The sequence below is a fragment of the Chrysochloris asiatica genome, unplaced genomic scaffold, assembly GCF_000296735.1.
Source record: "Chrysochloris asiatica unplaced genomic scaffold, ChrAsi1.0 scaffold00052, whole genome shotgun sequence".
Taxonomy (NCBI): Eukaryota; Metazoa; Chordata; class Mammalia; order Afrosoricida; family Chrysochloridae; genus Chrysochloris; species Chrysochloris asiatica.
In genome coordinates, this window is record NW_006408570.1 from 18,526,771 (window position 1) to 18,584,781 (window position 58,011).

Below are 58,011 nucleotides of genomic sequence, written 5' to 3' on the forward strand. Positions count from 1 at the left end.
GAAGACCCCCAACGACATGGATTGGCCAAGTGGCAGCATCGACAGACTCAAGCGTGGCAACAGTGGTGAGGTTGGCCCAGGATCAGGCAGTGTTTCATTCTGCTGTGCATGGGTCGGTACCAACTTGATGGCACCTAACAACATCATGGGTCAGAATCGACTCGACAGTACTTTACAACATATATATACACTTATATATATAAAGCATACATATTTATGAATACGGGAGTCTTGGTGTGGCGGTGCAGGTTAATGTGCCCAACTGCAAAGCTGTTTGGACTACAAGGTCGGTGGTTCAAGCTCACCAGCTGCTCCTCGGAAACCCTGTACAGGGTTACTGTGAGTCGGAACCAACTCAACAGCACTTCAAACATATATGTATATATGTATGTATTTATGTATATACACACATACACACAGGGGACCTCAAAAATGGAAAAATTGAATTAAAAGATAACGAAAATTTTCTATGAATTTTGTGAAGCCTGTCCATGTACACATATCAGGGTAAGTGAAAAAATATTGCTACAGAATCACAGAAACCTTTATTAAACAAATATACTAAAAGGTGAAGCTACTGCTTCTCAGCATATCCTCCATTTGGTCTATACACTGGTGAAGGCAGTGTTTCCATTTCTCTAACCCCAGGGAAGGGCTAGAGGGATGGAAAGACCACCTTCAACAGTGGATAGCCCAGATGGAGGAAATGTTGAGAAGCTATTGCTTCCCTTCCCTGAGGTTGTTGCTGTTGTTATGTGCTGTGGTGTTGGTTCCGACTCATAGCAACCCTGTACACAGGGTTTCCAAGGCTGTAAATCTTTACGGGAGCAGAAAGCCTCATCTTTCTCCCACGGAACAGCCGGTAGTTTCGAACTGCTGACCTTGAGGTTCACAGCCCGATTTGTAACCACTACGCTACCAGAGCTCCTTCCTGAGTTAGTGAGGTAGAAACATGTGTTGAGAAGCAATAGCCTCACCTATTAGTACATTTGTTTAATAAAGGTTTCTATGATTTTATAGTAATATATTTTTTGCTTATCCTGGTATGTATATATGAGAGGGCTTCACAAAATTCATAGAAAATTTTCATTATCTTTTAATTCAGTTTTTCTACTTCTTGAAGTCCCTTTATGTGTGTGTGTGTATATATACATAGAGAGAGTGAGTGAGTGAGTGAGTGTTAATGGGTTAATGTGCTGGACTGCAAGGTCATTTTGAACCACAAAGTCAGCAGTTCAAGCTAAGTGAACTGACTTAGCTTAGCACTTAGCAACAACCACCACCGCTCTCTGAAGAATTCTGTGCTCTTTGAATTATACTAAGTCAAAACAGCAGTTTTGGCCTCCTCAAAGGACTCAAATTGTGTTCTTTGAATTAGGGTAACAAAAAGAAGTCTTATAGGGCAAGACCAGGGCAGTAAACTAGATACAGTAAGCTTTCTCAATGAAATTCTCATAAGCTAGCCCTTGCTACCATCAAAGAATAAGCACGTGTATTGTCATGATGGCAAAACATTTCCTCAGTGAGACTTTCCTGGCTTTTTTCTTACCAATGCAGTTTTTGATTTTCTGAAGACATTTTTCTAATAAGTCCCCAAGATCATTCTGTGTCCTTCAAGAAAATATATCAAGATTAACCCTTGGGATCCAAGAAACCCGATGCCATAATTCTCTGACCTGACCTCTCTGCCTTGAGTTAATCTTTGGGGTCTTCCAGATCTTCCTTAAAATAAATGATTCATCTAGAAACTATTGTTTTATGTGGGGCAGCATTCCTGTAAACTTGTAGCAAAGCACCAAAAATTTAGAAAGATGTCTACTTGAATTTTGTTAAAAACTTGATATTAGCCCTGGCCTCAATATCATTTTTCTCATGATACAAAAATTTTTTTGTTTAAAGGCACCCAAGTATATTACTGAGGAAACTTGTCTATAGTCATCTACTGATCACAGAGACATGTTTAAACACCTTTTCTTTGGAATAAACCCATGCATGTATAAACTTGGAATCTTGGTGTGATGCTGTAGGATAAGCACACTGAATTGCTAACTAGGTTGGTAGCTCAAACCCACCAGCCACTCCTCCGAAACTCTATATAGGGTCACTATGAGTTGGAACCAGTTAAATGTCACAGAACGACAGTTAATGAACTGAAACCCTAGTAGCAATACACTTGGCGGTCCAGCGTAGCACACACACAAATGGGAGTTAAGGGGACTTCAAAAAGTTTTGTGGAAAATGTAATTAAAAGAATGAAAAATTTCCATGAACGTTTTGAAGTCCCCTAATTGTTGCTAGTGCTGTCAAGTCATTTCCAACTCAGTGACCTTATTATGTATAACAGAACATTTTGTTTGGTATAAGTCTATGCGTGTATTAACTAGAAACTTGATAGCAATAGTGTTTTACTTACCCTCATGTATGTAATAGAACTCTCTCAATGTATGGTAGTGTAGTGGGTTACAAGTTGGGCTCCTAACTGCAAGGTCACTAGTTCAAATCTACTAGCTGCTTGATGGGAGAAAGATGTGCTTTCTGCTCCTGTGAAGATTTACAGCATAGGAAACCCTGAGTCTGAACCTATTGATGGCACACAACCACCACCATCATACACGCACAAGTGCACACAAACACACACACACAGGGCTTCAAAAAATTCATGGGATAATGGAATTAAATATATTTATTTACACAAGAAAGCTTCAAAGTCTGAGGGAAATGTTCTTATCTTTTCATTAGTTTTCCCATGTACTTTAAAAAGCCCCTGCGTTTATCATGGTTTAATACTAATGAATATTCCTAGGTCTGAAATTCACCCATGATCATTCTAGTAGAGAAATCTAAGTCTTGGGTTGCTACTGAACTCTTATTTACTGGAGGGAGAAGTTGTTCTTAAATGATGCTTTGAAGTTAGCATTTGTCATTTGCTGAAAACTGTGATTTAATAAACCATTTATCAACCTCTTGGTGGCAGAATGGGTCTACTAAAAGTTTCGGTGGGCTGCTGCTTCTTAAGCAAGTAACCATCGGTAAAGCCAATTTGGAGGGCAATTGGGGACAAACAAGATAAGCAACCACGTGAAAGTCCAAGTGTGTTTGACTTTCATAGGAAATACTATTTGATGATGAAGTATGTGAAGGGCAGCTAAGCAGAAAAGAAAACGAGGGTGGGCAGCCCCAGGGCACCAGGTGGGAGGCAATTAGCATGTATGCTTTTCCAGTAATAAAAATATACGCGTTACAATACTTTACTTTTTAGGATCTAACCAGTTAGCGTTGGTTGTTGGAGCAGCCAAACTCAAGCTTGGGACGACAGAGGTAAAATTTTAAAGGGATTTTTAAAAATTATTTTCTAGGAACTCCAATCATGAGGCACAGGGAATGCACGCTCCACACATCACGCCAACCTCTTCCACGGTTATTTTCACCCCAAACTTTCTGGTCCCAAACCCAAGTTTCAAAGGTGGGCTAAGAGGTCCCGGGCCTACAATGTGGGTCTACAATTCTTCTCCGTTCTTCCCATTACCAACCCTCGTCGATTAAAAAACAACTGTATGTGCCCTCCCTTTTCTGAAAGTAGCCCCCATCGGCAGGGCGGGTCCACTTGCCGGCGGGCTCAGGCCCCTGCAGGTTGGCGGGAGCCGGCGGGGGCGGGTCAGCACGGGTCCCGGGAAAGCAGAGCTAGCGCAGCCGCGCGCTGCACTCAAACTCGCGCCGCCACCAGCTCACGAGCTGCGCCCCACCCTCTCCGTCACCAAAGGCGCCCAGCCAATAAGCGGGCAGGGAAGGCTGGGCCTGCAGGCTAAGCACTGGGAGGGGGAGTAGCGGGAGGGGGAAGGGAAGTCGAGGGCGGGCTGTATTTGATTGACAGCCCGTTCGAACCAATCCTCCACGCGGCTTCTATTCGCTCTCTTTTCTGCTGGGTTTAGCTCTTCGCCCCACCTCCTCCTCCTGCATCCCCCCTCCATGTTCTCTAAAGGCCCGCCCCATTCCCCTTCCCCCACTCTGCGGGCAAATCGCTGCTGGAAAGAGGCGGGGGCTGAAGCGGCGGGCTCGTGTGGAAGCTTGAGGTGGGATTGATGGCTGCTCGGGCCAATAAGGGTTAGGCTGATGGCGCGGCTCTGGCTAGAGTTGGCCAATGGACGAACGGGCTGGGGGCGGAGGCCCAGGTTCCAAACGCTCCGCGGCGCCATGGGCTGAAAACTCAACCGAGATGGAATCTCCCAGTCTGAACCGGTTTCAACCGGTTCCGAGTTTGAGGCTCTAGGAGGAGGGGGAGAAGCGGCTGCAGCGGCCGCGGCAGGAGCAGCGGGAGCTACAGCATCAGCAAGAGCAACAGTAGCTACAACCCGGCGTTGGTGCCTGTTCCAGTCTTTGCTGCTGCAGTCCGTGCAACCACCCAGAGGGGGAGGGGGGAACCACCAGTCGCTGAGGAGCAGAAGGGGGGAAAGTTTAGGCGAGCCGGGTGGGGGGGCCCAGCGCCGGAGCCGCGTGAGAGAGGGAGCCGTATTTTGGTAGTGGGGGGAGTCGGACTGCAACTGGCAGCAGAGCGTCCCCCCGACCGTGTGGACTCTACACCCCTTACTCCTGCCGCTCCTGCTCCTGCTGGAGGGACCCCCAAGGGCTGAATCTTTGGGACTTGACCCCGTTCCCCTCCCCCTACCCTACTCCCCTGCCGGGCAGGAGCATTTATTCTACAGAATAATCCCCCTTCTTTTTTGGGGGAGGACGTGTGTGTGTGTGTTGGGGGGAGGTGGCCCAGAAATAGTAAATATTATTGAGCCCTTTTTTTTTTCCGCTCTTCTCCCCTCGTTTTTAATTTCCTTTTTTAAGGTGGGAAAACTGTGAAACCCACCTTGATTTCCTCCCCTCTCCCCCTTCCCCACCTTCCCTCGCCCTAATTCCCCGACAAGGAAGGAAGAAGCAGTTGGTTCAATCTCGGGGTAAGTCGGCTGTTCCTTCAGGGCCGAGGGCCGGGCGGCGGCGGGCAGGCGGGCGGGAGGAGGCCGGCGTGGGGCGCGGCGGCGGCGGGAGGCGAGCCCGGGAGGCGGCGGCGGGCCCGAGCGGAGCCTGCGATTGAATGGAGCTGCTTCTGCCGCTGGGGGATGGAGGCGGGGAGGCGGCCGCGCGAGGGGCGCGCTGGCTGGGTCATTCGCATGTGCGGGTGGCGGTGGAGGAAGGTGAGGAGCGTGAGAGTGAAGCGGGGCCCCACGCGGGGGTTGAAGGGCTTCCCCAACGGGCTGGGGGAGAAGTTGGAGTGATTTCGGGCAGATCTCTGTAAATTATTAGGAGTGGAAGTTTCCAGAAATATTTTGTGCAGCAGCATTGAAACGTCCGCCTGCATCACGTGGCCCCCTCGCTGGAGAGCTTGGGCCCCGGGGAGGGAGGGGCTGCCGAGTCCCTGCTCCTCCTGCAAGGAAACTCGAAAGCTATCTGGCTTTTTGCAGAGTGGGATGCGAAGCCGTTCCGGGGGGAGATTGGTTCTTTTGAAAGGGATCGGCCCGCGGGTTTCCGTATTGTAGTTTTTTCGCGATGGGGGCCGGAGTGTGTTAAGCTGTCGAATTTGTGCTGCTGGCATTGTCCAATGGATGCTGCCCTGCTTCTCCTCCATTCCAATGTCTCCGAGTTTGGGGAGGGTGGGTGGAAGTGGTGTGGTAGAGGGAGGATTACATTTTTGCCCAGCCCGGACCTCCTCCGATCACGCAGAGGCCATGCTGCATAGAGAATGGGGCGGTGAACTTAAGGCGCCTGGTCTCAATGCCTCCTCCGAGCCGGGGCGGGGTGAGTGCCTGCTCCCGTTTGCTATAGTTAGAAGTGCTTCGAATCGGCTCGGGTGGGAATTGAGAGGAGGGCGGGCCTTGGTGAGGTGTGCTGCTCCTGAATGAAGCACGCAGTGGCCCACACACCTAAGTAGCAGTCCCTTGCCTTGTATCAACTTGTTTTTTGACCTAGTGTGTAGTTGTCTCAACGATTATAATTTCTGGAATGGAACCTGGCAGTGTGCTGCCTGCCTATTGAGTTTGCCGATATTTTGGGGATTGGGGCACTTGTAGAGTCACAACTTTGTTGGATAATTGTACACGACATCTAGTAAGGGAATTTTAAGATTTGAGGAGGCCCAACCAAAAATGTCTGACTTCTCTCCCGCTTTTGCTGTTTGCTATCTGTTTGATTGTACATCTGGAATGTGGGACACTGTTGTTAGTGGAAAGAATGTTTGGGAAGCTGTTTGACTGGGGGGTGGGGACTAAATGTGCTTGGCATTGACCACAAAGCCGCCATTTCTGTACTACGTACAGTTCAAGAATAGGTGGGACATTTGGAAGATAACCGCTAGTACTGAGGGTGGCAAACAGCTGTATGTAAACACTTATATTCTAAACCTGGTTTCTCGCTCAAATGTAATTCACAAAACTAACTCCACTAGAAAGTGAAACTTTTTGGAAGAATCACTTTATTAATCTTTTTTCTTTGCCTATAAAAAGTGACAGGTAGAGCTAAGAGTTAAGTTTTTTAACCACAAAAGTAGAAAACTTATTTTTGATATGTAGATCTTGATACTCTTTGGACATGTATTTTTGGCCTCCATTTTTAAGGTTTTTTACGAGGTATATAGATCTAACACGTGTGTGACAGATATTTTGCGGTTTTAAAAGTGTGTGATAACTGCTATAAAAGATTAGGATGCCCCACCGTTTTTTATTATCAGTAGTGATACAGAAGACTTCAAAAGAATATAAATATCCTTGGCTCTTAATTTTCTCATTTTTTTTATTATGTCTAATATAAATGACTCGTTATATACTAATTTGTTGTAACTGAAATTGTCTTCTAAAAACCACTTGAGTGAGTTTAAATGGAAATTGCTGTCATTGTTATTGAATGTTTTGTAACAACTGTGAAAGAGTCCAGAAATAACACCTTTTCCCCTACCAAACTAATTTGTCTAAATACAATGCAGTCAAGGTATTCACTCATGCTGATAGATTTGTAACCCGGGAAATGTGGAGATGATCACCTGCCCTTGGTTTTAAATACCCTAAACCAGGGATTCTTAACTTGGGCTTTCATGGAAGAATTCCAGAGTGTTCTGAATCCTCTGTAATTGTATACAAAATCGTGAATTGGGGGGTATAGTGTTCTCGGAATCTAAAGCATCTTGACCCAAAAAAGTGAAGGAATACTGATTTAACCAGTCAGACTTGAGCGGCGCTTGCTTTGAAGAAAGATTTTTATAATGTTGGGTAAAAAAAAGTACAGGAGCGCCAGCATATTAGACTGGAATCCTCTTAAAAGGATAATATTGCTTATAAACCAGTAGGTTTTAGCTCGTATGTTTGAGACCAAGTAATGGTCTCTCTGTTAACAGTATAATTTGTTTTCATTTGGAAAATAGTTGGCAAATTTTTATCTTACCAATGAATACCTGGACACTTCTTCTCATCTTGTGTGGCATATATTGGCATAACGTTTTCGTTTTTTTTCCTAGACCATGTAGTTAAGGAATTTGTGTTTGTTGTGTAATATTAATCCCTAAATGCATGGAAAGTTGAGCCTATGGATGGTTTTATTAAGTACAGAAGCTAAGTTTTATTAAATAAGGAATTGGTACCAAGATTTTTTAGACTTGGGGTTCCTGCTAACACTGCTTCTGTATGTAATAGAAAATGTTAAATACCCACGTTTAATTTTTAATAACTTCCTGCCTTTTTAGCATATCTTTAAAGTTACCATAGGGTAAGTGAGAAGTGAACTTTTACTAGGTTTCTAGAAGATCCTATTTGGGCAGAAGAATAGAACATCCATTTGAACATTAAGCATATTTTATCTGTTTAAAAACTTGAGGTTAAGACTTTGAACTATTTGAATTGCTAGAGCCATAAAATCTTGATAATGGATTTGTATTTGTATAAAACGTCAGTTAGGGTGGTTGTGTATGTAAGTATTAGTTGAAACAAAAGAAAATTTTTGGTGTAGTCTTAAACTCCGACTAATAGTTTGGGTAGCTGAGTATGGTGTGGAGCTGTAGAATGAGCATTGGACTGCTAACTGCAAGGCTGATGCTTCAAACCCACCAGCCACTCCTTGATAACGACTCAGTGACACTTAAGAAATGTGTATACTTTCGTGATTTAGCTTTACTCTCTCATTTATTTTGTGATAATTAGATAAAGTCTTTAGGTTGTTAAGTGCCACCAAGTTGGTGGCACTTAACAACAGGAGGAACCTTTCATGGGCTTGAAACATGGACATTATGATTCAAAGTCCAGTGCTTATTCTATAGGGTCACACTAGTCCCTTATGAAGAATTGTGTTTTTGTTGTTACGTGCTGTTGAGTCAGTTTCAACCTGTAGCGACCCTGTCTAGGGTTTTCAAGGAACAGCTGGTGAGCTTGAACCTCAGACCTTGTGGTTCAAACCAACTTTGCAGTCCAGTACAGTAACCCACAATGCTACACCAACACTCCAAAGTCTCTGTTGTTATGTGCTGTGGAGTCAGTACCGACTCATAGCGACCCTGTACAGGATTTCCAAGGCTGAAAGCCTCATCTTTCTCCTATGGAACAGCTGGTAGTCTCAAACTGCTGACCTTGCGGTTCACAGCCCGATTCGTAACCACTGTACTACCAGAGCTCCTTGTAGTATTCATTAAAACATTCTTAAGAACATGTTGAAGTAAAATGCCTTGAGTGGAAAATTTTTTGATCAAATCAATTTATTTTCTTTCTTTTCAGTAATCTATGCCAGCAATTATGACAATGTTAGCAGACCATGCAGCTCGTCAGCTGCTTGATTTCAGCCAAAAATTGGATATCAACCTTTTAGACAATGTGGTGAATTGCTTATACCATGGAGAAGGAGCCCAGGTAAAGTAGCTGGCCAGAACTTTATAACTTAACATTATTGCAGTGTAATACCCAAGTTGTTGAATTTAGAATAAAATTTTTATATTATCTCATTAAAGGGTATTCCATACTTTGTTTTAATCTTGAAATTGTATATTAACTAACGAAACTTGGTCTGGAGAAAGAAAATGGCATTAAGTTTTGACCGTTAGATATTATATGGTGCTTATAGTTTTTCTGTCCTTAGATTTTAAAAAAACCTTAAAAACTTTAAGAGAAGGTAGAACCCAAGGTATGAAATGATTTATAGATAATAAATGTTAAGTATGTTAAGTTAAGTGCCACTGTGTCAATTCTAACCATATATAAAGTTTACAAGGAGTGCAGCTGGTGGGTTTTGAACCACTGACGTTGTGGTTAGCAGTCCAGTGCTTGTCCTAAGTACTTAAAATTGTGTTTGGTGATAGTATTCTGTTTTCAAAACATTTGAATTCCAGAAATGCTACAGATAAACTTCAAAAAACCCCACAAACTTAGCATCCTGTATCACTTGAATTAATTGTATACATATGCCACAAGAAACTGGACAGTCCTTAATCTTTACCCTGAGGAGCTAAACATGTATATTTTTTTCAGCGAGCAAAAGTCTTCTGTTAGGTCGAAATCATTTCAGGTGATATGACACATATTTAGTAGGAAAGTTTTGTTATCAAAGCATTATATTCCTGTGTGATGATTTTGTTAAGTGTCGTTGAATCGATTCCAACCCCATAGCGACCCTGTATAGGGTTTCTGAGGAGCAGCTGATGGTGAACTTGAACCTCAGATCTTTCAGTTCAAACAACTTTGCAGTCTGGCACATTAACCTACAGCGCCACACCAGGACAGGTTCCTTTGTGGTGGTTGTTGTTGTTGTGAAGTGCCTTCGAGTCGGTTCCGACCCATGGTTAAAGCGCTGGACTAAAAGTCGGTTTTTGGACTGCCAGGTTGGTGGATTTGAACTGCCGACCTTGTGGTTAGCAGTCAAACGCTTATTCCACAGCACCATACCAAGTTGTTGTTTGCCGTTGAGTTGGTTCCGACCCATAGCAAACCTGTATAGGGTTTCTAAGGAGCAGCTGGTGAGCTTCAACAGCTGACCTTGCAGTTGAAACAGCCTTGCAGTTCGCCGTCTTAACCCACAGTACCACACCAGTTAAGTGCCCTCAAGTTGGTCCTGACTCGTGGCCACCCTCTATAGGGTATCCGAGGAGCGGCTGGTAAGCCTGAACCATCGACCTGCAGTTAAAATGGCTTTGCAGTCTGGCACATAAACCCACAGCACCACACAAGGACTCCGCCTGTTCACTTTGTTGTTGTCGTTGTCAAGTGCTGTCAAGTCGGTTCCAACCCATGGTTATTCTGTATAGGGTTTCCAAGGAGTGACTGGTGAGCTTGAACTGCTAACCTTCTGGTTCAAACGACTTTGCAGTCCAGTGCATTAACCTATAGCACCACACCAGGACTCCTAAGTCTCCTTAATTCTTGCCTAAATTCCTGCTCTCTTCATCTTTCTTCTGCCAGTCCCCCTCTTATACATTGCCTACCGTGTTACCCATGTTAACATGCATCCACCCTCTAACCCATAGAAAGTTTTCCCCCTACACTTTCTATAACTATTGTTAAGTACCGTGGAGTTGGTGCCGGCCAATTCAGAATATTTAATTTATCTCTTCTTAATTTATTACAACATTGGTCTCAGGCAATATTTATCCTTCTTGATGTGGTTGTAATACTCTCAGCATAATAAATTCAACAATACTGATTTCACTACGCTAAATTCTATCAAGTCAATTCCTGCTCATAGCAACCTTGTATAGATAGGGTTTGCTAGGAGCGCTTGGTGAATGTGAATCACCAAGTTGCCAGTTCAAATCAACCTTATGATCCAGTGCTTATCCTGCAGCACCACAAAAAAATTTTAAATGGAAACAGGGTGGTAAAAGCTCTGAGTAGGAAATATTGATTGGCAGTGATTTTGTAAAAGTTTGGTGGTGGTGGTATGCCATGAAGTCAGTTCCAACTGACAGTGACACCACATAAGGCTGTAAATCTTGACGAGAGCAAAAGCCTCATCTTTCTCCCACAGAACAGCTGGTAGTTTCAAACTGCTGACCTTAAGGTTCGCAGCCCAACTCACAACCACTACATTATCAGAACTCCTTTTGTTAGTTCAGGTTTATTAACCTAGAGACTTTTTTTATGTCCTAACAGACACAGGTACTTTTGGCATAACGCATCTTAATAAGTTGAAATGCATGGAGTAAGGTTATGCTTAAATTTGAATAAATTATCAGAAACACCGATCTGCAGCCATCAGAAAAGATGGATATTTGTGTTTCAAAATCTTCAGTTACTTTGAAAGAAACCAGACCCATTGCCATTGAGTTAATTCCTACTCGTAGCAAACCTGTCTAGAATTTTCGAGTCTGTAAATACTTAGGAGAACAGAAAACCTCATCTTTCTCCCAAGGAGAGGTTGTTAAGTGCCATTAAGTCGGTTCCGACCCACAGCAACCCTGTATAGGGTTTCCAAGGAGCAAATGGTGAGCTTGAACTGCTGACCTTGCAGTGAATGTAGTCTGGCTCATTAACCCACAGCATTGTTGTTGTTGTGAAGTGCTGTCGAGTCGGTTCCAACCCATAGCGACCCTGTATAGGGTTTCCGAGAAGCAGCTTGTGAGGTTGAACTGCCGACCTTGCAGTTTTAACCGCTTTGCATTCTGGCGCATTAACCCACTGCACCACACCAGTGGGTTAGAATTCTCTACCTTAAAATTAGCAGTACAGTGCTTATCCTTTGGCACCACCAGGACTCCTCCTCACTGCTACTGGGAGTGGGCGGATACTGTAGATAACCATTGGACTGTTAACCACACAAGGTCAACAGTTAAAACTAGTCCTTGGAAACCCTATACAGAATCAACTCCCTGGCACTTAACAACAACAGTATTAAATGTTAATAATTTATGCTAATTAAACTTAAAATAAATTTTAGTAGCTTTTATAAAAGGAGTACTTCGGAGGGAAGTAGGGTTGGCTTCTAGTCTGTAAATGAACTTTTGCCTAGATTGGTAGTAATTGAATAATTAGCATTATTAAGGAGCTCTGAGTTTGGTAGGACGCTGTGGGTTAGTGCTCTGGACTTCTGTGGGTTAATGCTCTGGACTGCAAAGTCTGTTTGAACTGAAAAGTAGGTGTTTCAAGCTTACCAGCTGCTCCTGGGAAACCCTGTACATGGTCGAAATGGGTTGGAACCAACTTTTAACAGCATTTAACAACAAACAGCTAGAGCTCTGGTAGCATAGTGGTGACAAATTGGTCACTAGTTCAAAATTGTCAATGGTTCCATGGGAGAAAGATGCGGTTTTCTGTTCCCGTAAAGAAAATATCTACAGCCTCAGAAATTCTATACAGGCTTACTATGAGTCAGAACCGACTACAAGATACATAACTACCACCGCCTTTGCTATAGGATGAGCACTAGGCTGCTAACCACATGGTGGTTGGTTCAAACCCATCAGCCTCTCCTTAGAAGCCCTATACAGTATTGTTATGAGTCAGAACTGACTCAGCGGCACTTAAAACCTGTTTTTAAGAGCCTTGGTAGTTCTGTGGGTTAAACATTCTGCTAAATGCAAGGCCAGGAGTTCAAACCTACCTGCTGCTCTGCAGGAGAAAGTTGAGGCTATCTGCTCCTGTAAAGCAGTCTTGGAAACCCTAAGGAGCTGTTGTACTTTGTTCTAGAGGGTCATTAGGAATCACAACTGACCCAGTGGTAGGGGATTTCTGCTATAATCAGCATTTTTCTGTTTTTGGCCAGGTAGACAACCTGGAGGGGGGATATAAAAGTTGGGAAAGAATTGGGTGGTGTTGTTGTTTTTTTCAATCTTGTGTTCTTTTAAGTATCTTGAACTCTTTAATCTATTACTTAGCAACTAAAATGCTTTCACCATTCTCTTAGTAGTACAGGGAGATGCCAGATTTTCTCCCTCTCTTCTTTTTTTTAACCTCTCCTGGGGTTTTAAATTGATAAATATTGTGTAAAGGCTGGAGGTATTAGGACAAAATAGAGAAAACATTAGGATGCAAATAATTTGAAGTAACTTGAGAAAGTAAAATTAAGACTAACAGGAATGAGCATGATTTATTGCAGATTGAAATTAATAGTGATAATGTAGGCTATATTTAGTGAAAAGTCCTCTCTTGTAATGTGGAATGCTCATCACTTCAAAAAGACTTGCTAAATGGTATCTCGCCCAAATAACTTCGCTAGACATGGATCTTCCATATACCTTGAACCAGTTACTGTCAAGTTGATTCTTACTTAGCCACCCTATGTGCGTGTGTCGGGTTAGAACTGTGTTCCATAGATTATCAACAGCTGGTATTTTCAAAATAGATGATCTGACTTTTCATCTCTCCGTTAGCAGCTAGGCACATTAGTTGTTTGTATCATCCAAAGAGTCTAATATGCTTTATCCTAATATAGTTTAATGTGCAAGTCCATATCTGGTTTGCTATGGATAGATAGATATTCTCAGAGAATTTCAAAACAATGCTGAAATATACATTGGCCTTAGATACCTCACTGTTCTGCGATTTGTCATTTCTTATTACGACCATTTGTGTTTACTTAGAGCTATTATCCCCTATTAAAATTAATTGCAAAAAGTTTCTATATTTAAAGAGCTTAACAAGTTAACCTCCTAATTCAAATCATCAGGGTAGATAGAACTCAACCCTCAGATGTGTCTGATATTATTTTCAGAGTAAATTAGAGTCTTTTTTAAAACAAAGGGTAATTGACAGGTGTTTTTTTTAAGTTTTTATTCTGAATTCTGTGGCTTTACACTTCACAACAACATGGGAGAACATCAGTTTTACATTCATCCTATCGTATTTCATTTCATTGCAATGATTACAGTCCCCTCCTTGCATCATCAACCAACCAAAGTGTACACCCCACAGGCCTGCCCCCTGGCCATCAGCGCACAGCCCCTCTCCCTCCCTGAGTCCAGTATCCCCAGCCGCTGTATCTCTCCACATCATCTCTGCCTCTATTTCTGGCTTCGCTGCTTCCCTGGGTAGGGTCCTGCATTCTGCTTTTCTCACTTGATGGTCCCAGGGACCTCCAATCCTGGACTGCAAAATCAGTCACTCCCTCCTTTTGTTACAGAACATCTACCTTTACATTTCTGACCCTCACAGTCAGTCCTGATGGCAGTTATTCACTATTGCAACACACAAGTGATATCCCCATCTCCTTTCATTAGCCCCATTCCAACAGGTTGGAAATCATTCAATGGAGAGTCTTACCTTCCCCTGCCCCATCTGAAACTGGGCTCCCTCTTGAAAGGTTGTAAGCCAATCACTTCTTGTCTTTGTACCCCTCACCCCCATTTTGGGTAGCCAGTAGACATCTAAATTGCCCATCCCTGTCAACCCTGTGTACCTGTGGGGTGGGTTGACTGATTTTTTTAACCATCAAACTTTTTGTTTATAATTGGCAATGTTCTAGTCACTGTTGAGTGCTCTCGAGTCGTTTCCAAACCGTAGTGATTTGTATAGGGTTTCTGAAGAGCAGCTGGTGAGTTTGAACCACCGACCTTGGGATCAAGTGCTTATTATACAGTGCCACACCAGGACTGATAAAAATAGGTGAAAAAGAATAGGAAGAATATAGTTAGACTATATCATCAATAGAATTAAAAGCCTTTGCGAAAATGTGATGAACATGATAAACTAGTTCAATGAACCTAGGTATATATGTCAACATGGCTAGGTCTCAAAAATATGAAATGGGGGGGGGGGAATGACACAGATTGGAGATAATTTCCATAGTGTAAAATTTAATTATAACAACTATATATTTTGTATGGAATTAGACATGCTGTGAAGAAAATATAGACAGGAAAAAACACACCAAATTCATGAACCTGATTGTCCCTAAAGAAAGAACAAAGGAAGGAAGTGGCACTGGAAAGAAACAAAAGCAAATTCCATAAGTTTTACTGCTTACCTGTAGAAACAGTCTGAAATAAGTATAGTTAGATGTTAATGTGTTAACTCTGGATAATGTGTATATACATAGGTTTTATAATTTTGTATCTGCATAAAAATTTTAAAAGCAAAAGAAATAATTTTCAAATAAGCTAAGATCTTGCATATGAAATTCGTGGAATTGCAATGGCAGGAAAATTTGTGTTTATTAATATAAGATATTTTTAAAGATTTTTAGGATTTTAAATGTTTCTGCAAGTATTTGATTTTAAATGTCTTATATACGTATATTTTCATTAATATCTTCCTGGTGACTTTTGTAAAGCAAAGCATAGCACTATATGAAATAGATTGAATTTTTATGTTGCTTTTTTGTTTGTAAGTGCTGAAAGTTTATTTACTTAGCAGTGGTACTATAAAATAAGTTGAACCTCAAGGACAGCAGTTCAAATTCATTAGCTGCTCCTTAGAAACCCTATACAGGATCACTGTGGGTCAGAACTGACTCAACAGTTAGCAACTGTGAAGGTTTTTTTATTAACGTTGGTTAAATTTAAGTCCAGCTTTGAGCATATCAAACTAAATAGCAAAAAATCCTATTCTGTTTCTAAGGAATAAAATATCCCCATTTTAAATTGAAATTTGAGTGCTGTGTTTTTATTAATTCCTATAAGAGCTAATGGAGTCCTGGTGTGGCACTGTGGGTTAATGCGCCAGACTGCGTAGCTATTTGAACTGCAAGGTTGGTGGTTCAAGCTTAACAGTTGCTCCTTGGAAACGGTGTATATACAGGGTTGCTATGGATTGGAATCGACTTGACGGCACTTAACAACAATAAACAACAATAAAAGCTAATAATGTATTCATAGTTTAAAAAGTTTATAGAATCCTTGTTCTAGGATTTTTGTCGTTTTAATGAGTGATTCAAAAGAAAAAGTGAACTTAAAATTATTTTTGTGTACTATTGTAGCAAAGAATGGCTCAGGAAGTACTGACACATTTAAAGGAGCATCCTGATGCATGGACAAGAGTTGACACAATTTTGGAATTTTCACAGAATATGAACACGAAAGTAAGCAAGTGGTGGTTTTATAATTCATTATTTCTTCTCTTCTTCCAGTCATAAACTTTGAGGAAGGTGTCTCATTTTTAGTTTTAGTATCTGTTATTTCAAATCATTTTAATATTGTTAACTTATTTCTAAATTTGGTCTTTAAGAGGCATAGAATTTATTCTTGCAAATAGTCCTGAAGAGTTGTGAATGAAGCTTTGTAATTGGGACTAATATGCAAGTGTGCAAGGTGGCTCTTTGTTGTTTGTTCTTTTTCTTTAAGAATATGTATGCAGGTATAAGTAGCATAAATTCTGAATGTTATTCAGACATGAAATATAGGAATTATTTTGGGCAAGTAATCAAGATAATACAGGCTAGGCACCTCCAACACCAAGTTATGGACAGCTTAAAACCCTACTCCATGTTACCAATGCTTTTAATGGGACAGCACTCAGTTTTTATTTGCAATTGAAAATGTTATGATTCGGGTCCTTTTTTAAGTTTGAACAGAAGGGTTGATCAAAATGTGTTTTGACTGTTTTAGGCTTGATGATTCACGCTTCTCTTTAAACTGCCTTAAAGTTATAAAATATCATGAGTGGCATTCTGTTCAATACACACAAGGTTTCTTGATATACATGTGTTAAAACAGAAAATAGCCATGCTCACGTCTGTTTCTGAACTCAGACTGTATTAGTTAACAGTTTTTAAATATTAATTAGTTTTGACATCTTGTAAATTTTAGGGCAAAAATACAGTCCGGAACTTCCTCAAAGTGCTAACCTTAAGTAACATAACAGTGTTTGCCTGTTTGCTTGCCTGGTAAATTTTGCTTTTTATACTGACAGACATTACTAATGTTTAAGTTGATTTATCAGCAGTATTTTTAAAAACTCAAATTTGTCTTGTGAAAAATGAGATGATTAAAGGAACAGAAAGAAAGCAACAGGTAAAGAATTCTTCAATTTACATAAATTACAAATGATTTGGTGCTAAATTTATGCACTATGACATTTGGCTTTTATGCAATCATTTTTTTTTTCTTTAAAGATGTTAACACTACCTGATATTAATCATAATGTTCCATTATGTTGATTGCTTGTAATAGGAAGAAAAGGGGTGTCTTCCTGTGCAACTGACACAGCTAGGCTTTGACGGCAGGCCTCCACAAGGTCTACCCTTTTGATTCCCTTTAACTGAATTCTGTTCATCAATTGTTTTTGTTTCATGGGCGGTGGGAGGGGAAAGGGGCATTCAATGCATAAAATAAGTATTTCTAAGGGCTCAGTAGAAATTTCTACCATAGGGATCATTTCATGCATTTTTTTTTTTTTTTTCCCTCATTTAGTCTTTGCTGTTATCTGTCCCTCATCTTCATAACTCAGCAGTGGATTTCTCAAGTTTGAGACTATAAAGTAGAAATAACAGCTATTTAGAATGATGTTGGCCTATTTATGGATATATCCAAAATTGTCATTTGTTGTTGGCTTTCAGATTGGCTGTCACTTCAGATTTTTTTAACCAAATTATGTATCTTTTGAGAGAATGTGAATTTTTCTTTATCTTTGTTCATATGCACATTCTTAATATTTATGAGAGTAGGTGGAGTTTAGCATTTATGGTGTTAACACATATTCCTTTGACCTAACTTATGTAAAGCTTTTATTGGGTTCTTGCCTCAGCCCATTTGGCAGAAAGATTTGATTTATGAATTATGTTGTCAGCAACTTTATGCTCCCTTTTTACATATGTTGGAGAAAGGACAAGAGGTTAGTAAATAGATAATTTAGTATCTAACAGTAAGGAAGAAATAAGTGTAACAGTAATAGGAAGGGGGCATACCCTTCAAGTTGAAAAATGAACTTTTTTTTTTTTTTTTTTTTGGTTTGTTTAAAAGGTGAAGTTACCTTTAAAGTTATTTTTATTTTATTATCTCCTACTGGTATCTTTTCTATGATGTTTTTAGTTCTTACTGATTGACTGAAAGCAAGAATATATTCCATGTAGTAAGAAGTACATTGCTTTGACTTAAGCTTTTTACCATAAGATTATATGCTTATAAGAAAACTTTTAGGGTAGTGGGTTTTTGCTTTGATTCTGATTCTTTTTTTTTTTCCTATCTGAAACTTGTCTTTTTTGCTTGTTTATATTTTTCAGAGACCCAGAGCTATAGAGAGGTGTGTTCTTAAAAATAGAGGATAGAAAGCTCCATTATTTACTGCTGATTATGAAAAAAAAAAAATTGAAAGACACCAAATTTAAATTTATAAATACCATAATTTTGCTTTGATTTTTTTTTTTTTTTTTTAAGTCTTTTTTAAGGAATGTTCTGCAAATGTAGGATTTGAGTTGAAATGGCAACATTTTCCTGAAAAGTATTATGAAATGTTAAAATGAAAGAGAACAGCAAAAACATTCACTGTTTGAGCACAATGTAGCTTGGGACAGTCTATATTGTGCTTTGAATAAAATGAGCATTCACATGATCCCTTTGGTTGAAATACTAATGCTCCTATTTTATTGTGTATTGACTAACCGTTTTAAAGATGAACTCTTATTCTCAGCCAAAACTTGCAATCTTAGGTTATATATCTATACATGAATGCATTTACCTTTCAGGTATTATAGTGTATTCTTCCCTAATTCTCAGACTTGAAAAGTGCCACCACATTGTGTCCCTTTTCTTCCTCCTGTCTATTCACACTAATTGGTCATGGTAATATCTTTTGACTAATTGACCCTGGAACATTATAAATTTTTACACACATTATTGACTATTTAGAGTGAGTAATCAACAGGAGGGACAAAATGGCTTATAAAGTGGTATTTCTATTTATTTAACTTTTTTAACATTTGTTAGTTATAACTTATTTAGGAAGGAATACCTGAAAGGTAGACACAGATTGCAACATGCATTTGTATATTATTTTGACTGTGCACAAAAGTTTATCTTTAAATTAGTAGAAATAGCGACTATAAGGAAGGGTGGGGTTAAAATTTAAAATAAACCCATGGGGTTGTCTTGCTGCTCCTTAAATAACACACCAGTGATGCTTGTAAACACTTATCTATAGAAAGTACCTGTGACCATACTTAATAATTAGCCAAAAGCTTACACCTTTTAGAGGATGGTAGGGAGCTTGATATAGCATCCAAGCTGCTAAATTCTTAGGAGCCTGGTCGTGTTAAAGTAATGTGAGCCTATAAGCAGTCATTTATGCTGTGAATTCATATCTGGCTGCTACTTTTTCTTCTACAAATAAGCTCATTTGGCTGTTAGAGGGCTTTTTATTTGTTTTTTCCTCCTGGTGTGAGCATGTATAAACAGCAGGACATTATTTAGATTAGTAAGCTGTAAAATGAGGAATATGCATGAAAACTCAGTATATGGGTGAATAGATCCTTGTTTTTTTAATATATGTAATTAAACTTGGTAGTGTAATGTTTTTGAAACTTTAGATATATATGTGTGAATGTCTGTCCATTTGTGAATCCTGAAAATTGCCAGTCCTATAGCAATATAGTCACTTGTCTCTGTTCTCCAATTTTCAGTATTATGGACTACAAATTTTGGAAAATGTGATAAAAACAAGGTGGAAGATACTTCCCAGGAACCAATGTGAAGGTAGGAAAATGTTAAAGAATTATAAATCCTAATTTTTATTATTCCTGGAATTTACCATAGTTGAAATGGAGTAGGGGATTATATTGAGTTTCTAGTTGTTTTATTATTTTCTAATGGAGAGTACTGTTTTCATTATGTAGCAAGGCAAGTTCTATTTTTTATATTTTGAAGAAATAGGATGGGGTATATTAACTAATTATAGTTAATGACTTATTTCTGTTTATGATTTTTACAGCAGGAATTCAGTTTAAAGCATTTAGAGCATGTTCTGAAATGAATGAAATTTGATAGATGTGCTTATATACATTAAATTCACATAAAAGTAACGGACAACTTTGATCGTCGGTATTATAACATATGGAATTATTTATACATTTAATATGGCAAGGGAAAAAAACAAGTACTAAAAATCACAAGGGCATTACCTTTTGTAGTTCGGAGAATGGTAAAATATGGAAATCGATCAGAAATTTTAAGTGTGGTGGTGATGCCCAGTATTAATATCTAACTTTTCTTTGCTATCCTGTGAAAGGTAGTCAATATTTAAGAACCTGGGGCAAGGTTGAAGAACCTGCTTGAAATTCTATGATTCCGTTACTTCCAGTTAGCACATACTGCCTTTATTTGTTGTTGTTATGGGCTATTACCTACTTTATATTACTTTTGGAAAAGAAAGAGAAATCTGGACTTCATAATTTGAATATGTTGCTTTCATAAGAATGACCCAAGACTGAATATTTTTTTGTTGTACTTAAAGTTGCCATGAACCAGAGACTTGGCAGCAGCTATCTATCTACTACTATATTTTGTTGGCATGTAACATGCGTGATGTGTATAGGATATTAATGTGCAAGGGAGTTTACATAGATTACAAAACATGATTTGCACATTACTTGACTAAAAATACGGTATGTTGTTCCTGGCGACATTTTCATCTTATAATATTAGTCCCCATTCTTTGGTAATTCGTTTGTGTTGTCAGGAGGGACCAGTTCCTAGAAAAGGATATCATGTTTGATAAGGTGGCAGGTCAGAGAGAAAGAAGACCCTCCACCCCCACCCCACAAGATGAATTGGCCAAGTGGTAGCTTCACTGGGCTCAAGCGTGGCAACAATTATGAGGTTGGCCCAGGATTAGGCATTGTTTCATTCTGTTGTGCATAGGGTCGCTATGAGTTGGTACCGACTCGATGGCACCTAACGAAGTATTATTCTGCTTTTTTGTGTCATCGGTAGAGTGGCAAGGTTGTTGTATGCCATTGAGTCGATTCCAACTCAGGGGTCCCAAAAGTGACTGCTGGGTTGTGGTAGTGACCAGATAATTAGCTCTAGTTTGACTTTGAATCTTGACATCTTCTGGCATAAAAGATGAATCAAAAAAATTTTAATTGAAGTATCTTTCATAAGCTGTAGATTTTAAAACGATAGACTAAAAAGAGGTTCTCATTTATTTAAATGTTTTAATTCATGCCTGTGACCTTCAGGTGAATTATAGTTTAAGTATGTGACCCAGTTGGACCCTTTACCCTTCATCTCTTCAGTGATGGTTGATGCAGTTCTTTTACTACTGATAGGTGTAGTTTCACTTATGTGGTTTGAGCCTCAGATTTAATTTTACTGTAATACTGTTTAAATAAGACCTTGAATATATAACCCACCAGAATTTAGAGACCACCTCAAAATAGATTTGGCATATTGAATGCTAAGACTGAAGACAAGACAAGTTGTGGGATGACATCATATATTAAAATAAAGAGGCAGGAAAGAAAGAAGAGACCTAAGTGAGTATCAGAATAGACTCTGAAACTTGCTCTTAACATAGTGAGGCCAAAGCAACTGGAAGAAATGAAAAGAGCTGAGCAGAAAATTCCAAAGGGCAGCTTGAGAAGACCAGTCAAGTGTTATTAGAAAACCGAAAGAGAAGAGCAGGTTTCAAAGCATCAGAAGATGGGAGGAATACACAGTCACTGTACCAAAAAGACGTGGTCAGTGTTCATCCATTTTAGGAAGTAGCACATGATCAAGAACTGACGGTATTGAAGGAAGAAGTTCAGGGTGCATTGGCAAAAATAAAGGCTCCAAGAATTGAAGGAATAAAAATTGAAATGTGTCAGCAAACTGATGCAGCACTGAAGGTACTCACGACTATGCCAAGAAATTTGGAAGACAGCTACCTGGCCAGAGGGTTGGAAGAGATCCATATTTTACCCATTCTACAGAGAAGTGACCCAGTGGAATGCAGAAATCATTGGACAATGTCATTAATACTACACGCAAGTAAAATTTTGCTGAAGGTAATTCAAACAAAGGGAGTAGTGGGGTTGGACTCTGTATGGTAAGTTCTGGACTGCGAACCACAAGGTCCATACTTCAACCCTGCCAGTTGCTCTGTGGAAAAGGATAAGGCTTCCTGGCCCTGAAATGATTTATAAAGATTCATAAACTCTGCAGAATCACTCTGAACCAACTCGAAGACATTTAATAACAATTCAAAAAACAACTGCAGCAGCACATTAACAGGGAGCTACCAGATATTCAAGCTGGATTCAGGAGAGGACATTGAACTAAGAATATTGCTGGCATCAGATGAATCTTGGCTGTAAAGAGAATACCAGAAAAATGTTTGACTATGCAGTGATACTCAGCTGTGCATCTTAACAAACTATGGACAACATTGTGCAGAATGGTAATTCCAGAACATTTCATTGTGTTCATGCTGAACCTTCAAACAGAACAAAGGAATACTTCATTCTTTAAAATCAGGAAAAGCATGGGTTAGGGTTGTATCTTTTTACCATTACTTATTATGCTAAGCAAATAATCTGAGAAACTGGACTATGTGAAGAAGAATTTGGCATCAGGACTAAAGGATTTCATTAACAACCTTCAATATGCAAGTAATACAACCTTTCTTGCTGAAAGCAAAGATGTAAGCATTAACTGGTGATGATTAAAGACAGCAGCCTTGAGTGTCGATTACACCTCAACATAAAGTCCTCATAACTATACCAATAAGCAACATCATGATGAATGGGGAAAAGATTGAATTTGTCAGTTTTACTTGGATTCAGGATCCAAGATCTATGTCCATAGAACCCACCTTGGGCAAATCTGCTAAAGACCCCTTTAAAGCGTTTAAGATGCACCTGATTTCAATCATAGTATTTTTTTTTTTTATGCTTTATTGTGAATTATATGATAGTTTACATGGGAGCACATTAGTTTTCCATTCATTCTATCGTATATCGTTTCATTGCCATGGTTCCAATCCCCTCCATGCATCATCAGCCAATCAAAGGGTGTATACCCTGCATGCCTGCCCCCTACACTTCAGCACCTCCCACCCCAGTCTTCAGCACACAGTCACTCTCCCTCTCTGAATCTAAAGTCCCCAGCTGCTCCATCGCTCCACATCATCTTTTCTGCCTTCATCTCAGGCATTGCTGCTTCTCTGGGTAGGGTCCAACTCTTGGCTGTTCTCTGTTGATGGTCCTAGGGACCTCCGCTCCTTGACTGGAAAGTTAATCACTCCCTTCCTTGCTATAAAACGTCTACCTTTACATTTCCAACCCTCACAATCAGTCCTGATTCAATCATATTATTTTTAATTGCTTTATATGCATTTGAAAGCTGGACAATGAATGAAAGAGGACCCTCAATGAGATAGATTAACAACAGTGGCTGCAACAAGAGGTTTAAACATAGTGCCCTGATTATGAGAAAGGCACAGGATTGGGCAGTCTTGTTCTTTTATACATAATCTCTGTGAGTTAGGAACCAGCATGGCAGCACATAACAAAAGTCTCTTGGTTTTAAACACCTCTGGATTTCTGCTGCTTCCCAGATAGGAATCATATAAGATGATCTTCCTAGGTCTTTTCCAGTTTTATAATTATATGTGTACTAGCGTCTCAAAGTCTATTGTATTTTGTTTCCCAAAAAATTATTTGAGGCTAAAGACTTAGCTAGAATTTGACATTTTTTTCCTTCTCCATGAATGGGAATGATAGTTTGCCATTTATTATAGTCACAGCGCCATATATTTATACATAACTATCAAATATATACATACTTGAAGACACACAACTGTTAACATTTAAGAATTTATCATGTTTTAAAGGACTGGAAGGAAAGAGAAGCGATTAATTTAGCCTAGCCTAAAGGAACTCTCTTGTATTCTATTTTGCGTTATTTAGAGGCTTCGTGTAGCGTAGTGGTTACGAATCGGGCTGTGAACCTTAAGGTCAGCGGTTCGAAACTACCAGCCGTTCCGCGGGAGAAATATGAGGGTTTCTACTCCTGTAAAGATTTACACCCTCGGAAACCCTGTACAGGGTCGCTATGGGTCTGAACCTACTCGAAGGCACTTAACAACAACAAGAGGCTTCGTGATGTATGTCTCAAAATGTACTTGGGAAGGAGGGGTGTAAACATTTTCTTACAAAAAAATTTTTGTGGTTTACAAATAAGATTCATTTTTCATTTAAAAATTTCTGCATAATTTCATTAGTGTGACATTGCATACAGTCTCTTTACGGTAAACTGTGATCTTACCACTTCTTCCCTTGGTTCATTCTTTCCTTTGAGCTTTCTTTCCTATTCTTTCCAGCCTTTGGGCATTGTTTTTGTGCAGATTAGTTATTCTCAGGATTACCTAGTTCCATTTTGTAGGCTTGTCTCTTGTTGGCCATAAAACAATGCTGGGGTTGGGGTGGGGGTACTTTCAGGTTGAAGGTTGTCTAAGGCCAGATTCTAGGAGGTTCCACCTGTCTGTCAGACCAGTAAGTCTAGTCTTCTTTATGATTTTGACTTCTGTTCTATTTATTTTCTCTCTCATTGTGTCCAGCACCTTCTGTGGCCCCTACCAAAACATAGTTGGTAGGAGTGCCTGGGCACCATCTAGCTGTTTTGGTGTCAGAGTAGTAGAAGCTATGGTTCTTCGATGTCCTTTAGAATAATTATTTCCTTGAGTGCGGTTTTCTTTACTCTTCTTGGCTCTGGACTGGGAGAGGCCAGTAATTGCATCTTAGATGTCTGCTTGCTAACTTTAAGATCCCACTCCCTTACTCACCAAAGTAGGATGGTAACACTGTCCTTGTGGACACTGTTGTGCCACTTGACCTTAGTGGTCCTTTAAGTAACTTTGGTATTGGAAATAAACCATATAACCCCAATAAGACTACATTCTCTTTGTAATTTCTATACCTTTGTAAAAGTAGTGTCTCTACATGCCAGTTTACTATTCGTGTATCTTCTTTAGGGTAGATAAAACATATACCATGTTTTTTATACAAGAACCATGAATGTTAAACTTTCATTTTTTCCTCCTGAGCCCTCCCCCCAGTGTTTTTTTAAGCTTGCTATTGCTAAATTTTTTACATGTTACTGTAAAAAATTGACATTGTTCCTTTTGAAAATTCTTTGGGAGAATGGTACCACTGGTGTGTTATTTGTGTAAAAATGTGTTTTGTGGTGGGGAGAAATATATGTGAATGTTAAATAAGGGAGTATATACAGTGAGTGGAGTCCTGGTGTGGCACTGTGGGTTAATGCACCAGACTGCGAAACTGTTTGACCTGCAGCAGGTCGGTGGTTCAAGCTCTGGATGGCACTTAACAACAACAAGAAGTAATTATGGGTTCCGACCCATAGCAACCCTGTATAGGGTTTCCAAGGAGAAACTGGTGAGCTTGAACTGCCGACCTGGTAGTTCAAATGACTTTGCAGTCTGACGCATTAGCCCACAGCGCCACACCAGGACTCCTACAATAATTACTACAGATGCTAAAATAAGTAAACAATATAGATTGGGCCCTTTGGGCAAGTTTCATTCATACAGAAATCAGTACTTATTTTAAAAGAATCTGGCTGAACAAAGAGCATGCAAAAGTAAGTTTATTGCAGTGTTTCCCCCAATCAAACCTTTTTCATCTGCTTTGATGTCTTGTGCCATCAAGTTGGTTCTGAATCATAGCAAACTTGTATAGGGCTTCTGAGTAGTGCCTGGTGGGTTTGAACCACTGACCTTGTGGTTAGCAGTCCTGTAAACACGTTTATCCTACATTGTCACACCAGGACTTCTTGTCCATTTGTTGCTGCTGTTAGGTAACATCGAGTCAGTACCGACTCATAGCGGCTTTATGCACAGCAGAATGCAACACTGTCAATCCTGGGCCAACCTCACTATTGTTGCCACGCTTGCGTCCATTGATGCTGCCACTTGGCCAGTCCATCTCGCTGGGGGTCTTCCCTCCACCTTACCAAACATGATATCCTTTTCCAGCGACTGGTCCCTCCCGACAATATGTCCGAAGTATGAGAGCCGAAGTTTGGTCATCCAGAAGCATATGTCAATTTTTACATATTCCTTTACGATTCTGTTGTTATCCTTCAGTCTGGTAGCCTTGATAGCATAGTGGATTATGATCTGGGCTGCTAACCGCAAGGTCAACAGTTCAAATCACCTAGCTGCTCTGCAGGAGAAAGATGAGACTTTCCACTCCTGTAAAGATTTATTGCCTCAGAAACCCTATACAGGGTCTCTTGAGTCAGAACCACCTTGGTGGCACAATAAACCACCACCACTACCCTTCTGTCTAACAGAACTCTCTAGACTGAGTTAGATGTTATTGTGGATAAGTCCTGGGCTGCTAACCATTGCAGGTTGGTGCTTCAAACTCAACAGCTACTCCTTGGAAACTATATAGGTAACTGAATCAGAACCAATTCAAAGGCACTTAAGCAACAGTGTAAGTCTATACCAGTGAATTACAGAACTGTGAAAACTCAAAATAGTAGAAGGCATAGATTAAATTTGCAGAGGTAAATCAATTTTCACAAAAATTCAAAAATACATTTTGCTAACAAAAGCTCACGGGAGACAACTTAATAAAACATTTAATTTAGTTTTGTGTTAATGTGAAATTTAATTTGTTCTGTGGCGCTGTAGGATAATGCAGTGGATTGCAAGTTCGGTGCTTCAGATTCACCAGCCACTGCTTGGAAACTCTATACAGGCTCACTATGAGTCAGAACCGACTGGACTGCACTTAACAACTCTAACATGACATGCAGCTAAAATTGTTTTTCTCATGCTCTTTATCCACATTCCCCAAACTATATGCTCCTTGAAGTCAAAGATCAGAGAATCCCTTTTGTTTTCTTGGTATATTATATCATTAGTAATTATGTACAACATACCGTGTTGCAGCATATGAATTTGCCTGATGTATTTTCACATGTTCACTCAGTGATGTCCAAAGATGGGATTTTTTTTAGATACTGGTAATAAAAAGCATTAATAATGAAATCTAAAATGGGAGGGTGTTTGATTTATGTCAGAACCAACTTATGAGTTGTCAGAACAGTGTACCATTGTAATTTAGGGGTGGGGTGCTTGTATATGTGATTTTGATATTTGATGTGATATTTAATGTCTTTGAGGTCAAGTTTTGAGATGAATATTTCTTAGATTAAAACTCGAGGGATTTGAGTTATATTATAAACCAAAAGCTGCTAAGTTGGTTTGTTTTTTAACTTTTAGAAAGGTGACTGGGTGGAGTAGGTGGGTGAATTTAATAAGTGAATGGAAATGTTTCTAAATAGTGAGTGGGTGTTACTCACTGGTGTCACCTTAAGGTAGGACTAGACTACCAGTGGCATTGATTCTATTTTAGCTACACATTAGTTTCACCATCAAGTGGCCCCCCTCCATTTTTGTTTGAAAAAATCAATAATGTTTCCTGTCACTTTACTCCTCTCCCCCTCAAATTGATGACTATTTGTATGAAGGTACCCTTATATTTTTATTTAAATCAAAGGATCATGTACAATCCCTGTTAACACATATGGCTTACAGATCATTTCATGAGGTAGATATAACCTTGTTGACATGGAATAGCAGAGTAGACGCTTATGAAAGGAATAATTTGAGGTAGTTAGGCATTTTGGAGGTAAATAAATAAACTGAATTGGACCATTAGTTACTAAATATAAATAAACAGCATGCTTAGTGCCAGCCATTTCCTTGTGTTAATAACTACATTTCTCTCCCATTTTATCTGATACTCATTTGCTTCAGAAATTTATGCAATAACTTCCTAACCAGACTCTATAAACACTTGTGTGTCCCTTATAATATGAAGCAGTTCAAAAACCTCTTGGGAAAATGGAATCAAAAGATAATGGAAGTTATCCATCAACTTTTTAAAGCCCCCTCATACTCACCATATATTATTTAGAATGATGTTTTAAAAAGACAAGCTTAAGATCTCTGTTATATTGAAGTTGTTGTTAAGTGTCGTTGAGTCGATTCTGACTCATAGCCACTCTGTATAGGGTTTCCAAGGAGCGGCTAGTGAGCTTGAACCGCAGACCTTGTAATTCAAACCGACCTTGCAGTCCAACACAGAAACCCACAGCACCACACCAGAATTCCATTGTATTGAAGACCAAAACTGTAATAATGTTGCTTTTAAGTGATACTGGTTTGGTTTTGTTTGTTCTGTTTTTGGGGGAGTTTTTTTTCCCCACATGTGCCGTGTTTCAACTTTATTAAGGTATAATTGACATCTACAATAAACTTCATATATTAAAGTGTGCAATTTGATACATTTTTGACTGTATGTACCTCTGAAATTCAGTGTATCCAAGTTATGTTCTCTGTGATTATCTTCACCTTCTGCTTTCCTACCCTCCCATCCCTCAATCTTCATTCATTTACTAGATTAGCTTTCAGAGTAGGTTCAGGTTTGTTTGTTTTTACATATAGTATCTGTTAATGCTCCATTTGTTGAAAATACCTTTTTGTTCTTTTACATCTTTAAGCCAAGTACTACACTGTACTTGACTTGGAGTCCTGGTGTGGCTCTGCTGGGTAAGCACTGGACCGCTAACCACAAGATTGACAGTTCAGATCCACCTATTCAGAAATCCTATTTAGAGTCATGCTGAATTAGAACCAACTAGATGGCCCATAACTATACAGTCTTGATTACTGTAGCTAAAGTCATTTAGAGTCTTAAATTTTGCTTTTAAAAGTTTGGACTATTCTTGGTCCTTTACCTTTCTAGAAAAAAAAACTGTAGAATTAGTTGGCCAGTTACTACAAATGTCTTGCTGGAATTTTGATTGAGAATTTATAGAGCAGTTTAGAGAAATTGATGTCCTAGAAATATTGTGTCCCCAACCCATGAACCCCACAGTGCATATTATGTTGTTATGTGCCCCGTGGAGTTGATTCCAACTCATAGCGACCCTGTAAATCTTTATGAGCACAGAAAGCCTCCTCTGTGTCCCACAGAACAGCTGGTAGTTTCGAACTGCTGACCGTGAGCGTAGTATAACTGTTCATTTATTTGTTTTTGCGTTTTCAGCAGTGTTTTGTAGTTTTTCTGTTATGTAGATCTTTCATATCTTTTTGCCAGCTACCTCCCTAAGCATTTTATGTCTTTATTCCATTCTAATTGATATTTTTAATTGATTTCTGGTTATTCATTAGTACTGTGTGGAAATGCCCTTGTGTCTTAAAGAGGGTTGCTATGAGTTGGAACCAATTAGACGGAATTTAACAATAACAACAGCGGCAAACACTGTGTTGAGTTTCCAAGGAGCAGCTGATGTGTTTGAACCCTTCTGTCATTGCAATTAGCAGTCCAATGTTTATCCTACATTGTTACACCAGGACTCAATATGTAGTGTGGTGACATGTTTTTAAAATTATAATTAACCCAAGTCCATTGCTGTCAAGTTGGTTTTAACTGATGTGACCCTGTAGGACAGAATCTAACACTGAGCACTACACTGCACCACCAAGACTTCTCTAAAGTATTAAAAATCCAATACTGGCAAAAGATTCCTAGGGGCATTCAATACTATTATTACTGTGTAAATAACTTCTGATACTTTATAAGCATGGAGTTTATTTAAATCTTATCCTTGTTTAGTAAACCAAAGTTGATGCTATCCATATGGAAATTTATATTGACTATTTGATACATTTGGATAAACACTGTACCGATAACCACAAAGTTGGTGATTCAAACCCACCAACTGCTCATCAGAAATCCTAAAAAAGTCACTAAATCAAAACAGACAACAGTGGCACTTAACAACTTTTCATTTGAAATAGGATTGTAAAGGACATTTTTCTTGACATTTATTGAGAAAATAGATTCATATTATAAAAGATACATACACTAACGTGTAATGAGAAAATCTGCCTTTCAAGCTGGCTCCCAATGAGTAAATTATGCTTGGTGGATTTTTTTTTTTTTTTTTTTTTAAACACTAAAATAAATTTTAGTCTAAAAACTTACAGAGATGAACTTTTTGACAAGAGCATGATTAGGGGAGTAAGGATGGTTACAGAAATGCTACAGCAGTGTGAAAACATTGAAAAATCTTGATGACTTAGTAACCACATGGAAAAAGAATCACTCATTCCTTAAATGAGAACTCTTCCATTTTTATATCAAGTTTTCTTGATTCCCAAGGAAGAGTGTAGAAAGCTACTAAAAGGAATAGCCCAGCTTCACGTATACTTTTGTTTTTATTGTGATTTGAGTGAAAGTTTACAGGGCAAATCATCAGTGTTACAGTAGAAAAGTCATCTACCTTGTTTCATTACAATGATCATAATCCCTTGCAAGTATCATCAGATAGCAGTATTTCTCTCTGTTCACTTTAGCTTTTTTTTTTGAAACACTCAGGCGTATATAATAATTTATACCACTAAAGGGCACATTCTGCAAGTCTGCCTCCTGACTGCCATCTCTTAGTCCCGCTCTCCTCAGGAATCTAGAGTCCTCAGCTGATCCTTTTCTCTCCATGTCCCCATCTCGCTTCTCTGGATAAGGTCTCGCATCCCGTTTATGCTCTTCTCTCTTGATGGTCCTAGAGTCCTCTGTTTCTGGACTGTAAGATCACCCTGCTTGTTTTATTTAAAGTTTTTATTGTGAATTATGTGATAGTTTACATGGCAGAACATTAGTTTTATATTCATCCTATCGTATTTGATTTCATGGCAATCACATACACTTTTGAATAATTGGAAACATGTTCAAATCAGTAAACTTTTTACTGAACATGAACTTTTCAAAAGTAGTAATACTGCCCTGTTTTAAGAATTTGTTTTACGTAAATGTCAATTTTATAACTGTCCATGTCACTAATTCATTGACGACAAGGAAATTTAGATTCTGTTATTTGAAGCATAAGAGATAGTGGGTATATATTCATTTTCTGTTCAAATATCAGAAGAAACCTTGGTAGCACAGTAGGTTAAGCACTTGGGCTACTAACTGAAAAGCTGGTGATACAAATCACCGGTTACTCTGGGTGAAATTCTTCAAGGAGGGCCCTTGCTACTCTCAAAAAAGTGAATGAATAAGTGTGGCATTATTGTGATGGGAAAAAATTCCTTGGTGCAACTTTCCTGGCCTTTTTCTTACCAGCACAGTTTTCAATATTCTTAAAACTTCTTCCTAATAAGCTCCTACGATCATCCTGTGTGCTTTGGAAAAATTTATCAAGACACGACCCCTTTGAGTAGTTGCAAACTTAAAATCTTCATAACTTCATTTGGTGGCCAAACCTTATTTAAAACGATGTGATAGTATTTATAGTATTTTTTACATATAGTTGCTGTTAAGTGCCTTTGAGTCAGTTCCCACCATGGCTCCTTAAGATAAGAAAACCAAAACATCAAATCCACTGCCATAGCTACCTTATACAGGAGTTCTTAGATTGTAAATCTTTACTAGGAGCAGGTAACTTTATCTTTCTCTTGAAAAGTGACTTGTGGATTTGGGCCATCATCTTTGTTAATAGCAGGTCAGCGCCTAACTGACAGTACAGATTCCTTAAGGTTGTTAGTGCCATCAGATCCTACTCATTAATGACCCTATATAGGGTTTCTGAGGAGTGATGATTGGTGGATTTGAACCACTGACTTTGCAGTTAGCAGTCCAGGGTTTAATGTATAGCATAACCAAGACTCCCTTAATTCCACATAGTGGGAAGCATTTGTTCAGTTGACAGGGTTGGTTCATATGCTTTGGTTTTATTTTTGGGGTTTTTTCTGAAACATTCGCCTCTACTGAGTTTTTCCTAAGTGGACCTACTAAGCTAAAGTTGATGCTGTCCAGTTGGAAATTTATATTGACTATTTAAAAATGTTGAAGTCCTAGTATGGTGTTGTAGGATAAAGACTGTGCTGTTAACCACAAGGTTGGTGTTATGAGTCTTTCAGACTCCATGGAAACCCTGTGCAGGATTGCCATGAGTTGAAACCAACTCAAGAGTATTTAACAACATAGATCTACTATAAATGCTCGGCAAAATTCTGAAAAAAGCAAGTTAAAAAATCAAAGACATACGGTTTAAAGAATAGCTTGTATATTATTAAAGTGTTCCTAAACAAAGACATTCATAACACTTAGTAGACGGAAATGTTTTAAATTATTTGTGATGTTAATTTAATGCTATAGTTATAACGAATTGGAAAATTATAACATCTTACCTTGATTTATAAGTACATAAACATTTTTAAATGCTTGCAAAATGGCAACTTTAGGGTTTTGTCATACTAACGCATAATATATTGATGTATATCTCATGTAAGAGAGCAACACATAATTAGTCCTTTGTGGTGCTTTCTATTTAAAGCACAGATCTGTTTGGTAAATTGTTTGTGATTTAATTATACAGAATTGAATATCTTAAAAAGATAGTTTAAAGTTAGTGTTAAAATGATTGACATTTGTTGTGGGGTTTTTTTATGCTCACATTGACAAGGTTGCGGGTCTATTAATTGATATTCTGGCTTGCTCTCATTGGTTCTGACGACTTCTATGCCATATAATTTTTTTATTTTTTTTTTAATCCTTTTTGTGTAATTCTTTTTATTAGGAATAAAAAAATACGTTGTTGGACTCATTATCAAGACATCATCTGACCCAACTTGTGTAGAGGTAAGAATTTTTTGGTGAGTAATATTTAGGTACTGAGTCTGTGTGTAGATTTAATTCTGTTCTATTGTAGACACCCAAAATTATGTACAACAGAGTTAAAATCATTTCTCTGGAGGTTTGATTTTTGCTTGTATTATTTGTTACACCTATTGCAGGCTCTTGTTTAATGTAAATGTTTTTTCTGTCCTTAGAAGGAGAAGGTATATATCGGAAAATTAAATATGATTCTTGTTCAGGTAAGAAATAGATTGACTTTTTTTTTTTTCTTTTCTTTTTTTAGAATTAAGTGCTTCAATTAGGCTATTACTCTCAAAATGCTCAATCTACTTTATAGAATGAATACATTGACAGTTTCTAGAAGTAGTGATAGTAATCTAGTAATAGCTAAAGCATTTAACCTACTGCCTGCCTAGTGTTTCAAATTGTTAATTTGCTATGGTAGGAAACATCAAGTACTTATATGTCTTGTTATTTAAATTATATTAAATTCTTTGTAATTTAGTTGTTTGCCTAGTACTGTACATGTGTCATTTCCATGCAGTTAGTTTTCATCTTAATTCATATGTCAGATTGTTTTTGTTAAGTCTGCAAGTCTGACTCGCAGTGACTGTATACGCAAAAGAACAAAAACAGCCCAGTCATAGCCTTAGAATTTGTGTCTACATTTAGTCTGTATTTCAAACTTTGTATGTATTACAGCTATAGTTTTTCTATACGCCTGTTTTCCATATACCAGTGTGTAAAGTTTTCCAGGGAAAATCTTTTTTGGAAACACTAATTTTCCACAGCAATTAGTCTTTTTTACTTAGTTAAACTGGTTATACTTTAAGGACTTTATTAGTACGAGTCTGAATTTTGGGAGAAGAGACTATAAAGGAAGTACCTTTTGATGGTACAATGATTTAGTACTTGTCTACTCACCTAAAGGTCAGGGATTCAGAAATCAAATCAACCACACCCAACAATTTAATCTACTTAGAAAATCCTTAGGCCAAGAAAATGTAGTTTCTAGGCTTATAATGTACATAAATCCTGTGGTGTTAATAGACTCTTGATAAAGATTATTCTACTACTGATTACAGTAACAGTACTGTAATTTCCTTTTTCCAAATTTACGAACATGTCTAAGTCTTATGTCTCAAGGCCCAGCCTTCAACCTACCAATCTTTGTTGTTTAGCGTTGTTCAGTCTGTTTCAACTCATAACAACCCTGTATAGGGTTTCTGAGCAGCAGCCTGGTGGATTTGAACCTCTGACCTTACAGTTCAAACCCACCTGGTCCAGTGCTTATCCTACAGTGCCCCACCAAGACTCTGCATACCACTCTTCTACTGTTTGAAAAAAGTGAGAAGTGTTCTTTTGCCCTCGAGAAATTACCCTGTGTTTCTAGCCTTTTTTAGAAGATTTTTCCAATTTCTAGCATAATTTACACATACCTATGAAGCAAATGTTGCTGTGGTAACATATGGTTTCCAAGGAGCAGCTAGTGGGTTTTAACTGCCACCCTTAAGGATCAAACTGATTGTGTTCTAATTATTTTTCTACAGTGAGAGAGCTTATGCAGTATCCCAGGGCCGAGCATTGTGTATGCTTATGTATATAATTGTGACATATTTCCTGTCTTAATTATGAAAGAAAGCACAAATGTTTATATTTATGCCTGATTTGTGCTTAACACAGTTTCTCTGAGTATTGTTTTGTCTTTGGCAAGTGAAATTAAGTAACATTTCATGCCTTATTTTAGATATTGAAACAAGAATGGCCCAAACACTGGCCAACTTTTATCAGTGACATTGTTGGAGCAAGTAGAACCAGTGAAAGTCTCTGTCAGAATAATATGGTGATTCTTAAACTATTAAGCGAAGAAGTATTTGATTTCTCTAGTGGACAGATAACCCAAGTGAAAGCCAAGCATTTGAAAGACAGGCAAGTAATTCACTTATTTTGTTTCTAATTTTCACATCATCTCAAATAGTTTGGAAATTTTATACGTTTCAGGATCTGATTAGTTGCCTGTTAGTGTAAACCTAACAGGTTTGGAAAGTATGTGAGGAGTTGTAACTATGATCTAATAATTTTCATGTGGTCCATTTTATGATTTGGTAACCATTTCCAAAAAAATTATTTGTGTCTAAATATCTACTGAATTCTTAGTAGCAGCTTATCAGTTCTACTTTATAGTGAATAACCAGGAGAAACATAGTTGCACGATCTCTTATATATGTTCTAGTCATTAATAACAGTGAAATTTTATTAATGACTATAGATTATAAAGTAATTGATATTTAATTGTGTTCAAATAGAAGTTAACTAGATCCTGTAATTTAAAATATAATTGTATTTACTTTGTCTTCTTAAATCTTTTTTATATATAGCATGTGCAATGAGTTCTCACAAATATTTCAACTGTGTCAGTTTGTGATGGTAAGTGCTTTAAAATTCATATTTTAAAATATTATTTGTAGGCATTTAATTAATTACAAGTGTGTGTTCATTGTAGGAAAATTCCCAAAATGCTCCACTTGTACATGCAACCTTGGAAACATTGCTCAGATTTCTTAACTGGATTCCACTGGGATATATTTTTGAGACCAAGTTAATCAGCACATTAATTTATAAGGTACAGTAAGTTCAGTTATATTTGTCACATGATAGTTTTGTGAAGCTTTCTTATAAAATGATCTTTTCTGCATACATAACCAACTTTGTAAAAATAAGGAAACTGTTCAGCAACAGTTAAGCTAGTAGTGACTCCATAGTTATAGCTAGTAATTGTTTCAGATGCGTCTCAGTGTCACAAACTAATGGATTTAATTAATAATGCCATCTTTTAGTTTCATGTATGTCATAGTGTGAGGTATGTCAAGTGTTTACAAAATGTGAGCCTTTGTTTTTTCTTGATAATTTTGACGGTTCAGCATACTATGCCCAGCTTGATAATTACTCCTTGAAATAACCAACCAGTTAACATTTTGTCATAATACCGGGGGGTTTGAAAAAGTTTTGGCTAAATGGAATTTTATAATACAGGCATTTTTCTTTGAACTTTCTGAAGCCCCCTCACATTATATTTGTAGATTTGGGGAGGACAGTTGTAATGAGTAAAGGAATCATGGCGTGGCACTGTGAGTTAATGCGATGGACTGTTAGATTTGTTTGAACAATAAGGTCAATGGTTCAAGCTCACCATCTACTCCTCAGAAACCCTAAACAGGGTCATTGTGAACCTGAACTGACTAAACAGCACTTTACAACAACAATGACTTAAAGAAAAGGATATATATCTATTACATATTTAATTGGAGTCCTGGTGTGGTGCTGTAGGATAAGAATGATAAGACTAAAAATAATCACAGGTCAATGGTTCATACCTATTAACCAATTCTCAGAAGCAGGCTGTGTTATTGTATTTTAAACTTTACCATCTAAGGTTGATGGCTGGTAGTGTGGTGGATTATAAATTGGACTGCTAACCACAAGGTCAGCAGTTAGAATCTACCTGTCGCTCCTCAGGAGAAAAATGAGCCTTTCTGCTCCAAAATGATTTACACCTTCAGAAACCCTATACCAGGGTCACTATGAGTCAAAACCAATTCCACTCCATATAACCACTACCAACCATAGTGTAATATTCTCATATTAAGCTGTATTCATTGCTTTTGTCAGCAGAACTGCAGAAAACATTCATAGGCTATTTATGCACTTATCCAAGTTATTTGCTTTGTGTAAATTATATATAATCAGTCAATTAATAGGTATAAAGTCCTGGGAAGTTTTACTAAGCAAGTTTGTGTCTTTTATGTGTCTGAGAACACATGAGAAGAAATCCCAGCCTGGCAAATAATGAAATTTCCTCCTAAGATATTAGCAAAAAAAACCCACACCCATTTATCTGTATGTATTAGTCTTATTACATCTAAGGTCTTGATTTTTAAATCCTTTATTTACTTTATTTAGTTGTTAATTTTTAACAAATTATATTTTCATACATTGAATTTTGTTTTCTTTTAAATAGTTCCTGAATGTTCCTATGTTTCGAAATGTGTCTCTGAAGTGCCTCACTGAGATTGCTGGTGTGAGTGTAAGCCAATATGAGGAACAGTTTGTAACGCTGTTTACACTGACAATGATGCAGCTAAAACAGGTAATCAACAAACTTTCTTAAAAACTATTTATAGTTATGCGCTTATAAATAAACAGCTATGAATTTTAGTGGGCATTCTTTAAATTCCTTCATATAAAGGTTCTGGGTATCCCGTGGCAATTTGTTTCTATAACATTTAGAAGATCATTTGGTAACAGCCTGAGCTATACAATGGGGAGAACTGGGGATCTGATAGAGCTCTGCGCTACTACCTTGACTCTTGAAATTAATAAATTGTTTACAGCCTAAATACATTCATCTTGTACTCTAGATCAGCAATACTTACTTCAGACAAGACTTGTGAACACCAACAAGTGGATAAACTTAACAGTCACACATACTAATAGTTTCAGTCTTTCAGTCAAACTAATTGATACTATTAAGCTTCTTAGAAAAGACACCATTAGTTTACTTTGAGGAAAATGGGGAAGTTGAGTCTGGAGACGGAATAACTATTAATTACACCAAACTATTTCTGAAATCAGTGGTACCGTTTTCATTAGGTATATGGAGTCCTGGTATGACTACAATAAACACTGAACTACTAACCATAGATTGGTGGTTCAAACCCAGCAGCCACTCCTTAGAAATCCTATACAGGGTTGAGTCAGAACTGACTTGATGGCACTTAACAACTAACGGCATATCTTAAATATCGAGATAATTATATTATACATGTATGTTTCTAATTGTAAATGAATTGATTGAACTTTTTTAATGACACTTTATTAAGTGCCATCAAGTAGGTTCGTACCCATAGCGATCCTTTGTAGGGATTTCGGAGGAGCAGCTCAGCTGGTAAACTTGAACCACCAACCATACGGTTCAGAGCTACTTTGCAATCCAGTGCATTAACCCACCACAGCACCACACCAGGACTCCTTAATGACACTAAGGGTTTTTAATTCCAAACAATCAAAATCTAGGTCATAAAAACACAAAAGAGATAATATGAGTAGCAAATCAAGGAGATGTAAATAATAAGCTGATCAACTTTTTATGCTGCAGATATGAGGGGATATCAAAAGGTACTTTGAAAAATTGAATTAGGAGATAGTGAAGTTTTCCTGTGAGCTTTTTTAAAGCCCCCTCATATTACTAAAGGTAGATGGAATCATAGAACTTTAGGTTGTCTGTCATATTAATAGGATGTAGACTCATGTTTTGTTTGTAAATTTTCAGATGCTACCTTTAAATACTAATATTCGACTTGCGTATTCAAATGGAAAAGATGATGAACAGAACTTTATTCAAAATCTCAGTTTGTTTCTCTGTACCTTTCTTAAGGAACATGGTCAACTTATAGAAAAAAGATTAAATCTCAGGGAAACACTGATGGAGGTAGGCTTTGCTTTGGTGTGGAATCTTTGGCTCTTGAAATTCTTCCATACTTAATAAAAATCTTTCCTCTAAAATGGATGTACTTTATGGGGTTTTTTAATAGTGTTTATACATTGTAATTGTCTATACTGAAATAATAGTTTACTAGGCATGTTACCTGATTTTGTGTTCTACACAATGCCAGGCCTAACCGTTAATAATCAAAATTGGACATTTCTAAAGGAGTGTTTATAAGGAAGACAAAGTGGGACCCTTCTGTATCCTAAGATTTATCTTTAGTCTTAATGTATTCTGTGATATTGAATGTGATGTTGAATGACTCAACTGAATTTTTTTTTTTTTTTTAATTTAAGGTTTTTATTGTGGATTGAGTGAAAGTTTACAGGGCACATCATCAGTTTCACATTCAACAATTCATATAACTTGTTTCATTACATTGATTATAATCCCCTCCATATACCATCACTTAAAAGTATTTCTCTTTATCCACTTTAGTTTTTTTTGTTTTTTTTTTTTTAAACCCACAAACAAAAAAACCCCCACTCAGGCATATATAATAAATTACATCTCCAAAGAACACATTCTGCAAGTCTGCTCCTGGCCACCAGTTCTCAGTCCTTCTCTTCTCAGTTGATGAATCTAGAGTCCTCCATGCCCCCATCTCTGCCTCCATCTCTGGTGCTGCTGCTTCTCTGGATAAGGTCCCACATTCTATTCGTGTGTTCCTCTCTTGATGGTCCTAGGGTCCTCTGTTTCTGGACTGTAAGATTAATCACTCCCCTTTTTTTTGTTACAAAACTTCTACCTTTACAATTGTGACAGTCGCGATTAGTCATGATAACAGTTATTCACTACTGAATCTTACGAATCTTATCCCCATTCAACTGAATATTTTTAATGACACTTTATTGTTGTTAAGTGCTGTCCAGTCAGTTACAACCCCATAGCGATACTTTCTTTATAGGGGTTTCCAAGGAGCAGCTCATGAACTTGAACTGCCAACCTTGCGGTTTAAAGCAACTTTGAAGTCCGGTACATTAACCCACAGCGCCATACCAGAACTCCTTTATAGCACTAAGCATGTTTTATTTCTAAATGATTAAAATCTTAATGTATTGGTGTGATGCTGAGGGATAAAGCAAGGTGTGTTTGAACTACAAGATCATTGGTTGAAACTCACCAGCTTTCCTTGGAAATCATATACAGGTTCACTATGAGCCAGAACCAACTCGATGGCACTTAACAGCAATAACAACAGTAAAACATATAACTGACACATTAAATTGAGACCCCCTTTTTATTTCAGAATACGTGTATGACCATTTCCTTAAATTAAAAAAAAAACTTGTAACCTATTTTTTGTCAATCTAAACTACGTGACTGAAAATTATTTAATCTCTCTAGTTCTAGAAACATTTTGTTATACCCAAAGGAGACATCCTGGCTGTACCTATGAAATTCTCATTCCTTTGAACTCCCTGACAGCCACAAAATCTGTGTTCTTGCTCTAGATTTACCTACCAAATTTTTAAGGTTCATTCAAGTTGTAACATGCGTCAATACTTTATTTCCTTTGGCTGAATATTCTGCATATGGATATATATATATCACATTTTTTTAAACCCATTCATTGATGAGTTTTTTACATAGTTGCCACTTTAAGCTATTTTAACCAATGGCCTTTAAAACCCATACAAAGAAGACGCTTGATTAAAACTTGTATTGATTTCCCACTTAAGTGGCAAGTGGGAAATAGTCTAAGAGTTGGTTAATAGTATCTAAGGATTATTTTAATAGTTTTGGTCTTATACGTAGGCCCTTCATTATATGTTGTTGGTATCAGAAGTAGAAGAAACCGAAATCTTTAAGATTTGTCTTGAGTACTGGAATCATTTGGCAGCTGAACTCTACAGAGAAAGCCCATTCTCAACATCTGCCTCACCATTGCTCTCTGGAACTCAACATTTTGATGTTCCTCCCAGGAGACAGCTGTATTTGCCTGTGTTATCAAAGGTAACAGTAAAGTGGATGATTGAGTGTTTACTGTGGTTTTGTGAGCTAAATGCAAATATTTGCTTTTACTAGATTTTTGTTTTGTTTTTCAAAATCTGACAACTATGATGAGAACATGAAAGGGGTTTGGTTTAAAACATTGGCTCTCAGAGTGTGGTCCTTGTACCACAAGTTTTGGCATTCTCTGTAAGTTTTTGCTAAGGACCCCTAGTGGCACAGTGAGTTTAATTTGGCTGCTGACTGTAATATCGACAGTTTAAACCCACCAGCCACTCATGTGAGAGAGATGAGGTTGTCTGCTCCTATTAAAGATTTCCAGTCTAGGAAACTAGTCTATCCTATTGGGTCTCTGAGTCAGAATCCACTCAACCTGAATGAGTACTAGAAATGTGAATTGTACCCTAGCAAATCAAAATTTCCAGGGGTCCAGATTTAGGAAATTTGTTTCAGCAATCTTTCTAGGTGATCCATACTCATATGAAGTTTGGGGGGGCCATTGCTTATTGCTTATAGATGTGTTTTTTAAATGTTTATTTCTTTTGCATTCTCTTTTCCTTTACTGGAGACTTACTTTGTTTTATATAGTGATGTTAAGTGCATATCTTAATTTGTGGTATTGGCTTCATTTTTACTTTTGATATGGGTGTTGTTGTTTTTAATCTAATAATATTTTTATTGGTCAATAGGTCCGTTTATTAATGGTTAGTCGTATGGCTAAACCAGAGGAAGTATTGGTTGTAGAAAATGATCAGGGTGAAGTTGTGAGAGAATTCATGAAGGATACAGATTCCATAAACTTGTATAAGAATATGAGAGAAACATTAGGTAAGTTAATAATACTAATAACTTAATCTTTATTTTTATAATCGTTTTCTGAGTACTGAACATTTTAGAAAATAACATATGTAATTTCTGAGTCTCTTAATAGCCATCTTTACCTTTGTGAATGTGCTATTGTGGTTTTTTTAGCAATAATCTTTTCCTTAATTTTTGCATTTATGACACCCAGACCTTTTTTTTCTTTTCTTCGTAGTTTATCTTACTCATCTGGATTATGTAGATACAGAAAGAATTATGACTGAGAAGCTTCACAATCAAGTGAATGGTACAGAGTGGTCATGGAAAAATCTAAATACATTGTGTTGGGCAATAGGCTCCATTAGTGGAGCAATGCATGAAGAGGATGAAAAACGATTTCTTGTTACTGTTATAAAGGTATAGAAGGGACATACATGAACTGGAACTTATAAATAAACATTCCTTGTTATTCTAAGTGATATAAATTTGTCTATTTTACAGGATCTATTAGGATTATGTGAACAGAAGAGAGGAAAAGATAATAAAGCTATTATCGCATCAAATATCATGTACATAGTAGGTCAATATCCAAGATTTTTGAGAGCTCACTGGAAGTTTTTGAAGACTGTAGTTAACAAGCTGTTTGAATTCATGCATGGTAAATCTCTTGGTTTAACTTCATTTATTATAATTATTTTTGTTGAACAAAATAGATTAATATTTCTGTTTTGTTAGAGACCCATGATGGAGTCCAGGACATGGCTTGTGATACGTTCATTAAAATAGCACAAAAATGCCGCAGGCATTTTGTTCAGGTTCAGGTTGGAGAAGTAATGCCATTTATTGATGAGATTCTGAACAATATTAACACTATAATATGTGATCTTCAGCCTCAACAGGTATGTAAAACACTAAGCATGTTATTTCTAAAAAGTAATCACTGTATTGATGGTGGGAATAGAAAGAATATCAGTATTGGATTCCGTTAAAGTATCTCTTGTTATGATTCTTCATTGACACAAATATGGATCTCATCTAGTCAGGTGGCCAGGTTAGTTGTCTTGCAAATTTCTTGACAGGAGTTGAGTACGAGCCTCCAGTGACACATCAGTGTGTTGAAAGATTTCAGTTTGTATTTCATCAATTCCTAGTGCCTTGTTCTTTGCCCATGCCTTAGTACCAGTGTACCTTGGTACCTCTTCAGCATCATTGGCTCTTAATGATATGCTATCTCTTGAAATGGTTGAACACCAACCATTTCTTTCTGTTACATTGACTCTGAGTACTATGTCATCTTTTATGTTGTTTAAAAAAGGTATTTGCAATGAATAAGTCATTTATCTTGCAGAATTTTATCATGCAATCTCTAAAATTGTTTCTATTTCCAATGTTATATTTTCCAACTGCTGATCCTTCCTGTTGGTTTCCAACCTTTGCATTCCAATCAACAGTAATTATCAGTACATCTTGATTGCATGTTTGACAATTTCAGACTGAATTTGGTAGAATTCTTCAATTTCATCGTCACTGGTTTTAGTGGTTGGTGCATAAATTTGAATAATATTTGTATTAAGTGTTCGTCCTTGTAGGCATATGGATATTGTCCAATTACAGTGTTATACTTCACAACAATTCTTGATATGTTCTTTTTGGTTTTTTTTCTTAAATGTTTTATTGTGAATTATGTGATGGTTTACATGGGAAGATATTAGTTTTACATTCATTCTATCGTATATCATCTCATTGCCATGCTTATAATCCCCTCCATGCAATCTTGATATTGTTCTTTCTGATTATTAGTGTGATGCCATTCTAAAATTTTGTTCCCTGCCTAGTAAATCGTGTGATTGTCAGATTCAAAATGACTTCATACCAGGCCGTTTCAGCTCACCAATGCCTAGGATATCGATTGTTTATGCATTTCATTACTTTTTTTACAATTGCCAGTTTTTCTAGATTCATACTTACGCATTCCATGTTCTGGTTATTAAGGATGTTTATAGCTGTTTCTCTTCATTTTGAATTGTGCCCCAGCCCCATCAGCAAGTGAAGGTCCTAAGGGCTTTGCGCCATCTGCGTCATCAAAGTCACCTCTACTTTCAGGATGCAGTTCTTCCCCAGTACCTTCCAGCCTGAGGGGCTCATCTGACACTATACCTAAAAATGTTTTGGTGCTCTTCATCATGTTTCAGTGTTCAGTAATCTGGTGCTGATAGTTTTCCAGTTTTCAGTAACTAAATATTTGAAGTAGTCTGTCTCATTCTTCATCTGGAAACCCACCTAAAACCTGTACACCGGGGGTGACTCTGTTGTCATTCAAAGTACCTGTGGTATAGCTTCCAGAATCACAACAACACACAAGCCACCACAGTACAACAGACCGACAGACTAGTTTTGATGCTAATCTTCGGCTTTCTAATTGTTTATTTTGTACAGTTTCCTTTTTTTTTTTTCAGTTCTTCAGTCAAATTTTTTGCCCTGATTATTTTCCATAGTTTTCCTTGATTTAATAAATCATTTTCTTGCTCTTTATCTTTATCCTTTAAAGTTGCCTAATTAGAATTTTTTTCACCTCCTTATCAGGTAGTTCCCATACCATTTCTAGTGTTATATTTTCTTACTATATTTTGTTGACTTGTTTTGAGATTCTATTTTTTTTTGTAAGCCGAGATTGTCTGTTTTATCCAAGATGTTGTGTCATATTTACACTTCATGACTATCTATTTATGTATTCTCACACATTGACTATCTTCTGGTAGATGATGTAGATAAGAGCCTGGAATTGTGAACACTGTTAGTTCTTTGTTCATTGTGAGTGTCGCATAATTCAGGGCGGGTTTACAAGCCTCCAGAAATGGGGGCAGTATGCCAGGAGCCCAGCCCTTGGCATAGTGGACACTGTGCAGGGGGTGGGTATCACTGATTGCTTGGTTTTCCAGGCCAGGGAATGGCCAGCACCCCCAGCTACCAAATGGGGAAAGTAGCAACAGAAAACAGTACCACTTTGACACCGTTGTCCAGTATATCCTGTGCCCATAAGCCACTGTATTAACAGCGCCTTAGAAAAGCTCAAGATGGTCATGCCAATTGCCCAATGCCTGGTCCACCTGATTTTCTTTTCTCACTGCTCCTGTTCAACTACCTCTCCTATCCTCTGATGCTCGTGATCCCAGGTTCACCATCTGTATGTTTCACTTGTTATCTCCCATGTCTGTATTACAGAAGGTCCTCTCATTTCATGTACTTACTCCACCATATTGCCCTGGATTTCCTCTCTTGTATAAATTTCATTAGAGAAGCAAAAAGTGTGTGTGTGTGTGTGTTTACTGTAACAAACAAAAGTGTAAAACAAATTTATCTGCCTTTAAAAATAGGTTCATACGTTTTATGAAGCTGTGGGATACATGATTGGTGCACAAACAGACCAAACAGTACAAGAACATTTGATAGAGAAATACATGCTACTCCCTAATCAAGTGTGGGACAGTATAATCCAGCAGGCAACCAAAGTAAGTTTTACTGCTGCTTATTAAAGCATAATATGGTTGTAGACGGTAACTTACTTACAGAAGTGCTAAATTCTCTACTTTTTGATACATATACCTATTCCAGGCATGCTTTTTGTATGGTTTTTCATGTTTTTAAAAAAATGTATATTTTCCCTCTATTTAGGGGTTAAATTAATATTCCACTCCGTTCTTTTTTTAACTGTAGATGATAAAGACTTCTATGTTTGCTTTATCATTAGGATTGTAAATGTGGTAGTTTGTATTTTTTGCTTTAGCAATTACAAAGATAATTAGCATTTGATAATTGGAATTTGTTCCCTTTCTTCAGAATGTGGATATACTTAAAGATCCTGAAACAGTCAAACAACTTGGTAGCATATTAAAAACAAATGTGAGAGCCTGCAAAGCTGTTGGACACCCCTTTGTAATACAGCTTGGAAGAATTTATTTAGATATGCTTAATGTATACAAGTGCCTCAGTGAAAATATTTCTGCAGCTATCCAAGCTAATGGTTAGTACTTCTGAATTCTTATAAAATGATGTATAACAAATCACTTCTACCTTTACTACTTTAGTTCAAGCATTCATTATTTCTTACAGATTTAAATTATTCCTCCCATGTCCCAATACCTTTTAGTATTACTGTTTTCAACACCACTTGTATGCCCCTTTTAAATAGTCCCAATTCATCTATGTACCCTTGGATTTAAGTTTTTTCATGTTAAATGGTGGGAGTTAATATCACCTGAAGCACACATAACTGCCACTTTAATATTTTACTTATCATATTAGACTCCCCTCCCTTTTTTTTTTTTTTTTTTTTTTTCAGGTGAGATGGTCACAAAACAACCACTGATACGAAGTATGCGAACAGTAAAAAGGGAAACTTTAAAGTTAATATCTGGTTGGGTGAGCCGCTCCAATGATCCACAGATGGTGAGGGATGTTGTTTAACTTTTTGTTTTGTTGTTTTTTTGAATTCTTTGAAATGTTACGTCCATCTGTACATTTAGTTGAAGACATTGCTGTAAATTGCTAAGGGGAGGGAGGTAATAACAAGATAGTTAAGAATATTGGATCATTTTTATATTTCCATGAACAGTGAGGAGAACTTATTGATGAAATTCAGATGCAATGTTTATGTGTTCCCCATGAGTTTGAGAACCATCTACAACACTAATTATTTACAAAGCTGTAATTAGTTTCCTTCTTGAATAAAATAAAAAGTGGCTGCTCTCCAGGTTGAAGGTCTGAAAGCTTTGCTTTTCTTTCAGTTTTGTATGATATTCAGAAAGAGAAATGCCTCAGCCCTCCCCCAACCCTAAAAAAAATTTTCTTTTACCACTGTTTGAAGTAGTGGCTGACAAGTATACTATTACTTTTCCTAATTTTGTATTTTCAGTGTTACTCCTTATAAGTTGTTGATGTGCTGCGGTGTCAGTTCCAACTCATAGTGACCCTGTATAGGGTTTCTGAGCCTGTAAATCTTTATGGGAATAGAAAGCCTCATTTTTCTCCCACAGAGCAGCTGGTAGATTAGAACTACTAACCTTTTGGTTAGGAGCTCAGCTCATAATCCACTACACTACCAGAGTTCCTTTTAATTTGTTGCTATTAAGTACTTTGAGTCACTTCCGAATCACAGTAAACCTGTACAGGGTTTCCGAGGCTGTAAATCTTAATGGGAGCAGAAAGCCTCATCTTTCTCCCGTGGAATGGCTGGTAGTTTCGAACTACTCAAGGACACTTGTTGAGAAGATAGTTTTTGTATGGAATTCTACAAGTAGATAATGTAAACATTGAGCAGTTTTGAGCCTGTGTATTTTGTGGTTGGATGAAAGAGATACACACTTAAAATTAAGTATGGGGCTTTTTTTTGTTGTTTTTTCAACAGGTAGCTGAAAATTTTGTTCCTCCACTGTTGGATGCAGTTCTCATTGATTACCAGAGAAATGTTCCAGCTGCGCGAGAGCCAGAAGTTCTTAGTACTATGGCTATCATTGTCAACAAGTTAGGGGGACACATAACAGCAGAAATACCTCAAATATTTGATGCTGTTTTTGAATGCACATTAAATATGATAAATAAGGTATATGATTTTCATTTCAACTGTATAATGGAAATTGTGCAAAATATCCTTTTAACTTCTAAAATCATATAGGTGTGTAAGTGCTGTCGAGTTGCTTATAGGGTTTCCAAGGAGTGACTGTTGGGTTTGAACCATGGACCTTGCCATTAGCATTCCAGTGCTTATTTTACAGTGCCACACTAGAACTCCAAAAACATTTATGATACCTATTAATGTAGAATAGGAGTGCTGGTGTGGCCCTTTAGGATAATCATTGGACTTTTAACTTTAAATAAGGTCAGCAGTTCAAACCTACCAGCTGGTCCTAGGAAACCCTGTACAGGGTCACTGATTTTGAGACCAACTTGATGGCACTTAACAACATGTAGCATATAAATAATTTGTTTTGAAATATGCGTAATATTCACAGCTATAAAAGGAGCCCTTTTTTTTTTTTTTTTTTTTTAATGAAGCAGGTGACAATTATTAAAAACTACATGCCAGTTATTTTTCTAAGAATCTGTTTAAATCAATGATAGATCTAGTATGTTTAGGTTATAAAAGTAGTATATGCTTATGTGTACTTATAAAAAAACTGAAAAGTACATTGACCAAGAAAGGAAAAAAGGTAAAGTATATGACTTTATTTCTGCAATTATTTTTTTTAAGCTTTTATTATGAATTGAGTGATAGTTTATATGGGAGAACATCGGTTTTGCAGTCAACCAATGGTATTTTTTTTGTTTCATTGCAATGATTATAATACCTTCCATGCATCATCAGTGAATGATATTTGCCTCTACTTCCTCTTTTATTTATTTATATGTACACAAAAACATTCAGGAATATGTAATCGTTTAAACAGCCAGAGGGCACATTCTGCAGGCCAGCCTCCTGCCTGCCAGCACACAGCCTTTCTCTTTCTGGAGTCTAGAGTCCTCAGCTGCTCTTAACTCCATGCCATCACATCACCTCTGCCTCCATCTCTCGTGTCCATGCTTCTCTGGTTAAGATTTTATGTTTTTCCCTCTTGATGATGGTCCTAGAGTACTCTGTTCCTGAAATGTAAGATTAACTACTACTCACTTTTTCTTATACAACTGATACTTTTACAGTTGTGAAAAATTAGTCATGTTAACAGTTACTGTTGAATCAAAAGAATCCTATCCCCATCTCTTTTCAGCAGACCCATCTAGACAAGATGAAAACTATTCAGTGGGGATTCTACTTCTTCCCACACACACACACACACACACACACACACACTCACACACTCTGAAGCAGTGTCTGAGTTGCCTATCCCTATCAACCTTGTGTAGTGGGGGTGGGGGGTTAGTAGGTAGGCTTGATCCTTGATGTGAAGACTCTCCCTCTCTTTGGTTTTTTTTTTTTACCTTACCACATCCATAAGTTAAGGAGCTGTGGTAGCATGTTGTTCTGTGCCTGGAGTCAGTTCCTACGCATAGCGACCCTGAACCGGGTTTCCGAGGCTGTAAATCTTTACGGGAGCAGAAAGCCTCATCTTTCTCCCACAGAACAGCTGGTAGTTTCGAACTGCTGACCTTGCGGTTCATAACCCGATTCGTAACCACTACGCTACCAGAGCTCCTACTCTGTATAATGAGAAAATTTGAAGTTATTTTATATGTTAGTTTTGATGAGTTCTTGACTAAAAGTTCAATCTTGGAGGTTTATGTTTCTGAAACATAATTTGTATGTGCCAAATCATTTCTCTGCTTCTTGGATTTGGTTTCTTGTATATGTCACAGGGTAGTTTCATCTTCCTTAATAAGTGAATTACATTTTCTTTGCGATTGCCTTTCAGGAAGCAGTATATTTTGGAGAATTCTTTACAGCTCCATGTGTTTATACTGAGTAAAGGGCTTGCATTTTACCTCTGATTTAATTAACAAACTTAAGATATTGAATGTTGTTTTTGTTTCCACCATTTATTTTTAGGACTTTGAAGAGTACCCTGAACACAGAACAAACTTTTTCTTACTGCTTCAGGCTGTCAATTCTCATTGTTTCCCAGCATTTCTGGCTATTCCGCCTGCACAGTTTAAGCTTGTTTTGGATTCTATTATTTGGGCTTTCAAACATACTATGAGGAATGTTGCAGATACAGGTAATACATGGAAATAAAACTTCTTTGCCTCTGTTTAAAAGGTACTTTTTCCAGGTGACATAAATACAGGTAAATTATAGATAGGTAGGTAATACCTACCTTTCCTTCAGACTTGTTCTGAAAGCATGAGTTCCATATATTAGTCCCAAAAGAAGTTTAGTCAGCTGTTACATTGTGAATCTGTAGGCTAATGAATGATCAGAGAAGGGCTTAAATTTTCTGGTAGGGAGAAAGTCCCTAAAATGTTTTTATGTCCTAGCCAATCACTATTCTTTTTCCCCAGCTATCTTATTTTATGATTGGGTGTGAAGGAAATTTTAACTAAACCTCAGAAAAGTACATTCATTGATTTCAATTACTAAATTAAGCAACTGTTAGTCATTGGCAAAAAGAAAAGCTTGATAAAGACGTAAATACTACCCTGAATATTGTCAGCTTGTAATCAGTTGCTTAGTTTGGATGTTTCTATGTCTTAGGTTTACAAATACTTTTTACACTCTTGCAAAACGTTGCACAAGAGGAAGCTGCAGCTCAGAGTTTCTATCAAACCTATTTCTGTGAAATTCTACAGCACATCTTTTCTGTTGTGACGGACACCTCACATACAGCTGGTAAGACTATAAACCCATAAAAATGTTAAACATTCCAATTGTTATCACATCCTAAGTTAATCATTGCCTTCTTACCTACAGGTTTAACAATGCATGCCTCCATCCTTGCATATATGTTTAATTTGGTTGAAGAAGGAAAAATAAGTACACCATTAAATCCTGGGAATCCACTTAACAACCAAATGTTTATTCAAGACTATGTGGCTAATCTTCTTAAGTCTGCATTCCCTCATCTACAAGAGTAAATATACTTAAAAGCAACTTCATTATATTTCTTTCTTTTTTTTTTTTTTAAATACATTATTTAATGGTTGTATTTTGATTTGCAGTGCTCAAGTTAAGCTATTTGTCACCGGACTTTTCAGCCTAAATCAGGATATTCCTGCTTTCAAAGAACATCTTAGGGATTTTCTCGTACAAATAAAGGTATGTGTTTATAATTACAAGATGACATAATTATTGCCTGATAAAATTAACCACTTAATTCATAGTGTAGTTTGGCAATTTTTATGTATATAATGTATAGCCTTACGACTCAGTGAATAAGATTGATTATAGAATGAAAACTAAATCAGCACCAGGTAGGTTTTGTTGAATGAAGGCAGTACTAATATAACTAATCTGAATAATTGTTACTAGCTTTGAAAGACATCTGGTTTTAGATATATATTTGCTTATCAAGAATACTTTTTTATGTGCCTCTTTCATAAACAACAGTTTCTTTAACAGTTTGGCTTTAATGCAGCTATGTAGTATTCTATAAACAGTCTATCCTTTAAAGCATTTGGTAGTTTGTGTTCATTTGTATATGATGAGATTTATAAATCATTTTCCCATATTGAATTTATATTGACATTTCAACTGTGTTTTCACAGGAGTTTGCAGGTGAAGATACATCTGATCTGTTTTTGGAAGAAAGAGAAACAGCCCTTAGACAGGCTCAAGAAGAGAAACATAAACTTCAAATGTCTGTCCCTGGCATCCTTAATCCACATGAAATTCCAGAAGAAATGTGTGATTAAAGTCAGAAGTCATGCTGGGTTTTTGTCTGTACAATTCTTGTTGACAGAAGAAAACAGCATCTGGATATTTGTCGACCAAAATGATGCCAATTTGTAAATTAAATTGTCACCTAGTGGCCCTTTTTCTTATGTGTTTTTTGTATAAGAAATTTTCTGTGAAATATCCTTCCATTGTTTAAGCTTTTGTTTTGGTCATCTTTATTTAGTTTGCATGAAGTTGAAAATTAAGGCATTTTTAAAAATTTTACTTCATGCCCATTTTGTGGCAGGGATGGGGGGAGGAGGCAAATTCGATTTGAACATATACTTGTAAATTCTAATGCAAGATAATACAATTTTTCCTGTAAACAATACCAATTTTTAATTAGGGAGCATTTTCTTTCTGACCTGTATTTTGGTCTAGAAGAAAAGGTAATGAGTAAAACAAATTGCGTTGTTGAAAGAATTATAGTGCTACATTGTCTGAAGTTAGCACCTCTTGAACTGAATTGTTTGTCTAGACTACATGTATTACAAGTCTGTATGGCAAGTTTGCAGCAAGATCATGTGCATATCATCCCATTGTAAAGCAACTTCAAAAAATATGGGAACACAGTTAGTTATTTTTACATAGTTCTTTTGTTTTTGTGTGTGTGTGCTGTCGCTTGTCGACAACAGCTTTTTGTTTTCCTCAATGAGGAGTGTTGCTCATTTGTGAGCCTTCATTAACTCGAAGTGAAATGGTTAAAAATATTTATCCTGTTAGAATAGGCTGCATCTTTTTAACAACTCATTAAAAAACAAAAAGAATTCTGGCTTTTGAGATGACTTATACTAATTTACATTGTTTACCAAGCTGTAGTGCTTTAAGAACACTACTTAAAAAGCAAAATAAACTTGGTTTACATTTACTTTCCCTTTATTGGCTCAAAATTATTCCTATATTAATAAAAGTAGTTATTTGTGTTTAAGCAAGGGCTTTGAAACCGGTTCAGTCTTGGCTAACACAACAAAATCTCAACAGTACCAAACCCAGTAACCAGAACTAAAAGGATTACAGGAAAGAGAAACTCAGAAGAGGCATAGGAGCCCTTTCAGGACCCTGATGCAGGAGATTGAATTATTTCCAGGGCTTCAGAAAGCTACTTGGTCAGCTGCTATATGAGCTGGGCCTTGCTGATTGCCAGTCTGCTGGTCAAGAAAGTTGGTTGCTAGACATCATGCACACTGGTCTTTCTAAGACACATTGAATTTCTGGCAGGGCATCGATCCATACCATTCTATTTTAAAATACAAAGTACATTTTATAAATTTGATTTTCCTTTCTAGTTCATTGGCCATGACTAAACCAGGAAGAACCAGTTAAGTCCTACTTTAAACATCAGACAACGTTTTAAGCTTGGTATCTTGTTATCTTCTATCAAAATTTAAACCTTTGTTTTTATATTTTCTGGTCAGATTTCAGTTTATACTTGTAAATTATTAGTGGTAAAGGTTGCGATAATATAAAATGAACAAGCTCCTAAGGGTATCTTCTCCAAAGAAACATCCCTTCTATGACATTTTTATTTACTTGACCTTTGAGAACTTGTCTCCTCTGGTTAAAAGCTGAATGTAATCAAAGATAAAGGGGTTAGCTTTAGAGTGAAAACAGGTTCAAGTAAGTCCTAGAGTTCTATAGAGCTAAGGGAGTGGAAGAAACAAACTAGATTGAATGATCTTGTGTCTAAAGGACAGAATGGTCTCATTAATTTAAGCTCAAGTATTGCTTCATGTTTCTGAGAATTTATAGAATTGCTGTGCACTTAACTTTGTATGTGTCACCTGGTAGAATTCTCACCTTCCTTTGGAAGACCCAGGGGTTGGTCATTTGGTGGTTTGGTGTGTTTTGCTCATGCAGTTACTGATTATCAATGGAGGCATGCATGTTGCTGTGCTGCTGAACATGTTTCAGCTAAGATTCCAGTCTAAAATGGACTAGGAAGAAAATCTTATCTGCTTTGCAAAATCAACTTAGGAAGATTATGGATCACACTTTCAGTTGTGCATTGGGTCACTAGTAGGCTACCTGGATCTGGCAGCTAACAGCAAATTGGTCATGGAGACTGCCTTTTGCTACATGATACATAACAATTACTGAGTCAGGCATCAACTTAGCATTTAATTTAAATCTGGCCAAGAGCGGAGTATTGGAAACAATTTTGTTTCTCGTTCTGTGTCATGGAGATGGTTCTGATGGAAACCGTACAGGGTTTCCGAGGTTGTAAACAATTATGGAAGCAGAAAGCCTCATCTTCTCCCGCAGAGCAGCTGGTAGTTTCACTGCTGACTGACCTTATGCTTCGCAGCCCAATTCGTAACCACTACGCTGCCAGAGCTCCTTTTTGTTTCTCACAGGCCTCTGCTAAACAGGTGTTTTTATAATTTCAGGTAAGATTTCAGTTTACTTTAGCTTTCTACCTTTTTTTTTTTAAACTTTGTGGGTGAAGGTTTACAGAGCAGCAGATCGTGAAAAGATTTATTTTACTTTGCTAAATTCAGCCAGACTGTTGGTTCTGAAGTCTACAAAGTATTAGCTAAGTATACCTTGTTATACCTTGTTAAGTACTGTAGAGTCGATTCCAACCCATAGCGACCCTGCATAGGGTTTCCAAGGAGCATCTGGTGAGCTTGAACTGCTGCTGTGCATTTCAAACAACTCTGCAGTCTGGAGCATTAACCCACAATGCCACACCAGGACTCCCAACCCTAGCTGTATCTATCTCAGTAGACATGGAAACTTTATACTACCCACTCAGGATTATTTTTACTATACTTTTATTTTAATGGAGGTAATTGTTACAGTGTCTTGAGTCAGTTCTGGTAAATTTGAACTAACAACCTTGCAGTCCAGTGCTTTTATTCTACAGTGCCACGCCAGGACTCCAGTGGAGGTAATTAGATTAAAAAAAAAAAAATCCTGTATTTTTGGGGGTGGGGATCTTTAGCAAACGTGGTTGTTAGGATGTGGTGGAGTTGGTTCTTATTTCACTGACCCTCCAGATTCTTCACTACTGCTTGCGTAACTGTTGATGATGGATCCAAGCAAACTGAAGTCTTTGAAAATGTAAATCTTCTCTCCATTTATCATGATGTTACATGCTGAGGATTTTTTGTTATGTATGAGGATTTTTGTTTTCTTTACATTGAGGTCTGATCCATACTTTATAGTCTTTGATTTTCAGCAGTATTTTAAGTCCTCTTTGCTTTTAGCAGGCAAGTTGTATCATCTGCATGTCACAGGTTGTTAATGAGTCTTCCTCCAACTTTGATGCTGTCCTTTTCACATAATCCAGTTTCTCAGATTATTTGCTCAGCATACAGATTGAATAAGTATGGTAACTGACATATACCTGTACAAATTTTAAGCCACTCAGTATCTTGTTCTTTCCAACAACTGCCTTTTGGTATGTGGACAATTAGATCTTCTAGAATACCCATTCTTCACAGTGTTATCCACAGTTTGCCATAATCTACATAGTCAAAGCCATAGTGTAGACAGTAAAACACAAGTAAACATGTTTCTGGTATTCACTGCTTTCAGCCATCTAACATAGCAATGATATCTCTGATTCCATATCCTTTTCTGAATCTGCCTTGAATTTCTGGCAGTTCTTTGTCTATGTACTACTGTTGGAGTTACGAATTATCTTTAATAAAATTTTAGATGGATGCAATATTAATCATACTATAGTTTGTTGGTTTACACATTCCTTTTGGTCATTTTCTTTGGAATGAGCACAAATAATGGAGCTCTTGGTTGGCCAGGTAGCTGTCTCAAATTTCCTAGCATAGATGAGTGATTACTTGCAATGCTTCATCAGTTTATTGAAAGATTTGGTAATATCTTGCATCTTTTGATGCTTTCTGTGTCATTTCAATATTTTGCCTATAGAATACTTCAGTATTGGAAGTCAAGGCTTGAATTTTTTCGTAGTTCTTTCAACTGGAAAAATGGTGAAGATTTTCTCTTGTTTTTCTAACTCCAGGTCTTTGCACATCTTATAATACTTCGCTTTGTCTTCTGAAGCTGCCCTATGAAAGTTTTTATTCAGTTCTTTTACCTCATTTCTTCCATTTGCTTTAACATGTGGATGAAAAGCAAGTTTCAGAGTCTCTTTGATCTTTTCATTTGTTTTTGGTTTGTTTTTCCTTGCCATATTCTTAAATACTAATTTTCTCCATCAGTGGTCATTTATCTATTCATAAGAAGCACTGGTTCTAACTCATGTCATCATACAGGACTTAGGAGACCCTGGATATTTTTATCAGTCAGATGTAAACATGATAGCAGACCAGAAGTCCAGCAGAATAATCAGGACTGGGGTTAAGGACCTAACTGTTAGGTGCCTAGGAGTCAGCTCCTACTCACAGGGATCCTATGTACAGCAGAAGGGACCTCTTGCCTGTTCCTGCACTATTCTCACAATTGTCATGCTTGAGCCCATTGCTGCTGTCACAATGTCAATTCATCTTGTTTGAGATCTTGTTCTTTTTCACCATCCCTGTACTTTACCAAGCAAAATGTCCTTCTCCAGAGACTGGTCCCTCCTGGAAATACGTCCCAAATATGAGAGACAGTCTTGCCATTCTGGCTGTACTTCTAACAGATTTGTTTGTTCTTTTGGAAGTCCATAATAGTTATAGTATTTGCCAACACCATAACTCAAATGTATTGATTCTTTTATGGTTTTCCTTATCCATTGTCCAACTTTCACATGCATAGGAGGCTGTTGAAAAGGCTTGGGTCAGGCATACTTTAGTCCTCAAACTTAAATCTTGGCTCATGAACCCTATAAAGAAGTTTTGTGTAGTACATTTGCCTAATGTAGTGCATTACTTGATTTTTTGACTACTGCTTCCATGAGTGCTGGTTTTGGACCCAAGTAAAATGAAGTCTTAATAGCTTCAATATTTTCTCCATTTATCGTGATGTTACTTATTGGTCCAAGTCTGAGGAATTTTGTTTACTTTGAGATGCATTCCATACTGAAGGCTATATAGACTTTGATCTTCATCAGTAAGTGTTTTAAGTACTCTTCACTTCCAGTAAACAAGGTAAGATTTTTACATATTGCAAGTTGTTAATGAGTCTTCCTCCAATCCTGATGCCACACTTTTTTTTTTTCCCCCCCATATACTCTAGCTTCTTGGATTGTTTGCTCACCATACAGATTCAATACTGTTGTAGCTGTTTGTAATGTAAGTATCTTCATCAAAGTTGTGCTTGCATATGATATTAATGATACTGTTCTATGAGTTCCACATTCTGTTGCTTCTCTTTGCAACAGGCACAAATATGGATCTCTTACAATTAGTTGGTCAGCTGTCTTCCAAATTACTTTACATAGATGAGTAATTGCCTCCAGTGCTGTCCATGGGCTCAGGTGTCCCTAGGTCTCACCACACTTTGGACCTGCAACTCTTCCTCTTCTCTCTCATCTCCAGGTCAACGGGAGTCAAGGACCATGGTTGAAGTCAGCCCATTTCTTCATTGCTGCCGTTCCCCCTCTTTCACTCACCAGTTGACCAACATGCTCGCCAGCAAGCTTATATGCCTGCTTATGTGTTCCTTTTGCGTTTCAGTCTTTTTGGGGGGGTTGTCCTGAACTTAATTGCTTGCCTTGATGGCTTCCTAGCAAACAGTTTGCTTATTCTTGCAGTAGCCAGCCATTGCTGACATTTTTGTTTTGAGTTTTTCCTGATGGTCTTTGAAGATGCATCTTCTGTTGCTCTAGCTGTTCCAGACTGGTCTGCTTGTCCTTTCTAGTGGGAATTTCCCACCTCAGAAGGTTCTGGATGGGACCCAGGATTCCAACTAAGGTTCTATACTCTGCAAAGGCTTTGCAAGAAGCCTGTTTTACTGGGCAACTTCTAGAATCCCTTTAAGGTATTCCAATCAGTTATAGGCTGAAGACAGGCTTACAAGTTTTCTGTAATCATGTTTCCCAACATTGCTTTCTATCCCACTCAAGTGTCTATTTTACAATAGTAGGCAAGGGAAACCAATATTCATAAGACAGTCAAGCATTTTAGTATTATTTCTCCCATCTTCAAATTATGCCTAGATACCTGTATCACAGAGCCCTGTTGTTCCAAGGTTGAGCATGCATCAGTATTTACCTCTGTGCCACTTAGGACATGCAACCCTGTCTCAGTGTTCCCCTGTCTATCTTGTTCATCCACCTCCTCCCCCTTCTAGTACTGCCCTCCCCAACTATCAAACTAAACCTCCCACCCCAACCTCACTGTTGTGGATACCTTATATCCCATTAACTTCCCTCAATTTAAGACAGCCCATTTTATCCTGTAATCTGCCTGACCTTCTCACCACCTGGATCTCCGTTTTTACTTTCTTTCATATTGTAATTGTTTTGATCATAGACTGACCTTCCAGATCTTCTGTTCTTATAATTTTATTCTGTTCTTGACTCGTTCCATTTGTGGATTGAGTTCAGGGTGATGCTGCCATGTACGTCATTCATTCTCTGGTTGTTGTCTATTCTTGTTGGTTCTCAGTCCACAGAATTTCCTTTAGGATGTTTTTCATAGCCGGGTTGGCTTTGGCAAAATCCTTTAGCTTCTGTTTATCCTGGAATGTTTAGATTACACCTTTGTATTTGATTGACAGCTTTGTTGGGTACATGATTCTTCGTTGGAAGTTTTCTTTCAGGGTTTTATATGGCTCTCCCCATTGCCCTCTTGGCTGTATGGTTTCTGTTGAGAAATCTGAGCGTAATCTGATTAGCTTACCTTTGTATGTTACACTTCTCTTTTCTGTAGCTGCTTTCAGAATTCTGTCCTTATCTTTGATTTTAGAGAACTTGATTATTACATGTCTTGGTGATTGTCTTTTATGGTCTATCCTACCTGGGGTTCGTTGAGCTTCTTGAGTTCGTATCTGTTCACTTTTCAGGATGTTAGGAAAATTTTCTTCCAGAATCTCTTCAACTATCTCCTCTGTGAACTTGGGTGATCCTGTTCTGGAATGCCAACATTTCTTATGTTATTCCTCTTCATGTTATCCAACATGAATCTTAGGCCTTCTTCACATTTTTTTATCCTTTTTTGTATTTGTTCTTCTATCTAAGTAATGTTGAGATATTTATCTTCTAGCTCACTAGTTCTGGCTTCTATCTCTTCATTTCTACTCCTTTGCCCTTTCAGTGTATTGTCCATTTCTGATATTTTATTATTAATCATTTGGACCTCTGTCTGTAGGTTTTGAATTGTTTCCAATGCTCTATCTATCTTATTTGATTGTTCCTGTAGCACTTTCCTGACTTCTTCCTTATTTTTCTCAACTCCATTGTAGGGTGTTTTGATATATTTTATAATCATTTTTCTGAATTCCTTCTCAGGCATTTCCAAAGCTTGCCCATCTCCCAGTATGTAGGTCTACTTCCAGTTCATTTGCCTCAGTCACTTTATCTCGTTTCTGGACATGTGCAGATGTTGTCATCTGCTTCTGTTTTTTTGGCATATTCAGTGGTTATCTGTAGCCTTAATACTCAGATGGGGATGTATTTTGGTATTTTTTTATGCTTTCTGATTGCCTCCAGGTAGATGTGATCAGGAAATGGGCTTCCCTTTAAATTCTTATTCTTGAGAAGTTTCAAGATGCCACTGTTGTTCGTTTTGACACAGCTTAGGATTTAATTTTTGGCCTATTTCCTTTTTTGTCTGCTTGTCCCACTCCACAATCCCTATTTAGGCCTTTTTTCTAGTTGTAAACAGTTCAGGGCCGGCTGTGGCCGTTTGGTTTTAATTGGAAACTGTCTCTTTAAATTTCAAGGAGATCTGTGCGCATGCTTAGTAGA

The 58,011-nt window shown here is 37.6% G+C and overlaps 1 protein-coding gene across 3 annotated transcripts; it reads left to right on the top strand.

Moving 5' to 3' along the window:
- Positions 1 to 4,240: 4,240 nt before the first annotated feature.
- On the top strand, positions 4,241 to 51,061 carry XPO1 (exportin 1 (CRM1 homolog, yeast)). Of its 3 annotated transcripts, XM_006862982.1 has the most exons (26): positions 4,290 to 4,385; positions 4,918 to 4,943; positions 8,736 to 8,867; positions 15,859 to 15,960; positions 19,495 to 19,567; positions 32,477 to 32,538; positions 32,730 to 32,774; positions 34,283 to 34,464; positions 34,914 to 34,962; positions 35,039 to 35,158; positions 36,554 to 36,682; positions 37,865 to 38,023; positions 39,839 to 40,036; positions 40,723 to 40,861; positions 41,070 to 41,251; positions 41,336 to 41,492; positions 41,570 to 41,733; positions 44,209 to 44,343; positions 44,672 to 44,855; positions 45,174 to 45,280; positions 46,239 to 46,433; positions 48,372 to 48,540; positions 49,017 to 49,151; positions 49,233 to 49,392; positions 49,481 to 49,577; positions 50,027 to 50,296. In XM_006862982.1, the coding sequence occupies exons 3-26, from the start codon at positions 8,742 to 8,744 to the stop codon at positions 50,171 to 50,173; spliced, it is 3,216 nt and encodes a 1,071-aa protein (XP_006863044.1). In that variant the 5' UTR covers positions 4,290 to 4,385; positions 4,918 to 4,943; positions 8,736 to 8,741; the 3' UTR covers positions 50,174 to 50,296. The 3 variants fall into 3 exon arrangements, with proteins under 3 accessions (XP_006863043.1, XP_006863044.1, XP_006863045.1); XM_006862981.1 differs by having other exon boundaries at positions 4,241 to 4,943; positions 50,027 to 51,061; XM_006862983.1 differs by lacking the exons at positions 4,290 to 4,385; positions 4,918 to 4,943 and adding an exon at positions 5,366 to 5,781 and having other exon boundaries at positions 50,027 to 50,659.
- Positions 51,062 to 58,011: the final 6,950 nt, after the last annotated feature.

Bases quoted from the DNA above. Each gene is read 5' to 3' on its own strand.
- XPO1 (XM_006862981.1), top strand. From the start codon at position 8,742: ATGCCAGCAATTATGACAATGTTAGCAGACCATGCAGCTCGTCAGCTG. The intron at 34,963-35,038 runs GTAAGTGCTTTA...TGTTCATTGTAG, and splicing joins AACTGTGTCAGTTTGTGATG to GAAAATTCCCAAAATGCTCC. The intron at 44,344-44,671 runs GTAAGTTTTACT...CCCTTTCTTCAG, and splicing joins TAATCCAGCAGGCAACCAAA to AATGTGGATATACTTAAAGA.